The following is a 72,089-nucleotide window of genomic DNA, read 5'->3' on the forward strand; positions in this document are numbered from 1 at the left end:
ACCTTCGTGGGCCCCACGGAGCTCCACCGACGTACTTCTTTCGCCTATATATACCCTTATACCCTAGAAACATCAGGGGGAGCCACGAAACCACTTTTCCACTGCTGTAACCTTCTATACCCATGAGATCCCATCTTGGGGCCTTTTCCGGCGATCTGCCAGAGGGGGAATCGATCACGGAGGGCTTCTACATCAACACCATAGCCTCTCTGATCAAGCGTGAGTAGTTTACCACAGACCTTCGGGTCCATAGTTATTAGCTAGATGGCTTCTTCTCTGTCTTTGATCTCCAATACAAAGTTCTCCTCGATGTTCTTGGGGATCTATTTGATGTAATACTCTTTTGCGGTGTGTTTGCCGAGATCCGATGAATTGTGGGTTTATGAACTTGATTACCCATGAATATTATTTGGTTCATCTCTGAATTCTTATATGCATGATTTGATATCTTTGCAAGTCTCTTCGAATTATCGGTTTAGTTTCTCCTACTAGATTGATCTTTCTTGCAATGGGAGAAGTGCTTAGCTTTGGGTTAAATCTTGCGGTGTCCTTTCCCAGTGATAGTAGGGGCAGCAAGGCATGTATTGTATTGTTGCCATCGAGGATAAAAATATGAGGTTTATGTCATACTGCTTGAGTTTATCCCTCTACATCATGTCATCTTGCTTAATGCGTTACTCTGTTCTTATGAACTTAATACTCTAGATGCATGCTGGATAGCAGTCGCTGTGTGGAGTAATAGTAGTAGATGCAGAATCGTTTCGATTTACTTGACACGGACATGATGCCTATATTCATGATTATTTCCTTAGATATCTTCATAACTATGCACTTTTCTATCAATTGCTTGGCAGTAATTTGTTCGCCCACTGTAATGCATGCTATCATGAGAGAAGCCACTAGTGAAACCTATGGCCCCCGGGTCTCTTTCTTATTATATTGCATCTCTTTTATTATTGCATCTCGTTTACTATTTTGCAATGTTTACTTTCCAATCTATACAAAAAAATACCAAAAATATTTATCTTACTAGCTCTATCAGATCTCACTTTCGCAAGTGACCGTGAAGGGATTGACAACCCATTTATCGCGTTGGTTGCAAGGTTCTTGATTGTTTGTGCAGGTACTAGGTGACTTGTGCGTTGTCTCCTACTGGATTGATAACTTGGTTCTCAAAAACTGAGGGAAATACTTACGCTACTTTGTTGCATCACCCTTTCCTCTTCAAGGGAAAACCAACGCATGCTCAAGAGGTAGCAGTTGTCCAATCTATGTGGACGATAATGAGTAACCGAATAGTTGTCGAGCCACATCTTCAATTCCAAGAAGGATCGAAACTCACAACTGGGATATATTCCGTTCTTCCCGTTTCCCAAATCACGGTGAGAACTTGGCCTAGCTCCAAGAGATATACATTTGCCACCATCTACAATGGCTTCATCCGCAAGACTAAGATCCTTGAACAATAGTGTCTTGTGACCCTGCCGGAATACCTTCTTAAATGCTTCGACCTCCTTCACCGTGAACCCCTCCTCATTAACTTCTTCATCGGGACCATCATCATCCGAGTCCTATGCATATGAACGGGAAAATGGGATGGCTTGGTCCATTGTCTCTTGCACATGATATTTTTCGAGATCACCCACATTGTTGTCATGGAGATCAACTTCGTTCTCATCCTCCTCGTACTCATCATTCTCCTCTTGAAAAGCTTCATTTTGGTTGTTTGAAATCGGGCTTAATGTTAGCCAAACTTGTTGCGTCAAATGAGGTTCACTCATTTGATCTTGGTTCATGGATGGGGGAGTACTAGCAACCAACCGCAGGGAGGGGTTCCGGTTCATGTCCAAATGCAAACTAGACTCAACCTTCTTGGACGCAAATTAGTCAAGAGCCTTGTCTAGAGATTCGGCAACCGTCTCCTTGTATGCAACCCAACATTGCTCGGAGTTCACATGCATTGTCTTCCAATGGATGTGCATTCCAAAACCAAAATTATGCCTTCCCTCCAACTCAACAACGTCACTTCGGTCCATCCAATTCAAATCCTTCATAACCTGTTCCAAGACATCCGCATGGCTAGGACTACTCTCAAACACCATGTCAAGCTCATCCAGGTCCGGCTCAACATTGCCATTCAAAAAGGCCCCTTTATCCACATGATGAACATAAACACATGCTCTTCCCATCCCTAAAATAATCAAAAACACACAGATATCATTTTTAATCTATTTGTGAGAAAGCGTGAAGAGAGCCAAGAGACTTTAATTTTGGATTTCAACATTAAGAAATAGGAAAGAATTTTATGAATTGTACATGAATTTTTATTTCATTCGGCTCCTTTATGGATATTCTCACCACTTAACATCTATGTCAGCTTTTCTGTTTGAATGGAACCAAAGCGCTCTGCTTTCTAGATGATGGTTATAGAGTAGGAGATAGAAAATTATTTTAGAATCTTGTTGACCCTACTCGCTTACTCCTATTTTCCTTATTTCCTTTTCTACATAATTAATTAGAACTTTCTTGAAAGAATGGGGTTCTCTCTGGGGGGCGCACCCTCTCTTCCTTTTTGAGAAATTAAACTATAAAGAAAAACAAAAAAACTACTGCTTATTGGAAATTCTTATTTTAAATCAGACTAGATTTTCATGATATAATATAATTTCTAACTATACAGTTTATACACACAAAAAACCCTAATCCTTTTTTCCTTCCTTGAATCCTTTAGTTTTAGGTACTTAACCGAATATTTGCACAAAATACATAAGCCCTAACATAGATATGAAACAATAACCCTAACCCCCACTTAACAATGACCACAACCCTAAAGTTCATGATAAATTAAGTTCAATTAATAAAATTACTTAAGAACTCCCACTTAAATAGACATCCCTCAAGTCATCTAAGTGATACGTGATCCAAATCAACTAATATATATCTGATCATCACGTGAGATGGAGTAGTCATCAATGGTGAACATCTCTATGTTGATCATATCTACTATATGATTCACGTTCGACCTTTCAGTCTCTAGTGTTCTGAGGCCATGTCTGTACATGCTAGGCTCGTCAAGTTTAACGCAAGTATTCCGCATGTGGAAAAATGTCTTGCACCCGTTGTATGTGAACGTATAGTCTATCACACCCGATCATCACGTGGTGTCTCAACACGACAAACTGTAGCAACGGTGCATACTCGGGGAGAACACTTTTACCTTGAAATTTAGTTAAGGGATCATCTTATAATGCTACCGCCGTACTAAGAAAAATAAGATGCATAAAAGATAAACATCACATGCAATCAAAATATGTGACATGATATGGCCATCATCATCTTGTGCTTTTGATCTCCATCTCCAGAGCATCGTCATGATCTCCATCGTCACCGGCTCGACACCTTGATCTCCATCATTGCGTCATGGCTGTCTCGCCAACTATTGCTTCTACAACTGTCGCTAACACATAGTGATAAAGTAAAGAAATTACTGAAGGAAATATGCTCTAGAGGCAATAATAAAGTTATTATATATTTCCTTATATCATGATAAATGTTTATTATTCATGCTATAATTGTATTAACCAGAAACATAATACATGTGTGAATACATAGACAAACAGAGTGCCGCTAGTATGCCTCTACTTGACTAGCTCATTGATCAAAGATGGTTATGTTTCCTAACCATAGATATGAGTTGTCATTTGATTAACGGGATCACATCATTAGGAGAATGATGTGATTGACATGACCCATTCCATTAGCTTAGCACCCGATCGTTTAGTATGTTGCTATTGCTTTCTTCATGACTTATACATGTTCCTATGACTATGAGATTATGCAACTCCCGTTTACTGGAGGAACACTTTGTGTGCTACCAAACGTCACAACGTAACTGGGTGATTATAAAGGAGCTCTACAGGTGTCTCCAAAGGTACATGTTGGGTTGGCGTATTTCGAGATTAGGATTTGTCACTCCGATTGTCGGAGAGATATCTCTGGGCCCTCTCGGTAATGCACAACACATAAGCCTTGCAAGCATTGCAACTAATGAGTTAGTTGCGAGATGATGTATTAAGAAAACGAGTAAAGAGACTTGCCGGTAATGAGATTGAACTAGGTATTGAGATACCGATGATCGAATCTCGGGCAAGTAACATACCGATGACAAAGGGAACAAAGTATGTTGTTATGCGGTCTGACCGATAAAGATCTTCATAGAATATGTGGGAGCCAATATGAGCATCCAGGTTCCGCTATTAGTTATTGACCGGAGACATGTCTCGGTCATGTCTACATTGTTCTCAAACCCGTAGGGTCCGCACGCTTAACGTTACGATAACTGTTTCATTATGAGTTTATATATTTTGATGTAGCGAAGTTTGTTCGGAGTCCCGGATGTGATCACGGACATGACGAGGAGTCTCGAAATGGCCGAGACATAAAGATTGATATATTGGACGGCTATATTCGGACACGGGAAGTGTTCCGGGTGATTTCAGAGAAAACCGGAGTGCTGGAGGGTTACCGGAACCCCCCCCCCCCCCGGGAGAAGTAATGGGCCTCATGGGCCCTAGTGGAGAGAGAGAGAGGGGCGGCAAGGGTGGGCCGCATGCCCCCTCCCCCTCTGGTCCGAATTGGACTAGGAGAGGGGGGCGGCCCCCCCTTTCCTTCTCCCTCTCCCCCTTCCTTCCCCCCTCCTAGTAGGAGTAGGAAAGAGGGGAGTCCTACTCCTCCTCCTTGGCGCGCCCAAGGGCCGACCGGCCTCCCCCCTTGCTCCTTCATATACGGGGGCAGGGGGGCACCTCTAAACACACAAGTTGATCCTCGTGATCGTTTTCTTAGCCGTGTGCGGTGCCCCCCTCCACCATACTCCTCGATAATATTTGTAGCGGTGCTTAGGCGAAGCCCTGTGACGGTAGAACATTAAGATCGTCACCACGCCGTCGTGCTGACGGAACTCTTCCCCGATACTTTGCTGGATCGGAGTCCGGGGATCGTCATCGAGCTGAACGTGTGCTAGAACTCGGAGGTGCCGTAGTTTCGGTGCTTGATCGGTCGGGCCGTGAAGACGTATGATTACATCAACCGCGTTGTCATAATGCTTCCATTGTCGGTCTACGAGGGTATGTAGACAACACTCTCCCCTCTCGTTGCTATGCATCACCATGATCTTGCGTGTGCGTATGAAAATTTTGAAATTACTACGTTCCCCAACAGTGGCATCCGAGCCTAGGTTTTATGCGTTGATGTTGTGCACGAGTAAAACACAAGTGAATTGTGGGCGATATAAGTCATACTACTTACCAGCATGTCATACTTTGGTTCGGCGGTATTGTTGGATGAAGCGGCCCGGACTGACATTACGCGTACGCTTACGTGAGACTCGTTCTACCAACGTGCTTTGCACACAGGTGGTTGGCGGGTGTGAGTTTCTCCTACTTTAGTTGAACCGAGTGTGGCTACGCCCGGTCCTTGCGAAGGTTAAAACAGCACCAACTTGACAAACTATCGTTGTGGTTTTGATGCGTAGGTAAGAACGGTTCTTGCTCAGCCCGTAGCAGCCACGTAAAACTTGCAACAACAAAGTAGAGGACGTCTAACCTGTTTTTGCAGGGCATGTTGTGATGTGATATCGTCAAGACATGATGAGATATAAGTTGTTGTATAAGATGATCATGTTTTGTTGAAGTTATCGACAACTGGCAGAAGCCTTATGGTTGTCTCTTTATTGCATAAGAAGCAAGCGCCAAATAATTGCTTTACTTTATCGCTATGCGATAGCAATAGTTGCAAGAGCAATAGTTGGCGAGACGACCATGTGACGACACATTGATATAGATCAAGATGATGGAGATCATGGTGTCATGCCGGTGACGATGGAAATCATGACGATACTTTAGAGATGGAGATCAAAGGCACAAGATGATGATGGCCATATCATGTCACATATTTTGATTGCATGTGATGTTTATCTTTGATGCATCTTATCTTGCTTTGATTGACGGCAGCATTTTAAGATGATCTCTCGCTAATTATCAAGAAGTGTTCTCCCTGAGTATGCACTATTGCAAAAGTTCTTCGTGCTGAGACACCACGTGATGATCGGGTGTGATAGGCTCTACGTTCAAATACAACGGGTGCAAAACAGTTGCACACGTGGAATACTCAGGTTATACTTGACGAGCCAAGCATATACAGATATGGCCTCGGAACACGGAGACCGAAAGGTCGAGCGTGAATCATATAGTAGATATGATCGACATAGTGATGTTCACCAATGAAGCTACTCCATCTCACGTGATGATCGGACATGGTTTAGTTGATTTGGATCACGTGATCACTTAGAAGATTAGAGGGATGTCTTTCTAAGTGGGAGTTCTTAAGTAATATGATTAATTGAACTTTAATTTATCATGAACTTAGTCCTGGTAGTATTAGCATATCTATGTTGTAGATCAATAGCTCGCGTTTAGCTCCCCTGTTTTATTTTTGATATGTTCCTAGAGAAAACTAAGTTGAAAGATGTTAGTAGCAATGATGCGGATTGGATCCGTGATCTGAGGTTTATCCTCATTGCTGCACAGAAGAATTATGTCCTTGATGCACCGCTAGGTGACAGACCTATTGCAGGAGCTGATGCAGATGCTATGAATGTTTGGCTAGCTCAATATGATGACTACTTGATAGTTTAGTGCACCATACTTAACGGCTTAGAATCGGGACTTCAAAGTCATTTTTGAACGTCATGGACCATATGAGATGTTCCAGGAATTGAAGTTAATATTTCAAGCAAATACCCGAGTTGAGAGATATGAAGTCTCCAACAAGTTCTATAGCTAAAAGATGGAGGAGAATAGCTCAAGCAGTGAGCATGTGCTCAGATTTTCTGGGTACTACAATCGCTTGAATCAAGTGGGAGTTAATCTTCCAGATAAAATAAGTGATTGACAGAATTCTCTAGTCACCATCACCAAGTTAGTAGAACTTCGTGATGAACTATAATATGCAAGGGATAACAGAAACAATTCCCAAGCTCTTCGTGATGCTGAAATCGACGAAGGTAGAAATCAAGAAAAACATCAAGTGTTGATGGTTAACAAGACCACTAGTTTCAAGAAAAAGGGCAAAGGGAAGAAAGGGTAACTTCAAGAAGAACGGCAAGCAAGTTGCTGCTCAAGTGAAAAACCCAAGTCTGGACCTAAGCCTGAAACTGAGTGCTTCTACTGCAACGGGACTGGTCACTGGAAGCGGAACTACCCCAAGTAATTAGCGGATAAGAAGGATGGCAAAGTGAACATAGGTATATTTGATATACATATGTTATTGATGTGTACTTTACTAGTGTTTATAGCAACCCCTCGGTATTTGATACTGGTTCAGTTGCTAATAGTAGTAACTCGAAACAGGAGTTGCAGAATGAACAGAGACTAGTTAAGGGCGAGGTGACGATGTGTGTTGGAAGTAGTTCCAAGATTGATATGATCATCATCGCAGACTCCCTATACTTTCGGGATTAGTGTTGAACCTAAATAAGTGTTATTTGGTGTTTGCGTTGAGCATGAATATGATTTGATCATGTTTATTGCAATACGGTTATTCATTTAAGTAAGAGAATAAATTGTTGTTCCGTTTACATGAATAAAATCTTATATGGTTACACACCCAGTGAAAATGGTTCGTGGGATCTCGATAGTAGTGATACACATATTCAAATGTTGAAGCCAAAAGATGCAGAGTTGATAATGATAGTGCGACTTATTTGTGGCACTGCCATTTAGGTCATATCGGTGTAAAGCGCATGAAGAAACTCCATACTGATGGACTTTTGGAACCACTTGATTATGAATCACTTGGTACTTGCGAACCATGCCTCATGGACAAGATGACTAAAACGCCGTTCTCCGGTACTATGGAGAGAGTAACAGATTTGTTGGAAATCATACATACTGATGTATGTGGTCCGATGAATATTGAGGCTCGTGGCAGGTATCATTACTTTCTGATCTTCACAGATGATTTGAGCAGATATGAGTATATCTACTTGATGAAACACAAGTCTGAAATATTTGAAAATTTCAAAGAATTTCAGAGTGAAGTGGACAATCATCGTAACAAAAATAAAAGTTTGTATGATATGATCGCAGAAGTAAAATATTTGAGTTACGAGTTTGGCCTTCAGTTCAAACAATGTGAAAAAGTTTCACTACTCACGCAACCTGGAACACCACAATGTAATGGTGCGTCCGAACATCATAACTGTACTTTACTAGATATGGTGCGATCTATGATGTCTCTTACCGATCTACCACTATCGTTTTAGGGTTATGCATTAGAGACAGCTGCATTCACGTTAAATAGGGCACCATCTAAATCCGTTGAGACGACACCGTATGAACTATGGTTTGGCAAGAAACCTAAGCCGTCGTTTCTTAAAGTTTGAGGTTGCAATGCTTATGTGAAAAAATTTCAACCTGATAAGCTCTAACCCAAATCGGAGAAGTGCGTCTTCATAGGATACCCAAAAGAAAATGTTGGGTACACCTTCTATCACAGATCCGAAGGCAATATATTCGTTGCTTTGAATGGATCCTTTCTAGAAAAAGAGTTTCTCTCAAAAGAAGTGAGTGGGAGGAAAGTAGAACTTGATGAAGTAACTGTTCCTTTATTGGAAAGTACTTCATCACAGAAATCTGTTCCTGTGACTACTACACCAATTATTGAGGAAGTTAATGATGATGATCATGTAACTTTAGATCAAGTTGCTACCGAACCTCGTAGGTAAACCAGAGTGAGATCCGCACCAGAGTGGTACGGTAATCCTGTTCTGGAGGTCATGTTACTTGACCATGACGAGCCTACGAACTATGAGGAAGCGATGATGAGCCCAGATTCCGCAAAATGGCTTGAGGCCATGAAATCTGAGATGAGATCCATGTATGAGAACAAAGTATGGACTTTGATTGACTTGCCCATTGATCGGCGAGCCATTGAGATTAAATGGATCTTCAAGAGGAAGACGGACGCTGATAGTAGTGTTACTATCTACAAAGCTAGAATTGTCGCAAAAAGGTTTTCAACAAGTTCAAGGTGTTGACTACGATGAGAGTTTCTCACTCGTATCTATGCTTAAGTCTGTCCGAATCATGTTAGCAATTGCCGCATTTTATGAAATCTGGCAAATGGATAAACAAAACTGCATTCCTTGATGGATTTATTAAAGAAGAGTTGTATATGATGCAACCAGAAGGTTTTGTCAATCCTAAAGGTACTAAAAAAATATGCAAGCTCCAGCGATCCATCTATGGACTGGTGCAAGCATCTCGGAGTTGGAATATACGTTTTGATAAGTTGATCAAAGCATATAGTTTTATACAGACTTGCGGTGAAGCCTGTATTTACAAGAAAGTGAGTGGGAGCACTACAGCATTTCTGATAAGTATATGTGAATGACATATTGTTGATCGGAGATAATGTAGAATTATTCTGCAAAGCATAAAGGAATATTTGAAAGGAGTTTTTCAAAGAAAGACCTCGGTGAAGCTGCTTACATATTGAGCATCAAGATATATAGAGATAGAACAAGATGCTTGGTAAGTTTTTCAATGAGTACATACCTTGACAAGATTTTGAAGTGGTTCAAAATGGAACAGTCAAAGAAGGAGTTCTTGCCTGTGTTACAAGGTGTGAAGTTGAGTAAGACTCAAAACCCGACCACGACAAAAGATAGAGAGAGAATGAAAGTCATTCCCTATGCCTTAGCCATAGGTTCTACAAAGTATGCCATGCTGTGTACCAGACCTATTGTATACCCTGCCCTGAGTTTGGCAAGGGAGTACAATAGTAATCTAGAAGTAGATCACTAGACAGCGGTCAAAATTATTCTTAGTGGAATAAGGATATGTTTCTCGATTATGGAGGTGACAAAAAGGTTCGTCGTAAAGGGTTACATCGATGCAAGTTTTGACACTAATCCAGATGACTCTAAGTCTCAATTTGGATACATATTGAAAGTGGGAGCAATTAGCTAGAGTAGCTCTGTGCAGAGCATTGTTGACATAGAAAATTGCAAAATACTTACGGATCTGAATGTGGCAGACCCGTTGACTAAAATTCTCTCACAAGCAAAACATGATCACACCTCAGTACTCTTTGGGTGTTAATCACATAGCGATGTGAACTAGATTATTGACTCTAGTAAACCCTTTGGGTGTTGGTCACATGGTGATGTGAACTATTGATGTTAAATCACATGGCAATGTGAACTAGATTATTGACTCTACTGCAAGTGGGAGACTGAAGGAAATATGCCCTAGAGGCAATAATAAAGTTATTATATATTTCCTTATATCATGATAAATGTTTATTATTCATGCTAGAATTGTATTAACCGGAAACATAATACATGTGTGAATACATAGACAAACAGAGTGTCACTAGTATGCCTCTACTTGACTAGCTCATTGATCAAAGATAGTTATGTTTCCTAACCATAGACATGAGTTGTCATTTGATTAACGGGATCACATCATTAGGAGAATGATGTGATTGACATGACCCATTCCATTAGCTTAGCAGTCGATCGTTTAGTATGTTGCTATTGCTTTCTTCATGACTTATACATGTTCCTATGACTATGAGATTATGCAACTCCCATTTACTGGAGGAACACTTTGTGTGCTACCAAACGTCACAACGTAACTGGGTGATTATAAAGGAGCTCTACAGGTGTCTCCAAAGGTACATGTTGGGTTGGCGTATTTCGAGATTAGGATTTGTCACTCCGATTGTCGGAGAGGTATCTCTGGGCCCTCTCGGTAATGCACATCACATAAGCCTTGCAAGTATTGCAACTAATGAGTTAGTTGCGAGATGATGTATTACGAAAACGAGTAAAAAGACTTGCCGGTAACGAGATTGAACTAGGTATTGAGATACCGACGACCGAATCTCGGGCAAGTAACATACCGATGTCAAAGGGAACAAAGTATGTTGTTATGCGGTCTGACCGATAAAGATCTTCGTAGAATATGTGGGAGCCAATATGAGCATCCAGGTTCCGCAATTGGTTATTGACTGGAGACATGTCTCGGTCATGTCTACATTGTTCTCCAACCCGTAGGGTCTGCACGCTTAACGTTACGATGACAGTTTCATTATGAGTTTATATATTTTGATGTAGCAAAGTTTGTTCGGAGTCCCGGATGTGATCACGGAAATGACGAGGAGTCTCGAAATGGCCGAGACATAAATATTGATATATTGGACGGCTATATTCGGACACTGGAAGTGTTCCGGGTGATTTCGGAGAAAACCGGAGTGCCGGAGGGTTACCGGAACCCCCCGGGAGAAGTAATGGGCCTCATGGGCCCTAGTGGAGAGAGAGTGGGGCGGCCAGGGTGGGCCGCGCGCCCCCTCCCCCTCTGGTCCAAATTGGACTAGGAGAGGGGGGGGGTGCCCCCCTTTCCTTCTCCCTCTCCCCCTTCCTTTCCACCTCCTAGTAGGAGTAGGAAAGAGGGGAGTCCTACTCCTACTAGGAGGAGAACTCCTCCTTCTTGGCACGCCCAAGGCCGGCCGGCCTCCCCCCTTGCTCCTTTATATACGGGGGCAGGGGGCACCTCTAAACACACAAGTTGATCCTCGTGATCGTTTTCTTAGCCTTGTGCGGTGGCCCCCTCCACCATACTCCTTGATAATATTGTAGCGATGCTTAGGCGAAGCCCTGCGACGGTAGAGCATCAAGATCGTCACCACGCCGTCGTGCTGACGGAACTCTTCCCCGATACTTTGCTGGATCGGAGTCCGAGGATCGTCATTGAGCTGAACGTGTGCTAGAACTCGGAGGTGCCATAGTTTCGGTGCTTGATCGGTCGGGCCGTGAAGACGTATGACTACATCAACCGCGTTGTCAGAACGCTTCCGCTGTCAGTCTACGAGGGAACGTAGACAAAACTCTCCCCTCTCGTTGCTATGCATCACCATGATCTAGCTTGTGCGTAGGAAAATTTTGAAATTACTACGTTCCCAACAATTACATGGCGTTTGCATTTCATACAATAAAGAGACAACTATAAGGCTCCTGCTGGTTGCCGATAACTTTTATAAAACATGATCATCTCATACAATAATGTATATCACATCATGTCTTGACCATATTACATCACAACATGCCCTGCAAAAACAAGTTAGACGTCCTCTACTTTGTTGTTGCAAGTTTTACGTGGCTGGTACAGGCTTCTAGCAAGAACCATTCTTAGCTACGCATCAAACCACAATGGTGTTTCGTCAATTTTGTTGTTTTAACCTTCTTCAAGGACCGGCCACAATCAAATTCAATTCAACTGAAATAGGAGAAACAGACACCCGCCAGCCACCTTTATGCAAAACTAGTTGCATGTCTGTCGGTGGAACCGGTCTCATGTGCGTGGACATGTAAGGTTGGTCTGGGCCGCTTCATCGCACAATACCGCCGAATCAAAATAAGACGTTTTTGGTAAGCAGTATGACTATCACTGCCCACAACTCTTTGTGTTCTACTCGTGCATATCATCTACGCATAGACGTGGCTCATGATGCCATTGTTCGGAAATGTTGCATGAAAACAAAAAAAATTCTATGCACATGCAATGAACTATCCATGGAGATGCATAGCAACGAGGGGGCGAGTGTGTCTACGTACCCTCGTAGACCATAAGCGGAAGCGTTTCTCAACGCGGTTAATGTAGTCGAACTTCTTCGCGCTTCAACCGATCAAGTACCGAACGCATGACACCTCCGCGTTCTGCACATGTTCAGCTCGGTGGCGTCCCTCGCCTTCTTGATCCAGCAAGACGTCGAGGTAGTAGATGAGTTCCACGAGCACGATGGGTGTGGTGACGGTGATGGTGAAGTGATCCTCGCAGGGCTTCGCCTAAGCACTACAAATATATGACCGGGGGTGTAAACGGTGGAGGGGGGTGCCACACACGGTTAGGGAATTGTTTGGGGTGTGCTAGGGGCGCCTCCACATATATGTAGGTGGGAAGGAGAGGGGAGAGGCCTAGAGGCGCCCCAAGTTAGACCGAATCCTACTTGCGTTCCGCCTAGGCCGGCGCCCCCCTCCTTATTTACGGGAGGGGGAAGGAAAGAGGAGGGGGCAGAAAGGGAAGGGGGAGGCCGAATCCCCCCCTTTCCTGTCTCTTCCCCTCTTTCCTTCCCCCCTTTGTTCGGCCCATATGGGGGCGCACCAGACCCTTGTGGCTGGTGCGTTTCCCCTCTTGGCCCATATCTTTTGCCGGGGGTGCCCGGAACCCCTTCCGGTGACCCGATATGTACCCAGTACCCCCAGAACACTTCTGGTGTCCGAATACCATCGTCCTATATATTAATATTTACCACTCGACCATTTCGAGACTACTCGTCATGTCCGTGATATCATCTAGGACTCAGAACAACATTCAATCACCAAATCGCATAACTCATATAATACTATATCGTCAACGAACGTTAAGCGTGCGGACCTTATGGGTTCGAGAACTATGTAGACATGACGAAGACACCTCTCCGGTCAATAACCGATAGCGGAACCTGGATGCCTATATTGGCTCCTACGTATTCTACGAAAATCTTTATTGTTCAAACCGTTATGACAACATACGTAATCCCCTTTGTGCATCGGTATGTTACTTGCCCGAGATTCGATCGTCGGTATCTTCATACCTAGTTCAATCTCATTACTGGCAAGTATCTTTACTCGTTCCGTAATACATCACCTCGTGACCAAATCCTTAGTCATTTTCTTGCAAGCTTATGATGTGTATTGCCGAGAGGGCCTAGAGATACCTCTCCGATACTCGAAGTGACAAATCCTAATCTCGATCTATGCCAACTCAACAAACACCTTCGGAGATACCTGTAGAGCATCTTTACAATCACCCAGTTATGTTGTGACGTTTGATAGCACACAAGGTATTCCTCCGGTATCCGGGAGTTGCATAATCTCATAGTCGAAGGAATATGTATTTGACATGAAGAAAGCAATAGCAGTAAAACTGAACGATCATAATGCTAAGCTAACAGATTGGTCTTGTCCATCACATCATTCTCCTAATGATGTGATCCCATTATCAAACGACAACTCATGTCCATGGTCAGGAAACCTTAACCATCTCTGATCAATGAGCTAGTTAAGTAGAGGCTCACTAGGGACACGGTGTTTGTTTATATATTCACACATGTATTTATGTTTCCGATCAATACAATTCTAGCATGAATAATAAACCTTTATCATGAATAAAGAAATATAAAATAACAACTTTATTATTGCCTCTAGGGCATATTTCCTTCAGTCTCCCACTTGCACTAGAGTTAATAATCTAGATTACATTGTAATGATTCTAACACCCATGGAGTCTTGGTGTTGATCATGTTTTGCTCATGGAAGAGGCTTAGTCAATGGGTGTGCTACATTCAGATCCATATGTATTTTGCAAATCTTTATGCCTCCCTCCTTGACTTGATCATTGATTAAGTTGAAGCGTCTCTTCATGTGTTTGGTTCTTTTGTGAAATTTGGATTCCTTCGCTAAGGAAATTGCCCCAGTATTGTCATAAAAAGATTTTCATTGGAACCGGTGCACTAGGTATTACACCTAGACCGGATATGAACTCATTTATCAAGACTCCTTCATCAAGACTCCTTCATTTACTGCTTCCGAAGTAGCTATGTACTCCGCTTCATACGTAGATCCCGCCATGATGCTCTGCTTGGAACTGCACCAACTGACAGCTCCACCATTCAATATAAATACATATCCGGTTTGTGACTTAGAGTCATCTAGATTAGTGCCAAAGCTAGCATCGACGTAACCATTTACGATGAGCTCTTTGTCACCTCCATAAACGAGAAAAATATCCTTGGTCCTTTTCAGGTACTTCAGGATGTTCTTGACCGCTGTCTAGTGATCCACTCCTGGATTACTTTGGTACCTCCCTGCCAGACTTATAGCAAGGCACACATCAGGTCTGGTACACAACATAGCATACATGATAGAACCTATGGCTGAGGCATAGGGAATGACTTTTATTTTCTCTCTATCTTCTGCAGTGGTCGGGCTTTGAGTCTAACTCAATTTCACACCTTGCAACACTGGCAAAAACCATTTCTTTGACTAATCCATTTTGAATTTCTTCAAAAAAATTTCAAGGTATGTGCTTTGTGAAAGTCCTATTAAATGTATTGATCTATCTCTATAGATCTTGATGCCGAATATATAAGCAGCTTCACCGAGGCTCACTAGGGGCACGGTGTTTGTTTATATATTCACACATGTATTTAGCTTTCCAATCAATACAATTCTAGCATGAATAATAAACCTTAATCACGAATAAGGAAATATAAAATAACAACTTTATTATTGCCTCTAGGGCATATTTCCTTTAGTGTGCTGCATCGTAGCATCTCTGTCACCGTCGTGCTGCATAGAAGCCTCTCCGTCACCGTCGTGCGGCGTCGCAGCATCCGCGATCGCCGTCGTGCTTCCTCGCATCACCTCATCACGGTCGCGCTACGCCGCAGTGAAGCTTCGTCGGCGGCCATAGGGTGCTGTAGTGGAGCTCCGATGGGGCAGCCGGTCCTGCAATGGAGCACCGCCACGTGGTGGTGGGTGCTGCAGTGAAGCTTCGCCTGCGGCGTCGAGGTGCTGCGGTGGAGCACCACCGCGCCGGTGTTGGTGCTGCAGTGAAACATCAATGGGATTGCAATGAAGCGTCACGAGGGTCGTTGAAGCACCGCCGGGGTTCCAATGAAGCGTCGCCGGAGCTGCAGTGAAGCGCAGTGGGGGTCATTGGAGCTCCGACAGGGTTTGAAGTGAAGCGCCGCCAGATGCCATCGGTGCTTCATGGTGTTTCCATGGGAGCTACTACCAAGAGAGCTCTGTGTTGTGCTGCCGTGGGGAGCTGCCTCATCCTACGGCTGCGGAGCGTCTACTCGAACAGCTAAGGAGGCGGCTTAATTTTGAATGAAATCATCCGGATGATTTGTAGCAGTCGTCTATATATAGACGCACACATACACGTTATAATTGCTCGTTATTTCATTATTTCCTAGTGAGATAGGGGCCCATTTTTTACTTTCACACAGGGCCCCGAATTTGCCGGCCCGGCCCTGCTGTGTGCCCGGCGTGTTTTGCTCTGCTGCGTGCCAGCGTGCGTGGCCGGTATGGTGATGCTGCTGCTCAATGTTGTTATTGGAACAGGAAGTCATAGATTGACTATGATATTGGTATTGATTCTGCCAGACACATACACCCCTCCATTGCTAAGCATTTTCTCTTTACATGTTTTAATTTAGAATAAGTGGAATCTTCTTGGCACTCTCCTTCATCTTTTATGTCCCCATCGGTCAGTACATGCCAACCCCAACAAATCGGGGTGTAATCAACGTTCCACTCTACACAATCTCATATGTCACTGATTAAGAGAGATTGTGTACGACCAAGCTCATTAGTAGATTGCGAGATTGTATTGTAATATAGCTAATATGTCAAATTCACTTAAGCATATTGTCAATGTCATCAAACAATTATATTTTCAGTTAAAACCGATGAAAAAATAGTCTTCTGCAGAAGAAAAAACAGCTTTTAAAACAAGATGCCCTAATAGTACAATGGGTACTTAAACCCATTCTGCAGAACAACTGAGGGTATTTTGGTCATTTAAGCATAATTTTGCATCAACTACCAAACAACTGCATCTCAGCTCTAACCTTTCAGCCACAACTAGCAGCTACAATTGCTCCTTCTAGCTAGAGCTGTTGCATTCCAGGGTGTGTTTGTTTGGGCTCTTTTTAGTAGCTTCTCTAGCTTCCACTGCCCAAAAGCTGGAGCCCAAACAAAGTGACATTTTTTAGGATGGCTCCATACAACACAGAGTCGGAGCGCTCTTGGACGTCCAAAAGTTGCAGCTCAGATTTTGGGCTTCTTCTAGCAAGAGCTGGCTCCAAATCGCCAAAAGACAAGTTTACCCCCTCCCACCCCCCTTCACTAAAGTTCATTATACACACGAATTGCCACAGCCCGGTACCTATCTTTTACTTCTCCTCGTGACGAATAGAGGGCCTCAAAATTGTGCTAGGGTTCATCCGTCATCGTCGCCTCCATCGACACTCGTGCCAACCTCGACCACCGGCGACTCGGCCATTGCCGGTCGGCGCCCCGCCGCCATAATCTCCCTTTCCCGGAGCACAGGGACACAGCTGCCGCGTCCGCTGCATCCTCCACCGGCTACTCCCAATCATCGCACCGGCTCCACCCGCCCCAACCCCAGCCACTCGGATCACCGGCCGTCGCCAAGGCAACTACCTCGCCTTTTCCCTCTGTACTATGGCTCCAAATCACTATCTATGTGTTCTTGTGTGTATGCTATGTGTGCGTGATGGCCGTGCTCAGTGCGTGTGCTTCCTGGATACTACTATTTCATCTACTACTAGTGAAAAAGCCTATGACAAGGTCTTATGGTCCTTCCTCCAACAAGCCCTAAGGATGAAAGGCTTCTCCGGTAAATGGCGCCAGTGGATCCAAAATTTTGTAAATGGAGGTAGCGTGGCCATCAAAGTCAATGATGATGCTAGCCATTACTTCCAGACAAAAAAATTACTACGGCAGGGTGATGCCATGTCCCCTATGTTATTTAACATTATGGCTGACATGTTGGCTATTGAGCGTGCCAAGTAGGACGACCAGATTATGGGAGTAGTGCCACATCTAGTGGATGGTGGCCTCTCTATTCTACAATATGCCGATGACACAATTCTCTTTATGGAACATGACCTCGACAAGGCTAGAAACCTGAAACTTATGTTGTCAGTGTTTGTGCAAATGTCGGGTCTTACACAACTGGATCAAGAACTTTGCCGTCAGCTAGCTGATGGCAAAGAGGGTCTTTGCCATCATTTTGAAGAAAACTGACGACAAAGATGGGGCTGACGTCAAAGAAATTATTTGCCGTCAGCCCCTTCTTTGCCGTCAGCTAGCTGACGACATAGAACCGTGGACGGCAAGGAGGCAGGGTGGGCCGCTAGCAAGAGGCGGCTAACAACCACTTTCTTTGCCGTCAACTAGTTGATGGAAAAGAAACTTTGCCGTCCGCTAGCATACAGAAAAGAAAGTGGCCAAACTAACGTCCGTTAGCTAGGCTCTTAACCGTCTGCTAGCGGTCGGCAAAGCGTCCTGCCCTATCTAACAAAACTCCCACGCCCTACCCCTCTCTCTCTCCCTCCTCTCATCCCAACCCCACGCCGCCGCCCTGGCCGCCCCGTCTCGCCACCCCGCCCCGCCGCACCGGGCTGCTCCGCCCTGCGGTGCCGCTTCGGCCGTCCCGACCCACCTCGCTGCCCCGGCCGCCCCGTCCCTGTTGGAAATATGCCCTAGAGGCAATAATAAAAGCATTATTATTATATTTACTTGTTCATGATAATTGTCTTTATTCATGCTATAATTGTATTATCCGGAAATCGTAATACATGTGTGAATAATAGACACCAACATGTCCCTAGTAAGCCTCTAGTTGACTAGCTCGTTGATCAACAGATATTCATGATTTCCTGACTATGGACATTGGATGTCATTGATAACGAGATCACATCATTAGGAGAATGATGTGATGGACAAGACCCAATCCTAAACATAGCACAAGATCGTATAGTTCGTTTGCTAGAGTTTTTCCAATGTCAAGTATCTTTTCCTTTGACCATGAGATCGTGTAACTCCCAGATACCGTAGGAGTGCTTTGGGTGTACCAAACGTCACAACGTAACTGGGTGACTATAAAGGTGCACTACAGGTATCTCCGAAAGTGTCTGTTGGGTTGACACGGATCGAGACTGGGATGTGTCACTCCGTATGACGGAGAGGTATCACCGGGCCCACTCGGTAATGCATCATGATAATGAGCTCAAAGTGACCAAGTGTCTCGTCACGGGATCATGCATTACGGTACGAGTAAAGTGACTTGCCGGTAACGAGATTGAACGAGGTATTGGGATACCGACGATCGGATCTCGGGCAAGTAACATACCGATTGACAAAGGGGATTGCATACGGGGTTGCTTGAATCCTCGACATCGTGGTTCATCCGATGAGATCATCGAGGAGCATGTGGGAGCCAACATGGGTATCCAGATCCCGCTGTTGATTATGGACCAGAGAGCAATCTCGGTCATGTCTACATGTCTCCCGAACCCGTAGGGTCTACACACTTAAGGTTCGGTGACGCTAGGGTTGTAGGGATATGTATATGCAGTAACCCGAATGTTGTTCGGAGTCCCGGATGAGATCCCGGACGTCACGAGTAGTTCCGGAATGGTCCGGAGGTAAAGATTTATATATGGGAAGTCCTGTTTCGGGCATCGGGACAAGTTTCGGGGTTATCGGTATTGTACCAGGACCACCAGAAGGGTCCCGGGGGTCCACCGGGTGGGGCCACCTGTCCCGGGGGGCCACATGGGCTGTAGGGGGTGCGCCTTGGCCTACATGGGCCAAGGGCACCAGCCCCAAGAGGCCCATGCGCCTAGGGTTTCAAGGGAGGAAGAGTCCTAGGAGGGGAAGGCACCTCCTAGGTGCCTTGGGGAGGAGGGATTCCTCCCCCTTGGCCGCACCCCCTAGGAGATTGGACCTCCTAGGGCCGGCGCCCCCCCTTGGCCCTCCTATATATAGTGGGGGTAGGAGGGCTTTTCATCCATGCCTTTGGTTGCCTCCTTCTCCCTCTCCAACACCTCCTCCTCCTCCATAGCGCTTGGCGAAGCCCTGCCGGAGTACTGCGGCTCCATCAACACCACGCCGTCGTGCTGCTGCTGGTGCCATCTCCCTCAACCTCTCCTCTTCCCTTGCTGGATCAAGAAGGAGGAGACGTGGCTGTTCCGTACGTGTGTTGAACGCGGAGGTGCCGTCCGTTCGGTGCTAAGATCTCCGGTGATTTGGATCACGTCGTGTACGACTACCTCATCCCCGTTCTTTGAACGCTTCCGCTCGCGATCTACAAAGGTATGTAGATGCATCCGATTACTCGTTGCTAGATGAACTCATAGATGGATCTTGGTGAAACCGTAGGAAAATTTTTGTTTTCTGCAACGTTCCCCAACAGTGGTATCAGAGCTAGGTCTATGCGTAGTTCTTCTTGCACGAGTAGAACACAATTTGTTGTGGGCGTAGATGTTGTCAACTTTCTTGCCGTTACTAGTCTTATCTTTCTTCAATGGTATTGTGGGATGAAGCGGCCCGGACCAACCTTACACGTACGCTTACGGGAGACCGGTTCCACCGACTAACATGCACTAGTTGCATAAGGTGGCTAGTGGGTGTCTGTCTCTCCTACTTTAGTTGGAGCGGATTCGATGAAAAGGGTCCTTATGAAGGGTAAATAGAAGTTGACAAATCACGTTGTGGCTTTCACGTAGGTAAGAAAACGTTCTTGCTAGAACCCTACTTCAGCGACGTAAAACATGCAACAACAATTAGAGGACGTCTAACTTGTTTTTGCAGCAAGTGCTTTGTGATATGATATGGCCAAAGTTGTGATGAATGATGTATGATCTATATGTGATCTATGAGATGTTCATGCTATTGTAATAGGAATCACGACTTGCATGTCGATGAGTATGACAACCGGCAGGAGCCATAGGAGTTGTCTTTATTTTTGTATGACCTGCGTGTCATTGAGAAACGCCATGTAAATTACTTTACTTTATTGCTAAACGCGTTAGCCATAGTAGTAGAAGTAATAGTTGGCGAGCAACTTCATGGAGACACAATGATGGAGATCATGATGATGGAGATCATGGTGTCATGCCGGTGACAAGATGATCATGGAGCCCCAAGATGGAGATCAAAGGAGCTGTGTGATATTGGCCATATCATGTCACTATTATTATTTGATTGCATGTGATGTTTATCATGTTTTTCATCTTGTTTGCTTAGAACGACGGTAGTAAATAAGATGATCCCTCACAACAATTTCAAGAAGTGTTCTCCCCTAACTGTGCACCGTTGCTAAAGTTCGTCGTTTCGAAGCACCACGTGATGATCGGGTGTGATAGATCCTTACGTTCACATACAACGGGTGTAAGACAGTTTTACACATGCAAAACACTTAGGGTTAACTTGACGAGCCTAGCATGTGTATAGACATGGCCTCGGAACACAGAAGACCGAAAGGTCGAGCATGAGTCGTATAGAAGATACGATCAACATGAAGATGTTCACCGACGTTGACTAGTCCGTCTCACGTGATGATCGGACACGGCCTAGTTGACTCGGATCATGTTATACTTAGATGACTAAAAGAGGGATGTCTATCTAAGTGGGAGTTCATTATAATTTGATTAGATGAACTTAATTATCATGAACTTAGTCTAAAATCTTTACAATATGTCTTGTAGATCAAATGGCCAACGTAGTCCTCAACTTCAACGCGTTCCTAGAGAAAACCAAGCTGAAAGACGATGGCAACAACTATACGGACTGGGTCCGGAACCTGAGGATCATCCTCATAGCTGCCAAGAAAGATTATGTCCTACAAGCACCGCTGGGTGACGCACCTGTTCTCCCTGCAGAACAAGACGTTATGAACGCTTGGCAGGCACGTACCGATGACTACTCCCTCGTTTAGTGCGGCATGCTTTACAGCCTAGAGCCGGGGCTCCAAAAGTGTTTTGAGAGACATGGAGCATATGAGATGTTCGAAGAGCTGAAAATGGTTTTCCAAGCTCATGCCCGGGTCGAGAGATATGAAGTCTCCGACAAATTCTTCAGCTGTAAGATGGAGGAAAATAGTTCTGTCAGTGAGCACATACTCACTATGTCTGGGTTACATAACCGCTTGACTCAGCTGGGAGTTAATCTCCCGGATGATGCGGTCATTAACAGAATCCTCCAGTCGCTTCCACCGAGCTACAAGAGCTTTGTGATGAACTTCAATATGCAGGGGATGGAGAAGACCATTCCTGAAGTATTTGCTATGCTGAAATTAGCAGAGGTAGAAGTCAAGAAGGAACATCAAGTGTTGATGGTCAATAAAACCACTAATTTCAAGAAGGGCAAGGGTAAAAAGAACTCCAAGAAGGACGGCAAGGGAGTTGCCGCGCCCGGCAAGCAAGCTGCCGGGAAGAAGCCAAAGAATGGACCCAAGCCCGAGACCGAGTGCTTTTATTGCAAGGGAAGTGGTCACTGGAAGCGGAACTGCCCCAAATACTTAGCGGACAAGAAGGCCAGCAAAACAAAAGGTATATGTGATATACATGTAATTGATGTGTACCTTACCAGCACTCGTAGTAGCTCCTAGGTATTTGATACCGGTGCAGTTGCTCACATTTGTAACTCAAAGCAGGAGCTGCGGAATAAGCGGAGACTGGCGAAGGACGAGGTGACAATGCGCGTCGGGAATGGTTCCAAGGTCGATGTGATCGCCGTCGGCACGCTGCCTCTACATTTACCTACGGGATTAGTTTTAAACCTCAATAATTGTTATTTAGTGCCAGCTTTGAGCATGAACATTGTATCGGGATCTCGTTTAATTCGAGATGGCTACTCATTTAAATCTGAGAATAATGGTTGTTCCATTTATATGAGAGATATGTTTTATGGTCATGCTCCTATGATAAATGGTTTATTCTTAATGAATCTCGAGCGTATTGCTACACATATTCATAGTGTGAGTACCAAAAGATGTAAGGTTGATAATGATAGTCCCACATACTTGTGGCGCTGCCGCCTTGGTCACATAGGTGTCAAACGCATGAAGAAGCTCCATGCAGATGGACTTTTAGAGTCTCTTGATTATGAATCATTTGACACGTGCGAACCATGCCTCATGGGTAAAATGACCAAGACTCCGTTCTCAGGAACAATGGAGCGAGCAACCAACTTATTGGAAATCATACATACTGATGTGTGCGGTCCAATGAGTGTTGAGGCTCGCGGTGGCTATCGTTATGTTCTCACCCTCACTGATGACTTGAGTAGATATGGGTATGTCTACTTAATGAAACACAAGTCTGAAACCTTTGAAAAGTTCAAGGAATTTCAGAGTGAGGTTGAGAATCAACGTGACAGGAAAATCAAGTTCCTACGATCAGATCGAGGAGGAGAATACTTGAGTCACGAGTTTGGCACACACTTAAGAAAATGCAGAATAGTTTCACAACTCACGCCGCCTGGAACACCTCAGCGTAATGGTGTGTCCGAACGTCGTAATCGCACTCTATTAGATATGGTGCGATCTATGATGTCTCTTGCCGATTTACCGCTATCCTTTTGGGGGTATGCTTTAGAGACTGCTGCATTCACTTTAAATAGGCCTCCGTCGAAATCCGTTGAGACGACACTGTTTGAATTATGGTTTGGTAAGAAACCTAAGTTGTCGTTTCTGAAAGTTTGGGGATGCGATGCTTATGTCAGGAAACTTCAACCTGAAAAGCTCGAACCCAAGTCGGAAAAATGCGTCTTCATAGGATACCCTAAAGAAACTACTGGGTATACCTTCTACCTCAGATCCGAAGGCAAGATCTTTGTTGCCAAGAATGGGTCCTTTCTAGAGAAAGAGTTTCTCTCGAAAGAAGTAAGTGGAATGAAAGTAGAACTTGATGAAGTATTACCTCTTGAACCGGAAAATGGCGCAACTCAAGAAAATGTTCCTGAGGTGACTGCACCGACTAGAGAGGAGGTTAATGATGATGATCAAGATACTTCTGATCAAGCTCCTACTGAAATTCGAAGGTCCACAAGGACACGTTCCGCACCAGAGTGGTACGGCAACCCTGTCTTGGAAATCATGTTGTTAGAAAACGGTGAACCTTCGAACTATGAAGAAGCAATGACGGGCCCGGATTCCGACAAATGGCTGGAAGCCATGAAATCCGAGATAGGATCCATGTATGAAAACGAAGTATGGACTTTGACTGACTTGCCCGATGAACGGCGAGCCATAGAGAATAAATGGATCTTTAAGAAGAAGATAGACGCGGATGGTAATTTGACCATCTATAAAGCTCGGCTTGTCGCTAAGGGTTATCGACAAGTTCAAGGGGTTGACTACGATGAGACTTTCTCACCGGTAGCGAAGCTGAAGTCCGTCCGAATCATGTTAGCGATTGCCGCATTCTATGATTATGAAATATGGCAAATGGATGTCAAAACGGCATTCCTTAATGGTTTCCTTAAGGAAGAATTGTATATGATGCAACCGGAAGGTTTTGTCGATCCTAAGAATGCTAACAAGGTGTGCAAGATCCAACACTCGATTTATGGGCTGGTGCAAGCATCTCGGAGTTGGAACATTCGCTTTGATGAGATGATCAAAGCGTTTGGGTTTACGCAGACTTATGGAGAAGCCTGCGTTTACAAGAAAGTGAGTGGGAGCTCTGTAGCATTTCTCATACTATATGTAGATGACATACTTTTGATGGGAAATGATATAGAACTCTTGGACAACATTAAGGCCTACTTGAATAAGAGTTTTTCAATGAAGGACCTTGGAGAAGCTGCTTATATATTAGTCATCAAGATCCATAGAGATAGATCAAGACGCCTCATAGGTCTTTCACAAAGCACATACCTTGAGAAGATATTGAAGAAGTTCAATATGGATCAGGCTAAGAAAGGGTTCTTACCTGTGTTACAAGGTATGAAATTGAGCTCAGCTCAATGTCCGACCACGGCAGAAGAGATAGAAGAGATGAGTGTCATCCCCTATGCCTCAGCCATAGGTTCTATTATGTATGCCATGCTGTGTACCAGACCTGATGTAAACCTTGCGGTAAGTTTGGTAGGAAGGTACCAAAGTAATCCCGGCAAGGAACACTGGACAGCGGTCAAGAATATCCTGAAGTACCTGAAAGGACTAAGGAAATGTTTCTCGTTTATGGAGGTGACGAAGAGCTCGTCGTAAAGGGTTACGTCGACGCTAGCTTCGACACAGATCTGGATGACTCTAAGTCACAAACCGGATACGTGTATATTTTGAATGGTGGGGCAGTAAGCTGGTGCATTTGCAAGCAGAGCGTCGTGGCGGGATCTACATGTGAAGCGGAGTACATGGCAGCCTCGGAGGCTGCACATGAAGCAATATGGGTGAAGGAGTTCATCACCGACCTAGGAGTCATACCCAATGCGTCGGGGCCAATCAAACTCTTCTGATAACACTGGAGCTATTGTACTTGCCAAGGAGCCCAGGTTTCACAAGAAGACAAGGCACATCAAGCGTTGCTTCAACTCCATTCGCGAAAATGTTCAAGATGGAGACATAGATATTTGTAAAGTACATACGGACCTGAATGTAGCAGATCCGTTGACTAAACCTCTCCCTAGGGCAAAACATGATCAACACCAGAATTCCATGGGTGTTCGATTCATCACAATGTAACTAGATTATTGACTCTAGTGCAAGTGGGAGACTGTTGGAAATATGCCCTAGAGGCAATAATAAAAGCATTATTATTATATTTCCTTGTTCATGATAATTGTCTTTATTCATGCTATAATTATGTTATCCGGAAATCGTAATACATGTGTGAATAATAGACACCAACATGTCCCTAGTGAGCCTCTAGTTGACTAGCTTGTTGATCAACAGATAGTCATGGTTTCCTGACTATGGACATTTGGATGTCATTGATAACGAGATCACATCATTAGGAGAATGATGTGATGGACAAGACCCAATCCTAAACATAGCACAAGATCGTATAGTTCGTTTGCTAGAGTTTTTCAATGTCAAGTATCCTTTCCTTGGACCATGAGATCGTGTAACTCCCGGATACCGTAGGAGTGCTTTGGGTATACCAAACGTCACAACATAACTGGGTGACTATAAAGGTGCACTACAGGTATCTCCGAAAGTATCTGTTGGGTTGACACGGATCGAGACTGGGATTTGTCACTCCGTATGACGGAGAGGTATCACCGGGCCCACTCGGTAATGCATCATCATAATGAGCTCAAAGTGACCAAGTGTCTGGTCACGGGATCATGCATTACGGTACGAGTAAAGTGACTTGCCGGTAACGAGATTGAATGAGGTATTGGGATACCGACGATCGAATCTCGGGCAAGTAACATACCGATTGACAAAGGGGATTGCATACGGGGTTGCTTGAATCCTCGACATCGTGGTTCATCCGATGAGAGCATCGAGGAGCATGTGGGAGCCAACATGGGTATCCAGATCCCGCTGTTGATTATTGACCAGAGAGCGATCTCGGTCATGTCTACATGTCTCCCGAACCCGTAGGGTCTACACACTTAAGGTTCGGTGACGCTAGGGTTGTAGGGATATGTATATGCAGTAACCCGAATGTTGTTCGGAGTCCCGGATGAGATCCCAGACGTCACGAGTAGTTCCGGAATGGTCCGGAGGTAAAGATTTATATATGGGAAGTCCTGTTTCGGGCATCGGGACAAGTTTCGGGGTTATCGGTATTGTACCAGGACCACCAGAAGGGTCCAGGGGGTCCACCGGGTGGGGCCACCTGTCCCGGGGGGCCACATGGGATGTAGGGGGTGCGCCTTGGCCTACATGGGCCAAGGGCACCAGCCCCAAGAGGCCCATGCGCCTAGGGTTTCAAGGGAGGAAGAGTCCTAGGAGGGGAAGGCACCTCCTAGGTGCCTTGGGGAGGAGGGATTCCTCCCCCTTGGCCGCACCCCCTAGGAGATTGGATCTCCTAGGGCCGGCGCCCCCCCCCCTTGGCCCTCCTATATATAGTGGGGGTAGGAGGGCTTTTCATCCACGCTTTGGTTGCCTCCTTCTCCCTCTCCAACACCTCCTCCTCCTCCATAGCGCTTGGCGAAGCCCTGCCGGAGTACTGCAGCTCCATCAACACCACGCCGTCGTGCTGCTGCTGGTGCCATCTCCCTCAACCTCTCCTCTGCCCTTGCTGGATCAAGAAGGAGGAGACGTGGCTGTTCCGTACGTGTGTTGAACGCGGAGGTGCCGTCCGTTCGGTGCTAAGATCTCCGGTGATTTGGATCACGTCGTGTACGACTACCTCATCCCCATTCTTTGAACGCTTCCGCTCGCGATCTACAAAGGTATGTAGATGCATCCGATTACTCGTTGCTAGATGAACTCATAGATGGATCTTGGTGAAACCGTAGGAAAATTTTTGTTTTCTGCAACGTTCCCCAACAGTCCCGTCCGCGCCGCCTCGACGCCCTGGCTGCCCCGCCCCGTCCGCGCCAGCCCGGGCCTGCTCGCCGCCCTGGCCGCCCCGCCAGGCCGCGTCGGCCCCGCCCTAGCCGCCTCGCCCCGCCGTGCTCTGTCACCGCCCCGGCCGCTGTCCCGCCTCGCCGCCCCGGCCGCTCCAAGGTGAGACCTTTTTTTCTTTTTTTTCCTGTTTTTAGATTTAGTTAATTAGGTTTAGTATAATTTAGTTTAGGTTTAGTTTAGTTTAGGTTTAGTTTAGTTTAGATTTAGTTTAGTTTAGTTTTGGTTAAGTTTCTGGTTTAGTTTAGTTATTTTAGTTTAGGTTTAGTTTAGTTTAGGTTTAGTTTAGGTTAAGTTTCTGGTTTATTTTGAACATGTGAAATTTGTTGTAAGTTTTTTAGTTCCAGCATTTATTCCCGCATCCTCGTCGTCGACTCGGCGGAGGAGGCCTGCTTGATCAGAGAGGCCATGTTCAAGACTGGGCTCCGCCGGGATGGTACTAGGAGGTTCTACCTTCCGAGGGCGCAGCTTGGTGAGGAGCCAGCCCGTCGTTGACCCGAACCTTGTCTCGTAGATGAGGTTTAGTCCACTGCCACCGTCCATGAGCACTTTAGTGAGCTGAAAGCCATCCACAATTGGATTGAGGAAAAAGGCAGCTGGTGCCCGGACTGACCGGATTTTTGGTTCATCACTGGCGTTGAAAGTTATGGCCGTGTTGTTCCAAGGATTTATTGTTGCGACTTGGAAGACTTCGGCGAGGTCACAGAGTGCCCTTTTGCGCCGATTGTTTAAAGCGGAAGTCTCGAAGACTGTCAATACTCTGTGGTCGTCGTATTCCGGGGGGAGTTGCTCCGCGGTGTTTTTGGTGAGGATATCCTCGCCGCTCTTGGCCACTTGCCGGAGTATCCAACATGCTCTAAGGCTGTGGGTTAGTATGGTATCCGGTATTGTGTGTATTTTGCATGGCCTATCGAGCCATCCCTCTAGAACGGTTCCACGCCCCGTGATGGGCTTAGATTTCTTTACTATTGGGTCGGGCGCCCCGCGAGGGTGCATCCTTTTTGCCCGAACAAGGGGTTGAGTGGAGATCGGTGGTTCGTAGTGAGCTTCCTGAGATTTCCACGCGCTTTCCATTACGCAGTACTTCTGTACTATGGTTTCCAAGTCAGCGAAGTGTAATACGTGACGGCGGTTGATTGCTTTGAGGATTCCTTTGTCCGTGCAATTATTGTAGAATACTAAGATCGCGTCTTCGTCGCGGCAATCTTTAATCTTGTCTTTGACAAGGAGGAATCTGGCCCAAAAGTGATGGACTATTTCCTGAGACTGCTGTCGTATGCACGTGAGATCGCACATATTTGGCTGGGTGGGTGGCTTTAGATCCGAACCCTGACCCAATTTGGGATTCAGAGTTTGAGGAACTTCCGAGCTTAATAGTTCGGGCTCCGGGATATCAACCGATTCTTCAGGTCCGCCGTATGATTCTAGGTTCGGAGGACGGGGCGTGTTGTTCCGCGGATGGGTATCTGGCTCTTCGAGCTCAGAAATTCGAACATAGTTCGTCCTCAATATAGAGGAAGAGTTGTTAATTTGCTCCTCTACTACTGCTATCTGATGGGTGACCGGCGAAGATTTGATTTTTCTCTGATCGGCTTTAAGCCCAATCGGATCATATTCTATAGCGACCCCCAAGGCGGCGATGCAATCCAAGAGCTCGTTTAAAGACGACAACTCTATCGGATCCATCCGTTTGGATTATTCGGGGTCAATGCGAAGGCGATTTTTGATGACCCGAGAAGTCATCGCCGGCTTAACGGCCGGACGGTCGGTCTTGGTAAAGATGCCCAGCCGAAGGGTTGGCCTGAGGCCAGGGCTCCTCCGGAGGTGACACTGTCCTTGATAACAAGGAAAGCCATCAATCCTGTCTTCGACGTCATAGAGGAACTCTCAATGAAAGCAACAATTTCGGTGTCAAAACCGGTGGATCTCGGGTAGGGGGTCCCGAACTGTGTGTCTAAGGTTGATGGTAACATGAGACAGGGGACCCGAAGTTTTACCCAGGTTCGGGCTCTCTTGATGGAGGAATACCCTACGTCCTGCTTGATTGATATTGATGAGTATGAGGGTTACAAGAGTTGATCTACCACGAGATCGTAATGGCTAAAACCCTAGAAGTCTAGCATGTATGATTATAATTTCCTCTATGGACTAACCCCTCCGGTTTATATAGACACCGGAAGGGCCTAGGGTTGTACAAAGTCGGTTACATAGAAAGGAAATAATACATCGGGCTTCCTAGCTTGCCTTCCACGCAAAGGAGAGCCCCATCCGGACACGGGAGGAAGTCTTCTATCTTGTATCTTCATGGCCCAATAGTCCGGCCCACGTCACACATTCCGGATGCCACAGGACCCCTTAATCGAGGACTCCCTCATCGACCGCCTCTTAGCAAGCCTGGATCTCTATCCCAATAACTTCTTCTTTAACCAACTCCTTCGAGGACACTTGCTGTCTTCAACCGGCAAACATATTTGAACCGGTGGGATTGTGTAACAAAAGATGATGTGGACTATCTTAGGGCATGTACAATGGTGCTATCTTAGAGGTGCCACGTAGGATAAATGATGAGATGGAGATGAGAACTCATAAAAAAAGGCTTGTCTTCTCTTAAGAGAAGAGATGATTTATTAGCACAATATGTCTCACCATATTTTGAAGAATAACTAGTTATCTACTATCTACTACCACTATAAAAGGAAGAGAGGCGGCAGATCCAAACGATCACACCCATCCATCATCAACATCTAATGGTCCACGGTCTTTCTATGTTTAACACTAGCAAGCCACTAATCACACACCCTACAAAAAAGCCACTAATCATGCAGGACCCGCACAAACGCAAAATGGCTCGCACCACTAACCCTCCCCATCCCTTCATCCTGAACCAAACTGCCCGGACGAACCCACGACCTTCGCTGCTCCTCCTTTGCTACCCACGCCTCCCGCACATCCTCCGCTCGCCCGCCCCTCGCAGATCTTCTGCTACCCCACGGACGCGACCACATACTGCCACTGATGTTCCCATCTGATGGCGGCGCCGACCCATCCCTGGCACCGGATGCGGCGACCTCCAGCAGAGGCGTTCCCGGCCATGCCTTCCCCAGCACAGTCGCGCCAGGCTGCCGCCGCTCCTCCGGTAGCGCCGTGCCTATCCGCCACAGCCACCCGCCGGCAAGGGCACAATCGGTGGCGACCTGTAGGCGCAAGGGGAGGCGGCAGGAGAAGTCGTGCAAGGGCAGGACCAGCCGTGGTTGCTGGGACAAGGTGATCGCCGATGTGGTCTACTGCGTGCCGGACTCACCGATCCAAGATCCGGCGCTGAGCGAGTTCCTGGACGATGTGGCAAAGAGGTTATGCGAGGACCAAGGGACGAAGACGACAACAACATCTCAGCAGGTACGGTCTCCCTTCCCCTCCTCCCGTGCACTTCCTTTGATCCACACCGAGTCAACCCTGCCTCCGTCGCCTCCCGCACTCATGCAAGCCGCCGCCGACATCCTGTGCCGGTCAGCTGCACCCAACGCCTTCCTCCCTTCTGTCTCCATCTCCTCAGTAATCTCTCTCCCTCTCTCCATTCCCACACTGGAGGACACCCACACTAGAGGACGCCATGGCCACCAGAGGTCGGGGCACGCAGCTGCAATGTCCCTGAGCTCGGCGGCATGGAAGCCATTGGAGGCGCCGGTGAGGCCGAGGTCGAGGTCGTTGAGCCTCGCGAGTGCACGTCGAGCGCGTGGCAGGGCTGGCACAACGGCTCAAGATTCTCGCCGCCGAGGAGCGAGGTCAATGGGCCGCTGGTGTGGGCGTACGAGCTTGACGCCACGGAGCGCCGCCAGGAGGAGAACGACGTAAGTTTTTTTGAACTAAAAGGGGTTCCCCCCGCCCAACTTTTTTATTGAAATCCATGGCAAACCATAGCAAACAGACTGTTAAACAACGCTCGGCGACAACCGGAGGGTAGCTGCCACAGAAGGAAACACTTAGGGTTCTAGTGAACTACCATATTACGGCAGGTTTATAATAGTTCCAGGAAAGGATACATAGCCAGTAAAAGCAAGCATGCCAGCTCTCAGTATAGAATTAAGAAAGATGCAGTAAACTAGCAATGCGTGCCCCAGCAATGGATCCAGAGTTCTCTTTATCTCCATGCGATTCTAAGCAATTCCCCTCTTCGGTAGTCCAGCAGCCTTAAGCACCGGAGAAGAAGAACACCCTGAGCTTCTGAACATAGGACTTTCCATTGTTTGATCGTTGCCCTCAGCAGATTCAAAACACAACGTATACTTCGCCATCTTCGCCCCTGGAAAAAAAATCATTTTGCAAATGCCATAAGTTCCACAAGGCAGCAACAGTAGTTATATCCAAAGCTTCACTGTGTTTCCATTTTTTCCAGAAGGAAGATAGCAGAGTAAAAGAGTCAGGTACAGTAATGTTAAAGCATTCAGCAATTAGCTCCCAAACTTGCCTAGCAACAATATAGTCAAAGAAGAGATGTTGAATAGTTTCTAGTTCATCACAGAATACGGCCTTGTCCTCTACATGTCTACGTTTGGCTAGGTTATCTCTGGTCAAAATCTTATTATAGTAAATCAACCATAAAAACATGAATATTGGGAGGATTTTAATTTTCCAGATATAATCTCTAACCACCAGAAGGGATCCCTCCAACGCTAATCATTTTGTAAAAATACTTAACATAATATTTGCTCGAAGAGTCCAACATCCACATAGGCTGATCTGGCGAATCAGACAGCACAATCTGTTTAACTGTATTAACGAGATCACCCCATCTGGACAGAGCCCTCGCACCCACACACCTCCTAAAAGTGAGTTGGAGTTTACCCCCACCCAAACTTGTACTAGAGTGGCTTCTTGTTGTTGACAAGTCCCAAAATGCAGTTTTAGGGAACAATCCCCGACCCAAATATCATGCGAGAAGGCAATATTCTTGCCATCCCCAGGGATCCACCTATAGAAGTTTTTAGCTGTTGCCAATGCCCAGGCTAAGCTTTTAATAAAATGGGACCCCAAGGTAGCTCTACTACTGAAGAAGTTGGGATTATAACATTGTATTTGTATGCCAAAATATTTTTCCAATGACTAACTCTATCATCAAAATTTCTTTTCCCCCAAGAAGCCAAAAGGGCCATGTTGAAATCTCTAAGCTAAGGAACCCCCAAACCACCATACTCTTTTTTCCTGGAAATCAGGCCCCAGCTAGCACTACAAGAAACTTGTTAATACATGACAGACTCAGACCGTCATGGATGTGATCAAAACCATCATGGAAGGCCGTCCATGACGGATTTGAAATCCATCATGCATATCGCATCATAATTTGTCCACGACGCAGTCCATGACGGATATTGGCTGTCATGGATCCATGATGGATTTTGACTGTCACAGGTGAGCATTTAACGGACGCGCTCATAACAACGTTAAGATGCATTCCGCGTCATCATCTAACGTGGCGGCCTCCGTGAATCTGAGGTGGCAGCCCATTTGATCACCGGCCCAGTTAAAATTTTGGACCACTACATTTGACTATAATTAAGATTTCAACCCAATAATTCCAATATGGCCCAAATAGCACAGCCCATTCAATTCGCCCAGCTAGCACAGCCCAATACATATAATACAAGTAAGTTTTCACAGCCAAAAATTTCTCCATCAGCAAAACACATAATTTTTGCCGAGCCCACAAATTTCCATTAAATTGTTTCATTCAATTACAATAACCATCAGAGGTACATCACTCAAGCCACATTGCCATCATTTACAAAAATATGTCCAAAACATCAGACATTACACACAATAATCACTAACAAATTACAAATGCCCGTGTCAAATGCAGCACCATGGGTTGCATGAGATTTGTCCTTGAGATGGAGCAGGTAGAAGTCGATGATGTCATTCTTGCTCTGGTATAGGCAGCTCCTGAGCAGCTGTTAAAATACTACACCAATGGGTTTCTAGCTGATATGGAATAAGGAAATAGGAAATGATCATTATATGCACAGTACAATACATATTATGGAGGAAAGGAAATAATTGTGCCTCAAAGAGAATGTGCATCACACGTCTCACTTGTGTTACTATTTTGTAGACAAACCCAGTTTACAATTGTCAGAAGGCATATTTTCTATTCAAAAATATATAATTCTAATGCAATATGTATTTTTCTATTTGATGTTAAGTACATAAATGCAAGTTTCGCACTAGAAATTGTAATCAGATACAACATAAAGTTGGTACAAAAGAGTGGCACCGTCAAAGGATTTTCTATTAATGAAATAGACCAGTTAACTGCTATGAATGAGATTGAAAGGGACATCATAAAAAATGGAGCTTGTGGAACATATATCACATCTTAAAGTATTGTTGTTGGGGCAGGCAGAAAAGCAAGGCACACGACAGAAAAATGAAACAACTAAATTCTACTAGCTTCAGACCATCTTTTAGCACACCGATAAATCCACGAGCATCATTCTACTGAACAGAAGTTACCATCATGTCCATTGCAGGAATTACCCTGTTTTGAACAAATGGAGTTTGAACTGATAAACCGCTTTACATGTTATCTGCTAGTATTTGCAAAAAAGACCAGCTAGATAATTTAATTGGACTTAATACAGAAGCATGTCATCCTTAAGCAGATAGCTACAGACCAACAAACAGGCTTCTCTGGTCTTCATGTAGAACAATTTTACTAGTTATTTGTGCACTGATAATGATTAATGAATACATAAATTTTCTAAAGATGCACATGTTTAAGAAACGAGATTCCTCCTAATCACACAATTTTGCAACTTTGATGATTGATTTTCGTACACTAAAATAATTTGTAGTTGGTGCCTTCAGGATTCAAAAGGAAGCTAATGTTGTGTTTGGTTCATGCACAGGACAGCAGACTTGACTATGGCTACAAAATTTCTTTTTTTTGAAAGACTAAATTTAGTGTTCAAGGCAAACGCAATACTATTGTCACATGTTGATATATATGGCTACTATACGTCTGCATACAAAGCACATCAAGTAAACAAACTTTACATGTGCATGTCACTTAGTTTCAGAAACCAATTACTGAACTTCCCCTCTAATGTAATTTGGCACTTGATTTTTTAGGAGCATGTAAAGTATGTTGGAATATAATACTACAGTAAAGCTGTGTTCAATCTATTTTTTCCTGTGAATAAATCGATGTTCAATCTGAAACAGCAAAATCTAATAGTACACATTATTTCAATCCTCACGTAGCATGCCAACTTAATTCAGGCCATTGATTCTGAAGTATGTAATTTGAGAACCTAACATATAGCAAAACAAATCTAAGAACAGACAATAGAGATGCAGATATGAACTAATAATAAATCTCAGAAATAGGGGACTACATGGCAGATTCGACAGCAGCTACACCTAATTATTCAAATAACCATGGATCCAACTCCAATTAATCATATCGTGTGCATAGGAACAGAACAATGACTATGCGCACTAGAAGAAAATGCAGATGGATGACGTACAGAAAACGGTGTTGGTGGGGTTCATTGTGACCTGGTTCTTGGCGGCCTCGCCGATGAGGGGCTCGGTGTCGATGAAGGCGACGTATGAGGGCAGCGCTCTCTCCGGCGCGCACTCTCCTGATGAACACAGAACCGCACTCCCACCGGAGCCCGCGCCTGGGTTCGATGGACCAGAGTTGGGCGCCGGTGTTGGCTGTCGGAGTCGCGCCCCGGTGAGGTGGTGCCCGCCCGTGTAATGCCTAGCTGGACCACGCCCCGTCGTGTCGCACCTCGCGCCCTCCTCTGGCTGGAGCAGTGGCGCGTACCTTGCACATTTCTGTTGCCTGCCGTCCACGGAGAAGGCGGGGAGGACCAGAAGCTCGGGATCCCAGCACGACCTTGGCGGATCCGGCTACTGAATCGGCGGTTCCACGGAGGAGAAGGCGGGGACGAACAGAAGCTCGGGATCCCAGCGCGACCTTGGCGGATACGGCGGCTGAATCGGCGGATCCGGAAGGGGCGGTGGGGTGCCGCCCTTTTCTCGACCAAACCAGCTGAGCACGGGTTAGCCCGGGGAGGGAGCGGAGTTGGGTCTGCCATTGCTTGTCTCGATGCAGCCTCCGGAAGCCTCGACCTGCAGATGAATCGGCGCATGTGGGACGGAGGAGATCATGGGAGATGGGGGGAAGACGGAGCACAGGGGAGAGACTAAGGGACTTCGATCCTCTCTGTGGAAGAGCAGCCGGCGGCTCGGGTGGAGGAATAAAGGAGATAGAGGGGCAAGTGTGCCTACCGTTGGATCGAGGGGGATGGACGGTGCTTATGCGCGATCCGTGGGAGGGTTGTGTCAACCAATCATAAAGCAGCTTTTGCACCACGCATGACTAATGAAAGTAGGGCAAATCAGCAGGAGCTATTTGTGACGGTCTGTGTGATTTTATATATAAAAAATAGCCCTTTTTAGGCCCAGCTGGTAGATCTGTGACGGATTCTGAGATCATCATCAGAAATCTGTCATGAATTAACAGGTTTCTTGTAGTGTAGCAAGGTGATATTTATGACTATCACCCACATTCCCCTAGAAAAAGTGAGACATGTGAGATGTAATCATATCAATAGCCCACTTGGGAAATTTAACAATAGATATCAAGTAGGCAGGAATACTGGCAATACAGGTAGTAAGCATAATCGATTTGCCTCTATATGAGAGAAATCTCCCCAGCCACCCAACTATGTTCTTAATAATTCTGTCTATAATGGGTTGAAGATCTTCCCTCCTAAGCTTTTTAAAGTGCAAAGGCACACATAAATATTTAAAGGGGAAATCCCCAAGACGATAGTAGAAAACCTGAGCAAATTTTCTTTAGCCATTTGATCAGAAATGTTAATAGTATGCTGATCACTCTTGTGAAAATTAATCTTCAAACCAGAAAGTTTCTCAAAGCAAGGTAAAATCCATTTCAAATTTTTGGCACATTCTAAAGAATTGTCAAGGAAGAGAATAGTATCATCAACATATTGCAGGCTGACCACCCCCAGGAACTGCATGGGGCAAAAGTCCACATATCAAGTTTCTATTATCAGCTTTATGTAACATCTTAGAAAATACATCAGCCACCAAGTTGAACAGAAGGGGTAAGTGAGGGTCACCTTGTTTTAAACCTTTGCCACCAACACAATGAGGGCCATTGGTGTCATTAATTCTGACCTGGAATGTCCATTGGTGAATAGTAGACATCACGCAACCTACCCATTTAATGCCAAAGCCTCTAGAGAGAAGCATTTTCTTCAGAAAATCCCAACTCACTCTATCATAAGCTTTTTCATAGTCCAATTTAAGGATTAAACCACTAGACCCGGATTAATGAATAACCTCATGAGCCATAACCACACTTCCAAAATAAAGTTGCCTTTAATAAAGACAGTTCGATTAGGAGAAATAAGTTTGTCACATAGGGGGGAAACCCTAGTGGTCATAGCCTTAGAAAAATCTTAACAGCACAATTACTCAGACTAATATGTGTAAAATATTTCATATCTCTAGCCAGAGGTACTTTAGGTATGAGGGTAATAATGGCATAGTTTAGCTTATACATATCCAAAGTACCATTCTCAAAGTCTCTACATAAAATCCTTTTTAATCAGGTCCCAAAAGGTTTGGTAGAATAGAAAGGAAAGGCCATCAGGGCCAGGGGCACCAGTAGCATAAGAGCTCATTATAGCTTGTTTGATTTCATCTTTAGAAAAAGATCTCTCTAGGAACTCTCTCTCCTCGTCACTCACCATTTCCTCAGCAGCCCAGAAATTAGCATCTAAATGGATGTCAGGTATAGGCTCAAAAGCAAACAAATCCTTATAAAAGGAGGTAGCCACATCAAGCACATCTTTGGTGGAAATAACCACCCCATTTGGGCTATTCAGTTCAGTAATGTGGTTCTTTCGGTGTCTATGGTTAGCAAGAGCCTGAAAATAAGCATTGTTTCTAGCTCCCTCTAAAATTTTCCTGTCCCTAGATCTCTGCCATAAGGCAGTCTCTTCTTTTTTCCAAATCTCATCTAGTTCCTTCTTGATATTTTTCATCCTCTGAAAATCATCAGTAGAGAGCTGCTGAGATTCAGAAAGAACATCAAGAGCATCAAACTCCATAAGGAGTGCCTTCTTTCTCTTCTTCAAGTTAGATTCTCTATTAATACTCCACCCTTTGATTTTCTTTCTAAGAACCCTAGCTCTAGTCATCCAGTTGTCAGCAGAAGAATTAGAAGAGGCCACATAATTCCAAGCTTATGCGACCATCTGGTGGAACCCAGGCTGAGACAACCACCATTTTTCAAACCTAAAAGGTTTGGGGTTAGTTGGTGCTCTAGCACCAGTGTCAAGAACTAAAGGAGTGTGATCACTCCCCACCCTATAGGGGGCACAGTCAGAGTTGAGAAGGGGAAATGTGCATCCCAGTCCACGGAAGTGAACACTCTATCAAGAATGGCAAATATAGGAGAACTCTGGTTATTAGACCAGGTAAAGACTCTATTAGAGATAGAAATCTCCATCAGGGCCCATCTATTGATCCAATCGTTAAAGAGAAAGGCAGTCTATTGGTTAATTTGTCCACTACTTTTCTCAGCTTCATTTCTAACCAAATTGAAGTCCCCATAGACCATAATGTGATAGGATGCATTAGTCAAAGTATCATGAAGTTCAGCCCCAAAATCCATTTTAAATTCCAAATATGGAGAACCATAAACCAATACCATCTGCCAAACAAAGCCATCACTCTTATTTTCGATAGTAGCCACAATAGAAAATCTTTGGTTAATAAAGCCAATAACCTCAAAAATAATTTCCTTAAAGCCCAAAAGGATCCCCCAGCAGTATTATCAGCGGGCAGGAAGTGCCAAACAAAGTTATTAATTCTATCAATAGTTTTGAGGAAACCCTCAGAAATAATCTCTCTCTTAGTCTCTTGAAAACCAATAAAGTCAGGATTAGTTTTAGCAATAGTATCACACATGCACTGTATTTTACCAGGTTGCCCAAGACCCCTAGTATTCGATATAAGGCCTATCATAAATTATGCAATTTTAAAAGGGTGAGATAGGCCACAAGGCTTAGTCTTAGTTAGAACAATGGGTGTTTTCCTAAAAGCATCAACAGTGCCAACTGGCTCAAAGGAAGGAACACTCACAGGTGTGCTAACTAAATCATTGACTACGATATCAATATTTTCAGGAAGAACTATTTCAGGATTATTACTGGCGAAACCCAGGCATCTTCCTCTCTCCTCAGCTACCATCTCATCAATAATGTTATTCTTTTGAGAATAATTACCTCCAATTGTTAAGTTCATTTGCCCAAGTTGATCAGCAAGAGTAAATTTATCAACAGTGGAAAAAGATTTACCTTTAAAAGTTTTGGGAATCTCCAGATTTTTCTCCCTTTTGTATGCAGCAACTTTCTCCATAATGTTGATGTTTCCATGCCCTGTAGTGTTAGGCTTCTGAGAAAGGACAAGTCCCCATTTAGATCTCTTCTCAGGTATGACTCCCTCGTTCTGAGCTTGGTTGAGTGATTCCATCAATGATCTCTTCAGGGTCTCACTTTGTAGGATATGAATGGCCTCAGGGGGGAGAACCCCCAACTCCTCTTACTTAGGTTCCTCATTCTCAGAATCAGATAAGTCCACAGATCTAAGTAGGTCCTCACAGTAATCCATACTACCAGATCTCTCCCCAACTGTGATTGCATTACCATTCCTCCCAAAAGAAGCAGGGTTTTTTAATCAGGCTCTCTCCCATCACTTTATCATCCTTTCCCACACATTCATCATCACTTTTGTGTTGCACCAGGTGATTGTTTTGATGATTAACCTTTCCTTCAAGACCATCAGAAGATGTACCATCATTGTCAGCTTTAGCCAATGCACATTCCAAGACAAAGTTCTCCTGGTCAGAGTTAGGGTAAAGTTCCATTGGTGAGATCACCAAACTTTGTGGCAAATTTTTGCTGGCAGCCCCATGTTTGGATGAAAAGTTGGCTTTATCAAGCTCATCAATAGCCAGACCACCATCTCCAGAGCCATCAGAAGTATGTTCTCCATGAGCCCCTCTGCCCTCTTCTGTTTGATCCTCTTCAGCTCTTTCTTCTTCCTCATCACCATCCTCATCGTCATCTATATCAATGACATAGTCTACTCCACCCACCTGTTCAAAGCCCTCAATAGTAAAGCTCGGAAGGAATAGTTTCTTCTTCATCTCAATCAGCCTCTCAAAGGGTATCTTAGTGGGATCTATACATGAAGTTTTGATCCCGACATTTTCAAAGAAAGTCCTGAACATACCATTCCAATCAACATCAGTCGACACCCCAAAGAGTGAAGCAATTTGAGCAAATACTTTCCATGTGCACCACTTGGGAGGAATGCCCTCAATCAGAACCCAAGCTTCAATCAGTTCCCCAAAAGGCTCACATCCACCCTTCCATTCAGTCAGGGTGACATTCAAATCTTGAGGGAGAGAGAACCCAGGCAGCTCAATGAGGTCCTCCACTTTCTTTCAAGGGGGAAATTTGACCAAAAAGGTCTTGGTGGACAGCCCCCTAATTTGCCATGACAATTGCCTAGTCTTGCAAATGCTGCAGTCAAGAGTTCCATCAGCTTGGGGCAGTCCACTTCTCCTTTCAGGATGTTCACCACAACATAGTTTTGGAAATTCATCCATTTCGACTCATTGGCTGTGGGTACATCAACAGGGTAAAAACCAAGCCCTCAAGCTCCACTGCCAAAGAAAGCAGCAGCAGGTTGTACCTTAGACCAGGTTGCACAGTTGTCAATGTTGTGATTTTGTTGGTAGATAAAACAAGCTTTCGGCTTCACGCAGTCTCCAACATAGTGACTAGGATCCCCACAATTGAAATAGACCATGTCTTCGGATCAAGGATTTGCTCCACTTCCACATCACCAGATTAAGATGATTGTACCTGAGCCGATCCCGCAGTTGATGCCGTAGATCTGGTGGGTTTCGGGGCAGGGGCCTGCTCTTTCGCCAGCGGAGCAGATGGCTGCTTGCGCCCAGCGAACAAGGTAGCCTTCTGCCCTGTCACCTTGGACTAAGCAACCACAGGATTGCCTCTCCCTCCAGCCCGGTGCACAGCTATCTTCGCACCACGCTTCACTACCTCCACGAAAGAAAGAGAGCCTGGGCCAATACCTTCTCTCGAAACTTTGATGGTTTTTGGTGGTGGATCGAAATGACGGATTGAAGCAGGGAAGCAATCGGCAGCCGTGAACGAATTATTATCAATTAGGTCTTTCCGGATCCAGCAGATGAATCCGGAATTGGGTTTGGTCTGAGGCTGGGAGAGGTGCGTTTTATGATTGCGGCGGCGTGGGGGGGAAGGGATGAGCCATAGCTGGCCAATGTACCCCCCACACTTTCTAGGTTTTCTACTTTACGTAACCGGCCCCCACTCCCTGCTTTCTCACCCTGGACACGCACATTGAAGGTGGGCCGAGTCAACGCTGGATTTGAAGGGGAAGAACGGCAAGATGCCGCGGCCCCCGTCACGGACCTCATGTCAGGTCTTCAAACGAGCGCCTCGCCGGAACCCAACTCCAACGAGGTCTCACCAGCTATAGAAACAGCAACTCGCTTACCAGTACGTACATATTGACGAGGGAGAACCCCCAAATTCACTACCAAATCTCCACCCAAAGAATTATCATCTGAAACACTATGACACGCAACCCTCCTTTGACTAATCGTAAATCCCGCAATCGAGCTCTCAATGATAAATCTGCATGAATAAGGTTCATACCTATCTCACCAGGCCAAGGTGGAGGCTCGATGGGTCGTGGCTGTGCACGAATCCGTCGGGGCACACGATCTACTAGGGCGCTGCGGCCAAACGACTCCCGGCGGAAGGAGTTCCGACGAGATGTTGGCGATGCCCTCCCACGAAGGCGGCCTGATGTTGAGCCTGGATTGGTTCACCGTCCTGAAATTCTCCCACCGCGCGGCCTGACACGGATCCCACGACTCCGTCTCCTGGATCGCCCAGAAGAGGAGCTCCAGATCCTCGCAGCCGTCATCTCTGATGAAGCGCGCACTCGACGAAGTTCGCATGGCTGAGGATGTGGAGGTGGATCTCCCCCCACTCGCCCCGGTCAGGGAAGCGCTCCATCACCACCCGACGCATCTCGCGGCGAGCCTCCGGTGAGTGCGGATCGATCTCGGGCAGCAGCGCCGCTGCAGGGGGTGGAAGTGCCCGCGGTTCCGCTACCCTCGCCACCGGCGCAAGCCGGCGAACCCACACGTCGTGGTGACGCGCTCCGGCCATGCGGGGTCTCAGATGGATATTCGGGGCAGGGAGAACTCACTACTAGGGAAAACCTTATACACAGAATCTTAGCAGCAGCGCGGTATAAAAACAGACGCTACTGCTAATTAGCAGCAATGAGCTTTAGAAAAGAGCGCTGCTAATGACTGAGTAGCAGTAACGCTCTAGGTGAAAAGAGCGCTACTACTATAATTGCCACGGTGTTGCCTCCAGGCTAGATATAGTAGTAGCGCCCTTCCCGTGGACGCGCTACTGCTAAAGAACTTAGTAGCAGCGGTTTTGCTCAAAACTCGCTGCTGGTAAGTATGACCGCAACTAATTAAGTTTAGTCCCATACTGCTAAGCGAACAAGGTGTTTACCACATTAAATATGTTGCTTCTCAACCTATCTCGAGCACTTGGTCTTCAGTGAACTATATGTGTATGATTTGTGGTTGCAATATGAATCCTCGCCTGTGCCTATACAGGTACAGTGAGGATTCATGTTGACTATTTAGATTATACACAAAAAGATCAATGATGACCAATATATATTTTTGATGTTTTTACTAAACAAAAGAAATAACTGCTTCCATTAGCAGTAGTGGTTTTTCCCAAAACGCGTTGTAGATAAGTTAGCTATAGCGTGTTTTCTGTACGTGCGCTACTGCTAGTTCGAGTTAACCACCCCCCGCATCAAAATTTCGCTAAGTCCTCCTTTCCCCCCCACCGGCTTGTTCCCCTACTCCCTGCCGCCACCGCCCGAGCCCAAGCGCGCCTGCGCCCTCACCACCGTCGCCGCCGCCCGCCGTCAACCTCACCGCCGCCGCTCTCGACCACACTGTCGCCGCCCTCGACCTCACCGCCGCCGCCCTCGACCGAGCCCGCCGAGCCCGCCGCCCAGCGCCCTCCCGATCCCAAGCCCGCCCTCGCCGCCCCTCCGTCGCCGAGCACCTCCCCGCCACCGTCTCTCCCTCTGTAAGCCCCCCACCCCTCCCCAACCCCCTCTCTCTTTGCTTAGTTAGTAGATGATTTTAGTAGTAGTAGATGCTAATTTAGGGTTCATAGATAATGATTTTTAGAAGTTGTGGATAGATGTTAATTAGTAGTACATGTATAATTAGCAGTAGTACATGTTAATTAGTAGTAGATGTAGTAGTTAGATGTTAATTAGTAGTAGTAGATGTGCTAGTTTCTTTCTATTTATAGTAAGTTTATATTTAGTAAGAACTAGTTGAATTAATAGAACTAGTTTAGTTTTAGTTGAACTAGTTAAGTTTTAGTTGAACTAGTATAGTAAGTAAATTAATAACTAGTTGAACTACTTCATTTTTAGAAAGAACTAGTTTTTTTCTTTTTATACTAAGTTTATATTTAGTAAGAACTAGTTGAATTAATATAACTAGTTGAACATGCCATATTTGGTGTTATCTTTTAGTTTAAGCAATTATTTCATGTTTTGGTTACACCTCCGAGTGGCCTATGTTTTGCTGGAGTGTTGATTAAATGTCCTTTTTTAGCAAAGGTCATGCCGGATTTTTCCATGAATTCTGGCATGACTTGTGCTAGAATATGTGGGAAATATCGAGTGGCCTGGATTTTCTTTGAAAAATAATGATCTAATTTAGGTTTTTTAGTACATATATTTAATTGTACAAGTTTAATCTTTGAATTATGAACGTAGGAAATGTCGTACTCGGACAACGACAGTCTCCCAGGGGAGTGTAGCTGATGTCACGACGATCGAGGTATGTGCGACAGGTTCGTTGAGCTGGACGAAGATCGGCGCTTCAGCATTAAGCTCGAGGAGACCTTCGATGTTAAAACGGTACGCAACAACGACAAGTGTTTTTTTCGTAATTAAGCATGACTTCAACTATTTCAACGTCTAATTTTCATCTTTTACAATTCGAATAGCTTATCCCATGCCATGCAAGACGCTATGTCTTGGAGAGGATGGGTTTTGAAGACCATGAAAATTTACAAACAAAAAAAATACACCTAAGGACCCATCATGATATCGATTTTGAAGTAAATCTATATAATTCTCAGAGCGTAACCCATTTTGGTTGTCAAAATTGGGAAGCACTTTGCAAAATGTATGGTTTTTATGAGGGTATGATTGTCACCATGGATCTTGGTCATCCTGACATCAAGCAAGACAATATGGACATTTGGGTCCTTGTTGATACGCTTCCGATTCTACTGCAATGTGAGTTTCTCAAACATAGTTATTAACTAATTTATATTGTTTATTTCAAAATAGTTGACAGCTTATTTTGAATCTTCAAAGAATGTGCAGAAGATGGTAGACAAAACCCACTACACTGATGGCTCCGAATTTACTTATAAGGAGAAAAATCATCTGATTGCTTATTGTACTTTTTTTGAGAATTACAATACCTATTATCGAACTCCTCCAAATTATGGTGAATACGTGCCACTAGTGCACGTGTTGAACCATGATAACTTCTATGGAGATACCCTGGTAAGATATTTTACTATTACGACATCCGTGCATCTTTTGCACACTTCTAAAACTAGTACATCATTGCTAACTACGAAGTTATTACTATGTTTTTCAACAGAAAATCCCAATGGATTGTGTGCCTCATCTGATGTATTACAATGGTCGCCTTGAAGTTCTGAACCTACAGCCAGGTCATCCTACGGATCTCACCTGCGCATATCGAATTTCTGAAACCGGTGAACACATGCTAATCAAAGAGTGGAAAAAATGTTTGGACATTCGTAAGGAGGTTCTTGGAAGCAACATTAAGCGAAAGGCAAGAATTGGAGATAGGATAATCTGCATTCTCCATAATGGAGAGTGAGGGGCTATCTTGTTTTTTGCTATTTTACCTTAGGGAATATAGTAGGTCCTAAGAAAATGTAGTAGGTCCTATGAGGTACAATATGTTTATTATGTGATACAATGTGTTAGAGTTGAAGATGTCAGGAGTACTTGTGATTACGACTAGTGACCAATGATATGATGATGATGATAAGTTGTTGATGATAAGATGATGATATTTATTATATCATTGGGTGAAAGAACCGCGGATTAGTTTCAAGTGGATGTCCGTCCACTTGAAACTAGTCCACACGGTTCTTTCACCCCGTGATGTAATAACTCATTATGATGTAAAAACAATTTGTAAATTCCTGTTGTATGAAAATTTGTGTAAAGGTGTACGAATACAACATGAAATAAAAAAGAAATAAAATACGAAATAATAGTAGCAGCGCGGGCAGAGAGAAGCACTACTACTAATTACCAGCAGCGCTCCTCCTGGAACTCGCTGCTACTAAGTCGATTTAGCCGTAGCGTGGGTGGAGGCACGCTACTGCTATTCCTTAGCTGTAGCGCCTTATCAGTAGCGCACCACCCCGCGCTACTAATAGGTCTAAAACCCGCGCTGCTGCTAGCCTTTAAGTGACTCGGTGAGATGCAGGGGTCGGTGGGAAGCTGAGGGAGAGCGAGCCATCGGCAATACACCCACTTCTTCCTCCCTCCTTCGTCTGCTTTACTGAAATCTTCTTTCTCCCCTTCCCTCCGCCATGTCTAGCGCATGTACTCCCATGCCTACAGCAACTCATCTCTTCTTTCCATGTTCAGTTGCTCATCTTATCTCTATCTTTGCTCTCTTTTTTCGTATGTCTACTACGTACAGTCTGTGCACTCTTTTCTTGTACCATTCTTTGTTGTATATAATCTTTGTTAGTAAATGCCCCAATTTTTGTTATGCAACATGTGTAGAATAGAGAAAAGGATACTCAAGGAGGAGGCTAAGCAGCAATTTTGCATCCCGTGGAGAATTCCGGAACAATAGAAGATCCTCACCCACGGTGCTTTTATTGGTTAACTATTGACTATTGTGAACCCAGAGTGTTAATTTTTCCAAAATTTGTTTAACGAAATTACTTTGCACACGACCCTTTGCAGGACGGTTTTCACACGACCTTGATCAATGGCTGCGGCCCATGTGAACCGAGGTGATTGATACGTCTCTGTTGTATCTATAATTTTTGATTGTTCCATGCCAATATTATTCAACTTTCATATACTTTTTGGCAACTTTTTATATTATTTTTGGGACTAACATATTGATCCAGTGCCCAGTGCCAGTTCCTATCTGTTGCATGTTTTTGGTTTCGCAGAATATCCATATCAAACGGAGTCCAAACGGGATAAAAACAGACAGATCTTATTTTTGTAAAATATGGAAAATTCGGAAGGAAGATCAACGCGAACCAGTGCCCGAGGTGGTCACGAGGTAGGGGGCGTGCCCCCTACCCTCGTGAGCCCACCGTAAGGCGGTTGACGCTCTTATTTTGCCGCAAGAAAGCTAATATTCGGAAAAAAATCACGGCGAAGGTTTCAGGCCAATCGGAGTTACGGATCTCCATATATATACGAAACGGTGAAACAGAGCCAGAATAGAACACCGAACCAGAGAGAAACAGAGAGATAGATCCAATCTCGGAGGGCCTTTCGCCCCTCCCATGCCATGGAGGCCAAGGACCAGAGGGAAACCCTTCTCCCATCTAGGGAGGAGGTCAAGGAAGAAGAGGAAGAAGGGGGCCCCTCTCCCCCTCTCCTCCGGTGGTGCCGGAACGCCGCCGTGGCCATCATCATCATCACCACGATCTTCACCAACACCTCCATCACCTTCCCTCCTCTATCCATAGAGGTCCACTCTCCCGCAACCCGATGTACCCTCTACTTGAACATGGTGCTTTATGCTTCATATTATGATCCAATGATGTGTTGCCATCCTATGATATCTGAGTAAATTTTCATTGTCCTATCGGTGGTTGATGAATTGCTATATTTGATTTAATTTGCTTGTGGTTATGTTGCTGTCCTTTGGTGCCCATCATATGAGTGCGCGCGTGGATAACACCATAGGGTTAGTTGTATGTTGATAGGACTATGTATTGGAGGGCAAGAGTGACAGAAGCTTCAACCTAGCATAGAAATTGATGCATACGGGATTGAAGGGGGACCAATATATCTTAATTCTATGTTTGGGTTTTACCTTAATGAACATTAGTAGTTGCGGATGCTTGCTAATAGTTCCAATCATAAGTGCATAGAATTCCATGTAAGGGATGACATTCTAGAAGTGGCCTCTCCCACATAATACTTGTTATCGGTCTAGTAAAGTAGTCAATTGCTTAAGGGACAATTTCGCAACTCCTACCACCACTTTTCCACACTCGCTATATTTCCTTTAGTTGCTTCTTTACCTTAACAGCCCCTAGTTTTATTTTCGTGCTCTTTACTTTCTTGCAAGCCTTTCCGAAAACACCTACAAAGTACTTCTAGTTTCATACTTGTTCTAGGTAAAGCGAACGTCAAGCGTGCGTAGAGTTGTATCGGTGGTTGATAGAACTTGAGGGAATATTTGTTCTACCTTTAGCTCATCATTGGGTTGGACACTCCTACTTATCGAAAACTGTTGCGATCCCCTATACTTGTGGGTTATCAAGACCTTTTTCTGGCGCCGTTGCCGGGGAGCAATAGCGTGGGGTGAATATTCTCGTGTGTGCTTGTTTGCTTTATCACTAAGTAATTTTTATTTGCTGTTCTTAGTTGTTCTTTATCTTTAGTTATGGATATGGAACACGAAATACAAAAAAAAATTAGGTGTACTTTCTGCTCATGGAGATGGGGAACCTCCTAAAACCCTTGATGCTCAATATGTGAAAAATATTATGTACCACTTTGATAATCCTGAGAAAACCTCATTCAATTTGGTAATGGGAGTAACATTGGATCCACGTGAATACTTTAGGGATTATCGCTTGACACAAAAAGGGAAACTATTATGGGATGAAATTTATATGTTGAAGTGGTATGCTAGACAACTATGCTCGGAATATGATTATACTTGTTGCTCTAGGATGAATTCTCCACACCTCCCCTTTTCATGCAAATTTAATGATAATGAAACCTTGCCTTCTTATGCTAGAGGTATATATGATTACTATTATGTGGAACAAATAGAAGAATTTTTTGCTTTTATGGGTGCTTATGAAATTGAATCTATGTTTAAAGATTTTGATGATATTGATGATGCTTGTTATAGATCTGAAAATTTAGCTATCCTCAAATATTGCTATGAGAATTATGAATACAATTATGAAATTAATGCACTTATTAAGAAAGTCTACACTGTCCAAGAAGAGATTAATATTTTGCAGGAATCTATGGAAGAAGAAGTCGATGACACTGTGAGCTCATTGGATGAAAAAGATGAGGATGAGAGCGAAGAACAAAAGGAGGAAGAACGGATTGATCACCCGTGCCCACCTTCTAATGAGAGTAACTCTTCAACTCATACATTGTTTAATTCCCCTTCGTGCTTACCGAAGGATGATTGCTACGATGACTGTTATGATCCCTATGATTCTTTTGAAATATCCCTTTTTGATGATGCTTGCTATGCTTATGGCCAAGATGCCAATATGAATTATGCTTATGGAGATGAACTTGCTATAGTTCCTTATGTTAAACATGAAATTGTTGCTATTGCACCCACGCATGATAGTCCTATTATCTTTTTGAATTCTCCCGATTATACTATATCGGAGAAGTTTGCACTTATTAAGGATTATATTGATGGGTTGCCTTTTACCGTTGCACATGATGATTTCGATAAATATAAAATGCATGTGCTTGCTGCTCCTACTTGCAATTATTATGAGAAAGGAACTATATCTCCACCTCTCTATGTTTCCAACATGATAAAATTGCAAGAAACTGTTTATACTATGCATTGGCCTTTACTAGGTGTGCATGAATTGTTCTTTTATGACATGCCGATGCATAGGAAGAGAGTTAGACTTCGTCATTGCTTGATATATGTTGCTTTGTGCTCACTACTAAATTACAAATCATTGTTAATTAAAATTGGCTCTGATATACCTTGGGATCCGGGTGGATTCACTACTTGAGCACTATATGCCTAGCTTAATGGCTTTAAAGAAAGCGCTGCCAGGGAGACAACCTGGAAGTTTTAGAGAGTCATTTATTTTTGTTGAGTGCTTTCATATAGCTTAAAAACAACAAAAATAAAGAGGGGAACCCAAAACTTTTCAAAAAGGAAAGTGAAAGTGAGAAAGACAAGCACTGTTGAAGTGGGAGAGCTCCTTGAACTTTGTTCATGCTCACGGCAACTTTGTGAATCTTGATTACAGAAACTTTTCAACAAAAATAATTATCCCCTTGTACAATTCCATTGTATGATAAAAATAATGTGCCAAGGTTTGCCTTTAGGATGTTTACGATGCTTGTTGGTTTGTGCGGTGCAGGACAGAAACTTTGGCTGTAGTGCATGAATTTTAATTTTTTTACTGGAATGTCAAATGGTTCTGATTCTTTTTGCACTGTCTTGCTGTAAAAATTTTTTATATTTCCTAATTTTGGAAGAATTGTTCAAGTACCAGAAGTATGGTGAATGTTCAGATTGCTACAGACTGTTCTGTTTTAGACAGATTCTGTTTTTGATTCATAGTTTGCTTGTTTTGATGAAACTATCAATTTATATCAGTGGATTAAGCCATGAAAAAGTTATAATACAGTAGACACAATGCAAAAACAAAATATTAATAGGTTTGCAACAATACTTATAGTGGTGATTTGCTTTATTATACTAACGGATCTTACCGAGTTTTCTGTTGAAGTTTTGTGTGGATGAAGTGTTCGATGATCGAGAAGGTCTCGATGTGAGAAGAAGGAAGAGAGGAAAGAGCTCAAGCTTGGGGATGCCCGAGGCACCCTAAGTAAATATTGAAGGAGACTCAAGCGTCTAAGCTTGGGGATGCTGGGGAGGCATCCCATCTTTCTTCAACAAGTATCGGTATGTTTTCGGATTCGTTTCGTTCATGCGATATGTGCAATCTTGGAGCGTCTTTGCTTTAGTTTTCATGTTTCTTTTTTGCACCATGCTGGTATGAGATAGTCCTTGGTTGATTTATAGAATGCTCTTTGCACTTCACTTATATTCTTTGAGTATGGCTTTATAGAATGCTTCATGTGTTTCACTAATATCATTTGAAGTTTGGATTGCCTGTTTCTCTTCACTTAGACAACCGCCATTTGTAGAATGCTCTTTTGCTTCACCTATATTTGTTAGAGCGTGGGCATATCTTTTGTAGAAATAATTAAACTCTCTTGCTTCACTTATATCTATTTAGAGAGATGACAGGAACTGGTCATTCACATGGTTAGTCATAAAATCCTACATAAACTTGTAGATCGCTGAATATGATATGTTTGATTCCTTGCAATAGTTTTGCGATATAAAGGTGGTGATATTAGAGTCGTGCTAGTTGAGTAATTTTGAAATTGAGAAATACTTGTGTTGAGGTTTGCAAGTCCCGTAGCATGCACGTATGGTGAACCGTTATGTAACGAAGTCGGAGCATGAGGTGTTTATTGATTGTCTTCCTTATGAGTGGCGGTCGGGGACGAGCGATGGTATTTTCCTACCAATCTATCCCCCTAGGAGCATGCGCGTAGTACTTTGTTTTGATGACTAATAGATTTTTGCAATAAGTATGTGAGTTCTTTATGACTAATGTTGAGTCCACGGATTATACGCACTCTCACCCTTCCATCATTGCTAGCCTCTTCGGTACCGTGCATTGCCCTTTCTCACCTCGAGAGTTGGTGCAAACTTCGCCGGTGCATCCAAACCCCGTGATACGATACGCTTTGTCACCCATAAGACTCATTATATCTTCCTCAAAACAGCCACCATACCTACCTATTATGGCATTTCCATAGCCATTCCAAGATATATTGCCATGCAACTTCCATCATCATCATATACATGAGTCGAGCATTTATTGTCATATTGCTTTGCATGATCGTAAGATAGCTAGCATGATGTTTTCATGGCTTGTCCGTTTTTTGATGTCATTGCTATGCTAGATCATGGCACATCCCGGTACACCGCCGGAGGCATTCATATAGAGTCATATCTTTGTTCTAGATATCGAGTTGTAATATTGAGTTGTAAGTAAATAAAAGTGTGATGATCATCATTATTAGAGCATTGCCCCAGTGAGGAAAGGATGATGGAGACTATGATTCCCCCATAGAGTCAGGATGAGACTTCGGACTTTACAAAAAAATAAAAGAGGCCAAAGAAGCCCAAATAAAAAAAAGAGGCCAAAGAAGCCCACCAAAAAAAGAGAAAATAAAAAAATGAGAGAAAAAGAGAGAAGGGGCAATTTTACTATCCTTTTACCACACTTGTGCTTCAGAGTAGCACCATGGTTTTCATAGAGAGAGTATCCTATGCTTTCACTTTCATATACTAGTGGGAATTTTCATTATAGAACTTGGCTTGTATATTCCGATGATGGGCTTCCTCAAACGCCCGAGGTCTTCATGAGCAAGCAAGTTGGATGCACACCCACTTAGTTTCCAGTTTGAGCTTTCATACACTTATAGCTCTTAGTGCATCCGTTGCATGGCAATCCCTACTCCTCACATTGATATCTATTAATGGGCATCTCCATAGCCTGTTGATACGCCTAGTTGATGTGAGACTTTCTCCTTTTTTGTCATCTCCACATAACCCCCACCATCATATTCTATTCCACCTAAAGTGCTATGTCCATGGCTCATGCTCATGTCTTGCGTGAAAGTTGAAAAGGTTTGAGAACGTCAAAAGTATGAAACAATTGCTTGGCTTGTCATCGGGGTTGTGCATGATGTAAATATTTTGTGTGGTGAAGATGGAGCATAGCCAGACTATATGATTTTGTAGGGATGAGCTTTCTTTGGCTATGTTATTTCAATAAGACATAATTGCTTGGTTGGTATGCTTGAAATATTATTGTCTTTATGTCAAAAGATAGATTATTGCTTTCAATCACTCGTGTCTTAATATTCATGCCATGATTAGACATATGATCAAGATTATGCTAGGTAGCATTCCACATCAAAATTATCTTTTTTATCATTTACCTACTCGAGGACGAGCAGGAATTAAGCTTGGGGATGCTGATACGTCTCCGTCGTATCTATAATTTTTGATTGTTCCATGCCAATATTATTCAACTTTCATATACTTTTTGGCAACTTTTTATATTATTTTTGGGACTAACATATTGATCCAGTGCCCAGTGCCAGTTCCTGTCTGTTGCATGTTTTTGGTTTCGCAGAATATCCATATCAAACGGAGTCCAAACGGGATAAAAAATGGATGAAGCTTATTTTTGGAAAATATGGAAAATTCAGAAGGAAAATCAACGCGAACCAATGCCTGAGGTGGTCACGAGGCAGGGGCGCCCCCCCTTAGGGCGCGCCCCTACCCTCGTGAGCCCACCGTAAGGCGGTTGTCGCTCTTCTTTTGCCGCAAGAAAGCTAATATTTGGGAAAAAATCATGGCGAAGGTTTCAGGCCAATCGGAGTTACGGATCTCCATATATATACGAAACAGTGAAACAGAGCCAGAATAGAACGCAGAACCAGAGAGAAACAGAGAGAGATATCCAATCTCGGAGGGGCTCTCGCCCCTCCCATGCCATGGAGGCCAAGGACCAGAGGGGAAACCCTTCTCCCAGCTAGGGAGGAGGTCAAGGAAGAAGAGGAAGAAGGGGGGCCCTCTCCCCCTTTCCTCCGGTGGCGCCGGAACGCCGCCGTGGCCATCATCATCATCACCGCGATCTTCACCAACACCTCCATCACCTTCGCCCCTCTATCTACAGCGGTCCACTCTCCGGCAACCCGCTATACCCTCTACTTGAACATGGTGCTTTATGCTTCATATTCGTATCCAATGATGTGTTGCCATCCTATGATGTCTGAGTAGATTTTCGTTGTCCTATCGGTTGTTGATGAATTGCTATGATTGATTTAATTTGCTTGTGGTTATGTTGCTGTCCTTTGGTGCCCATCATATGAGCGCGCATGTGGATCACACCATAGGGCTAGTTGTATGTTGATAGGACTATGTATTGGAGGGCAAGAGTGACAGAAGCTTCAACCTAGCATAGAAATTCATGCATACGGGATTGAAGGGGGACCAATATATCTTAATGCTATGGTTGGGTTTTACCTTAATGAACATTAGTAGTTGCGGATGCTTGCTAATAGTTCCAATCATAAGTGCATATAATTCCAATTAAGGGATGACATGCTAGTAGTGGCCTCTCCCACATAATACTTGCTATCGGTCTAGTAAAGTAGTCAATTGCTTAAGGGACAATTGTGCAACTCCTACCACCAATTTTCCACACTCGCTATATTTACTTTAGTTGCTTCTTTACCTTAACAGCCCCTAGTTTTATTTCCATGCTCTTTACTTTCTTGCAAGCCTTTCCGAAAACACCTACAAAGTACTTCTAGTTTCATACTTGTTCTAGGTAAAGCGAACGTCAAGCGTGCGTAGAGTTGTATCGGTGGTAGATAGAACTTGAGGGAATATTTGTTCTACCTTTAGCTCCTCATTGGGTTCGACACTCTTACTTATCAAAAACTGTTGCGATCCCCTATACTTGTGGGTTATTAGTGATAGATGGCTGCTATATCTTGACATGTAGATATCGGGCACAACCCATCGTCTGTCTAGAAATTCTCTTTGCTTCTATGCTATTTAACTTCCATCGTCTGTCTGCATACTTGTACACGCATTTTTTAAACCGAAACTTGTTTAAGCATCAGATCTTGGATATTTTGATTCTCTTCTCGGAAAAATATTACATGACAATATTTTGTTTTATGTTGCTGTTCTGCCAATTTGAGTACAAGGTGATATTAGTGGCACTATGAAGTGTAAATATTGAAGTAATTGTCCCTCCTCTTTTTTGTTTTCTTTTAGCTTAAGCTTACACTTTGTTACTGACCGCTCAATAAAATTTCTTCTGATTTGCTGTTGCAACCAGAGAAGATAAAAATGAAATGCAGTGCGACTTGGAGTACTTCGACCAGTTTATCTCTCGGATGCTGGGTTTGCAATATGTGACCTGTACTCTATGGATGTTGCCGGGTGTGTGAGATTTATATTAATTTAAAGCCGAACGCTTCTTGCATCTTCGTTCTATAAAATTTTTGGACCAGTTTATAAGATACCAAATGTTGGACAGTAGACATCTATTTCATATCAATGTTTGCTACCGACATATGTAGTTGTGATAGTTAACATTTCCTACTCCATATTGTTTCTTCTATTGACAAATCCGGAGCAATATATCATATCATTCCCTATTTATTTTAAGAATATGGTCTTCATGCTACAAGGATTGTAAGGGTTTCTTACTAGCTGATCGAGTGAAGTCTTGTTGGTATGCTTTCTTTAAATGAATTTTAAACACTACATAAAAGAGTGTAAGAAAATAGCAGTGTAGTTTCCCACTGATGCTATTGCTCTTGTTATAAAATTGGCCTACATTCTTTCCAGAAACCTTTACTCCATGGATTCTACCGGATGTGGTTGTCTTTTTAGTACTGTAAATTTAATAAGCCGAAAACTTTCATATAAACAAAGTGGAGATTACACATATGTTTTGGACCTAGAGCCATATTCATTGCCAATAAGAGCAGCTTTTGCATGGTAAGTGATACTCTTCCTCTCAGGTATGTTTTGCTTATATGTTTTTTCTTTTTGTAAAAATGCATCGGCTCACGGTCACTGAGTAATTAGGTTTCAGATTATGTAGTTTTATGCAGGTTGTCAGATAAACTCTTCTAGAGATTGAGATCTAATCACAACAGCTTTGAGTCCTTCCCCTTTTTATTTTGCGAAATGCGATCAGAAGTATTTTCATCTCTAATGCTAATGAATAGATTATCAAAAAAGCAAATTAATGGGAATGATCTTCTCAGCATGTCCCATGTGGTAGGAGCTAGGCCCTACCGGGTCTTGGCCGGAGATTGTAGGGCAAGAGGGAGGCTAGCGTGGACGTGACCGTGGCGACCGGCGTGCTGGCGCCGTCTCGCGCGGGAGGAGAGGCGGCGGCGATGGGAGAGGAGGTGCCTAGGTTAGGGTTCCGACTCCTCAGGGAGCCGGGCAATAGAATATGTCTTATTGCTTAATTCCAAACGAGTGTCTTCCAACTGTTTATATAATCTCGATGCTAATAAAAATAAGATAACTTGTGCTAAGCCCCTAACTAGACGTGCCCATTGGGCCTCCTCCGGCTATAAGTGACGCCGGTCATAACACCATGACTTCAAACGGAAGAATTTGACTAAACTGAGATGTTGATCAGCTATGAAAAGATAGACACAATCAAAGACTGGGACCCTCTGATTGTCCCATAACACCCTTTGTCAACACTTTGCGAGTTCATGATACACTCTTAGCTTAATAATTGATTGAACAGTGACGGTTAGTGTTATGCTTATAAGTTGGTAGCCCCCAGTACTATCTGTTGTACATGCTGCGTATTATTACCTCACTAGTGCAGAACCGGGCAATAGCACCGGTTCGTAAGGCCCTTTAGTGCTGGTTCCATAACCGGCACTAAAGTGTGGGCACTAACCCCCCCCCCCTTTAGTACCGGTTCAGCATGAACCGGTGCTAAAGGGCAACCACGTGGCACGAGCCAGCTCCGGCGGCCAAGAGCCCTTTAGTACCGGTTGGTAACACCAACCGGTACTAAAATGTTTGGGGGGTTTTTGGTTTTATGATTTCTTTTTCATTTAATTTTGTGTTTTCCATTTTAATTCTTTTTCGTTTGCTGGTATTTTACGATACTACACATTGTACACGATATTTTATAGGAAAATGGTTCTGTACTCCTGGGAGTACGTACTCCCGCTTCTCATATACCACATAGATGAATCTTTTATACCACTTTATTATTTTCAATATACTTCATTAGTAATTATTAGATACCCAAAATGACTTCCATGAAAAAATTCATGTGAGACTACATATTTTTAAATGTTTACGTATATATTGATGTGTTTGCACGTGAAAAAGGTATATTACAAAAAATACATCGCAGACGATATTTTTTCAACAAAACTAGTATTGGGGTATCTTAGAATATTTAATGAAGTATATTGAGAATAATAAAGAGGTATAATTAATGCGTATATGAGGTATATTGAGAATGGGAGTACATACTCCCAGGAGTACTGAAGAGGAGTCCTATATATATATATATATATATATATATATATATATATATAGAGAGAGAGAGAGAGAGAGAGAATTTCTAGTAGAAACAATCATATATATATATCATCAATGTCTCACAAGCCACCATATTAATTCACACATACACACATGTATAGCTATATACAATTTCTCCTACATATGCATGTTGCCTTCGGAGCCAGTGGCATTAGCCTAATTCGTGCCTTCGGAGCACGATGACAATTGGAAATGGTTCATGACCTGGTCGATGGGGGCGGTAGCGGGTAATAGTATTCTCCCTTTGGATTTATGACCTGGTGGAGCAAAAAATCACGCTATTTCCTCTTGAAGTGCTTCTACGCGCTCCATTTCTAGGAGCTTGTCCCGCAACTCTGTGAACTGTTAAGAAGGAGATCAATATGCATGTGTATTAGTTGTGTGACTAGATATCGATAATGGTGTAAAAATTGTGAATAGTGTTCTGACAAGCGTACACATTCCTGTCTTTGAGATCTGCTCCTTTCGGACGCCATCATGTGAATGTTCTCGCAAACGCAGAATGCACACAGATCAGTCCCCTGCGCCTGCTTCAGGGCCTTTATTACGAGCATGGAATTTAATTTGATCAGATAATAATTAATCAAGCATGATAATTAAGGAGATGGCAGCTAGCTAGTACTACTTAATTACTTACCTTGGGTCGAAACCATTTCAGCTGTCATTTCCATTCGCCTTCCGTGACGCTGATGAACCTTGCCCAAGCCCTGCCCGCCGACAAAGAAAATGAATAAAGGGGTTATTAAATAGTTCATATCATGAAATGACGAACTAAATAGGCCGAGATATATAGTTAATAATGATTGAAATTACCTGTTGACTATCCCAAACAAGATGTTATAGTCACTATTTGCTTTGAGTATTGAGTCCAGTATTTCAATTGTTCCGGCATCAACTTTAATGATACACAAGATCCAGTGAAATCTGCATGCACACACGTTTGCATGTCTTAATTAAGCGGGCATATGTAAGCAAAAACATGTAGCTAGCTAGTAGGAAAAAACAGAGAATTTGTAGTACAAGAAAGTGTGACTCACTGGAAGTTGTAAGGAAGTAGTATATCTTCATTGTATTTGAGGCGCTTCAAGAACTCTAGCATGCTGTCCTCTACCTGCTTTTCATGATGCTTGTTTATTTTCCATGTGTATTCATTAACGGTGTTTGGGTCAATGAACCCAATGCCATAGCGTCCACCTTTTCTCATTTCATACATCTTCATCCTGCATAATATCACAGAAAAGAATATAGTGAGGATAATTACAGGTAATGATTGATCAAAAGGATCACTACAGCTAGCTTGAGACTTAAATTACAGAAAGAAATCACTTACAGACAATAGCAACTGACGATAGATTTGTCGAGTGCGTCTTGATTGTATAACTGAAACAGTTCAGAATACTCAACGGTCACAGGTTTCTGATGGTAGTAATGATCCTTCTTGACTTGCACCATGAGGGACTATCGATCGGATCTCTTGGTAATGTCCATGTACCATTGATGCAATTCATACATTCTCGTTGGGAGCTTCTTGACCTCTTCTGGCTTGACCAAAGGTTGGCCCCAGGCATATTTCCATTTTATTTCCTCCTCTGTAAGCACAGGCATGTCCTCGATCTCGAGGAGTTGTCCAACAGTGATGTTGAGAGTTTCAGCCTGCATTATATGCTCCTGGGTTATTACCACATCACCCACCTCGAGAACGTAAACTGTTTGCCCACAATAATATTGGGAGCGCGTACTGTCACGTGTTGTTGGCGGCACAACAAGCGGGGGGGTCGATTGCGCCGCCTGTTCTCCCAGCTGGGCAATGGTTTTCCTGCATTTTTTGACAGCTGCTTGTTGTTTGCTCGAGCTCGAGCTCGCCTCCTTCTGTAGACGTTGTCGATGTAACTTCCTAATGTGGCGCTCATAGTCTGTGTCAACAGGCTTAGGAGCTGGTGGTTGAGCCATACGAATGAAGTGGTCAACTACTTCCACAGGCACTTTCTCCCTTAGCGGCTGTGGCGGTTTCGGTCCAAAATGGGCGTCGACTTCTGCCCGCACTATGGCATTGGTTTGCTCCTCGGTCCTGTCGTAAGCCCTCTCAGGAAGAGGAGTAGTGAGGTTTGGACCATATTTATATCGCTTGCCTCCGCCTGTACTTCCTGTACTATGACCTCGACTCATACCGCTACGCACCATAGCTGCAGGGTGTCTCTTCTGCGATTGCTGAGGCGGCGGAGACGGCTGACGGGGCTGAGTTGAACGAGGAGGAGTGGCCTGAAGCTGTGCCAGACTTGGAGGAGGAGTGGACGTCTGACGCTGTGTCGGACTTGGAGGAGGAGTGGCCTGACACTTTGCCGGACTTGGAGGAGGAGGAGTGGCCTCACGTGTTGGTGGACTTGGAGGAGCGGGAGTCTGCTGACTCAGTGGCGGACTTCGACGAGGAGTCGGGTGACGCGGTGTCGGTGGCCTTCGAAAGATGATGCAATCCTTTCTCCATAGGATGATACGATGTTTGGCATCTCTGAGTGTGTGCTCCTCGTCACCTCCAGGAATGTCAAGCTCTAGCCCCGAATATTGGTCCACCACCTCATCAACCACGACACGAGCATAGCCTGCTGGAATCGGGTTGCAATGGAAGGTTGCATCGGGGGAATTTGTATAAGCAACGCCGTCCGCCACCTTCAAGGATATGTTCTTAATTTTGAAGTGTAGCTCGCAGTTAGTGTTCTCCGCGATGTCATCCACGGGGTATCTATCCAGCATTGCGTCAAACGGGGCGGAACCCACGCTGCTTCTCGGCATGGATGGGGTGGTGGTATCCAATGCTGGATCATCCGCTAGCGGCTGCAGCTGCTGAGACCCCCTTTGCTGGCTAAGTGAGTCGATCTGCTCCTGCTGCCGCTGGAATTTGACTACCAAGTCCACGTGCGCTGATTCTAGGCCTTGAAGGCGTTCATAGTCCAGATTCCTCTTCTCCTCCTCCATCTTCCTCTACTTCTCCTCCGCAATCTTCCTTCTCGCACGGGTTCTGTAGTCGGTGTTCCAGTCCGAAAACCCCACATACTATGGAATAGCGCCCTTGCCTCGTGTTCTTCCCGGGTGTTCAGGATTTCCCAGGGCACGTGTAAGCTCATCGTTCTCCCTGTTGGGCTAGAACACCCCCGTTCGAGCCTCTTCTATTGCAACAAGTATATTATCGTCGGCTCCATTCAGACATGCCTTCGTCGAAACTTTGCCTGTCTTCAGGTCCAACTCCCCCCCATGTGCATAGAACCAAGTCCTGCACCTGGGGGGCCAGCTCTTAGTAACCGGAGTGACACCTGCATCCTCCATCTCTTTCTCAGACTTATCCCACTTAGGCATTGCCACCACGTAGCCACCTGGACCCAGCTTATGGAACTTATCCTTTTTTCGGCATTCTTCTTGTTTATTCTCGACCGTTCCTTAGCTAATTCTGAATCCTTGAATTTCACGAAATCGTCCCAATGAGCACTTTGATTCTCTAGTGTTCCCTCAAATACTGGAGTCTTCCTTCCTCCCTTGACGTCCTTGTCCCATTCATGATTCTTGTGGTTCTTGAATGCAACCGCCATCTTCCTAAGAGCAGCGTCCTTGACTTTCTGCACATCTTCTTCTGTGAAATGATCTGGTAGGGTGAAATGTTCCATGAGAGTATCCCAAAGCAGACTTTTTTGTCTGTCGTCGACAAAAGTAAGATCTGGACATGGCTTTGCTAGCTCTCTCCATTCTTGAAGGGAGATCGGGAGTTGGTCCTTCACAAGAACTCCGCACTGACGAACGAACTTGTCCGCAATCTTCTTAGGCGCTAATGGTTCGCCATTAGGTCTGATTGCCTCGATATTATAATTTACGCCCTCCATCAACTTTTTGTTCGGGCCTCGTTTCGTCCTGTTGCCTGAAGATTTGCTCGATCCGGGTGGCTGAAAGAAGAAAGATCGATTCGTTAATATATCTTCAACTCATTTAAAACATGTGATGATCACCAGATGCCTGCTTATATAAATATATATACCTCGCTGGTCTTTGTTGTTTCAGGATCTACATGTTCTTCATCATTGTCATAATCGTAGTTCATGACTTCATCAATTCAGTCGTCGCGATCGAATATCATATCACCCTCTCCGGTGTTGTTTAGTAATTCGGAGCCGTCATAATCTTCTTCATTCTGATCATCATCTGGCCCGCGTATCATATCAAACATGGTCTGTTCTCCCTCTCTGTCGGTATTGTCCGCCATAGCTTTTATTTAACTATGCCAAAAGAAATATAAAACAATTTAGTATTCAAATTACATCGTCTCGAATAATAGATATAATCTCGAATACATCGTCTCGAATAATAGATATAATCTCGAATACATCGTCTCGAATAATAGATATAATCTCGAATATCGTCTCAAATAATATATAATATTGAATAGTACATCACTGGCTAGGTAGCTAATTAAAGATCGAATACTACAGAAGAATCTAGGACACTCGCGGTTCCTGCGGCACGGGCGGTGGACACCCAAAGAGAAGGAACCCTCACAGGATCATAGCTGAAGTGAGATCCCTGAAGAAACTGCCAGGTATTGGAGAACCTGCCACCCTCTAACGCAACCATGTAGCGATGGACGTGCTCGTCCTCCTCCCTGACAAGGCGACGTACCACCTCCGGCGGGGCCAGCTCCCTCCGCACCGAAACTGGCCCACGCGAACGCCACCAAACGAGATCAGGGTCGATGACGGGACCCGGGGCCGGGTTCCTCATCAAGCGGCGCGCCCCTCTAGGCAGCACCTCCCAGTGCCAGCCCGGCGGAGCCCAGTCCCGTACATGGGTCAGTCGGACGTCGTCGCGGACGGGTCGACGGCGAGGATGCGGGTCGGGCATCGTCGAGAACAAATACTAGCTATATGCCCGCAAAAAGTAAAAAAAATTTAATTATTGGATTTTGATAACTAAAATTTCTAACATTTTTATATAACACTAATTATGCTATCATTGCATATGTCAAAATTCTATATGCTATTTCATACTAATTAAGCATCTAACACTAAAAATAGAAAACACAACTTTTATACATCCATTAAAAAACTGAAAAACAACATTATATAAAAAATTCCATACTAATTAAACACTAATTATATCCATCTAACATGCATTCATACATATATACTAGTGAAAAAATAATAATCTAAAAAATCTAAACTAATTAAACATACAAAATACGTATATACTAATATATACATGCATTAATTCATACATATGTATGTGTGTGTGTGTGTGTGTTTGTGTGTGTGTGTATGGGCTCGGGGAGGGGCGGCGCCCATGGTGGCCGCTGGGGGCGAGGGAGAGGGGTTAGAGGGGGAGAGCTCACAGCGGGGCGACGGCGACGGCGAGGCGACGGCCGGGGGTGGCGACGGGCCGGGGCGTGACGCGGGGGCGGCGACGCGGGGACGGCGCGATGGGGACGGGCCCGGGGCGGCGACAGATACGAGGGCGGCGACGGGGACGGGGGCGGCGACGGCGACGGCGTCGATCGATCGGGGCGCGCGGGCGGTGCTTCAATGGGGAAACAGAGGAAGAAACAGAGGGAGAATGAAATTTTCGTAAGTGTTGTATATATAGAAGGCACTTTTAGTACCGGTTGGAGCCACCAACCGGTACTAAAGGCCTGTTTTGGCCAGGCCAAGCGGCGGGAACCGCAACCCCTTTAGTACCGGTTGGTGGCTCCAACCGGTACTAAAGGCCCCCCTTTAGTACCGGTTGGTGCCACGAACCGGTACTAAAGGGGGTGCGCTGGCGCAGGTGCGGTGCGCAAGTTTAGTCCCACCTCGCTAGCCGAGGGGCGACCGCACTGGTTTATAAACCCCCGTGCGGTAGCTCTCTCGAGCTCCTCTCCAAAGCAGGCCTACTGGGCCTACATGTTCTGTGCTGCCCTGTTGGCCTACTGGGCCTTTGCGGGCCTGCATCCTGGCCCAAGAACAGGTTGGGTTTCTAGTCGTATGCAGGCCGCTCTGGCCTAGTAGGCGGGATTTTTTATTTTTTTTGCTTTATTTATTTTTGAGTTGTTTTTTTGTGTATTTAGAGTTTCTTTGTGAATATTTTTGCTTTAGGTACAGAAAATTACAAACTTTCTGTTAGTGCCCGTAGTTTTCAAATTTGAATAGTTTAAATTTTGAATTATTTGAAATTAGTGTGAATCAGTCGTTTGTGAATAACTTAACTTTAAAAATTAGTAAAGGCATGAAAGAATTTGTTTGCACATAAAATTTCTTCGCGTTTCAAATGCCAAAACACATAATTAACTACCCTAACTATTACAGAGATTCCCTTCTGGGTCTGAAACACAGAAGAAAGTGATGATAGTGAAGCCGATCACATCCCAGATCTTTGGGTGTGAAACTTTTTCTTCACATGTGTCCCTTTGCGCCGTAACCATGGAAAATCTTCATCATTTAACGGGATGCTCGGGTCAATATTCACTGTGAATGGAGCAATTTCATCAAACTTTTCATAATCTTCTGACTTGTCTGTCTTGCCATCCACTCCCATGATGTTTCTCTTCCCAGAAAGAACTATGTGCCGCTTTGGCTCATGGTACGATGCATTCGCTTCCTTATCTTTTCTTTTTCTTGGCTTGGTAGACATGTCCTTCACATAGAAAACCTGTGCCACATCATTGGCTAGGACGAATGGTTCGTCTGCATACGCAAGATTGTTGAGATCCACTGTTATCATTCCGTACTGCGGGTCTTCCGTTACCCCGCCTCGTGTCATATTGACCCATTTGCACCGAAACAAAGGGACCTTCAAACCACGTCGATAGTCAAGTTCCCATATGTCCTGTATATAACCATAATATGTTTCCTTCCCCATCTTGGTTTCTGCATCAAAGCGGACACCACTGTTTTGGTTGGTGCTCTTCTTATCTTGGGCGATCGTGTAAAATGTATTACCATTTATCTCGTACCCTTTGAAAGTCATTATATTCGAAGATGGTAACTGGGACAACAAGTACAGATCATCTTCAATAGAGGTGTCATGCATGGTACGTGTCTGCAACCAGCTGGCGAAACTCCTGGTTTGTTCACGTGTAATCCAGTCATCAGACCGCTCCGGGTGTTTGGAGCGTAGCAAATTCTTGTGTTCATCCATATACGGAGCCACCAAAGCGGAATTCTATAGAACTGTGTAGTGGGCTTCAGTGAGAGAATGTCCGTCCATACATATTATTTGTTCCCCTCCTAGCGTGCCTTTTCCATCCAGTCTGCCCTTATGCCGCGATTCAGGAACACCAATCGGCTTAAGGTCAGGAATAAAGTCAATACAAAAGTCAATGACCTCCTCATTTTGACGGCCCTTGGAGATGCTTCCTTCTGGCCTAGCACGGTTATGAACATATTTCTTTAAGACTCCCATGAACCTCTCAAAGGGGAACATATTGTGTAGAAATACAGGACCCAAAACGTTAATCTCTTCGCATAGGTGAACTAGGACGTGCGTCATGATGTTGAACAAGGATGGTGGGAACACCAACTCGAAACTGACAAGACATTGCACCAAATCATTCTCTAACCTTGGTATGATTTCTGGATCAATTACCTTCTGAGAGATTGCATTGAGAAATGCACATAGCTTCACAATGGCTAATCGAACGTTTTTCGGTAGAAGCCCCCTCAATGCAACCGGAAGCAGTTGCGTCATAATCACGTGGCAGTCATGAGACTTTAGGTTCTAGAACTTTTTCTCTGCCATGTTTATTATTCCCTTTATATTCGATGAGAAGCCAGACGGTACCTTAATACTGAGCAGGCATTCAAAGAAGATTTCCTTCTCTTCTTTGGTAAGAGCGTAGCTTGCATGACCCTGATGTATGCCGTCTTTTCCGTGCATACGTTGCTGGTCCTCTCATGCCTCAGGTGTATCTTTTGTCTTCCCATACACGCCGAAGAAACCAAGCAGGGTCACACAAAGATTCTTCGTCACGTGCATCACGTCGATTGCGGAGCGGACCTCTAGGTCTTTCCAATAGGGCAGGTCCCAAAATATAGATTTCTTCTTCCACATGGGTGCGCGTCCGTCAGCGTCATTCGGAACAGGTTGTCCACCAGGACCCTTTCCAAAGACCACCTTCAAATCCTTGACCATATCATGTACATCAGCACCAGTACAATGGCGAGGCTTTGTCCGGTGATCCACCTCACCTTTGAAATGCTTGCCTTTCTTTCTTACGGGATGCCTGCTCGGAAGAAATCGACGATGTCCCAGGTACACATTCTTCTTACAATTAGCCAAATATATACTGTCGGTATCGTCCAAACAGTGCGTGCATGCGCGGTATCCCTTGTTTGTCTGTCCTGAAAGGTTACTGAGAGCAGTCCAATCATTGATGGTCACGAACAGCAACTCCTTTAGGTCAAATTCTTCCCCCATGTGCTCATCCCATGCACGTACACCTGTTTCATTCCACAGTTGTAAGAGTTCTTCAACTAATGGCCTTAGGTACACATCAATGTCGTTGCCGGGTTGCTTAGGGCCTCGGATCAGCACTGGCATCATAATGAACTTCCGCTTCATGCACAACCAAGGAGGAAGGTTATACAAACATAGAGTCACAGGCCAGGTGCTATGGTTGCTGCTCTGCTCCCCAAAAGGATTAATGCCATCTGCGCTTAGACCAAACCATACGCTCCTTGCGTCATTTGCAAACTCCTTCCCGTACTTTCTTTCGATTTTTCTCCACTACGATCTGTCAGTGGGTACTCTCAACTTTCCGTCTTTCTTACGGTCTTCTCTGTGCCATCGCATCGCCTTGGCATGCTCTTTGTTTTGGAACAAACGTTTCAACCGTGGTATTATAGGAGCATACCACATCACCTTGGCAGGAATCTTCTTCCTGGGGCGCTCGCCCTCGACATCACCAGGGTCATCGCGGCTGATCTTATAGCGCAATGCACCACATACCGGGCAAGCGTTCAAATCCTCGTACTCACCGCGGTAGAGGATGCAATCATTAGGGCATGCATGTATCTTCTGCACCTCTAACCCTAGAGGGCAGACAGCCTTCTTTGCTTCGTACGTACTCTCGGGCAATTCGTTGTCCTTTGGAAGCATATCCTTTATCATTACCAGCAACTTTCCAAATCCCTTGTCAGATACCCCATTCTCTGCCTTCCTTTTGTAGCAATTCCAGTGTGGTGCCCAGCTTTTTCTTGTCACCTACGCAATTCGGGTACAACAATTTTTTGTGATCCTCTAACATGCGCTGCAACTTCTTCTTCTCCAAATCACTTGCGCAGTTTCTCTTTGCATTGGCAATGGCCCGACCTAGATCATCAACGGGCTCATCTGATGCCTCTTCTTCAGCTTCTTCCCACATTGCCGGCTCAGCTTCTTCCCGCATTACCGGCTCAGCTTCTTCCCCCATTGTTGTATCATCGTATTCAGGGAACCCATGGCCAGGATAGCTTTCGTCGTCCTCTTCTTCTTCATTGTCTTCCATCATAACCCTTCTTTCTCTGTGCTTGGTCCAAACATTATAGTGGGGCATGAAACCGGACTTAAACAGGTGGACGTGAATGGTTCTTGACGTAGAGTAATTGTGACCATTCTTACAGCCAGCACATGGACAAGGCATAAAACCATCCGCCCGCTTGTTTGCCTCAGCCGCAAGCAGAAAAGTATGCACGCCCTCAACGAACTGGGGAGAGCATCGGTCATCGTACATCCATTGCCGGCTCATCTTCATTACACAACACCGAATAGACCAAATTAATACAAGTTCATACATAAAGTTCATACAACACTTAAATGCAACAAACAAATAACTCTCTAGCTAAAGCATTTAAATGCAACAACAAATGCGATCAAGATCGCAACTAAGGTAACAATGGATCCAACAGCATAATGATACCAAGCCTCACTATCGATGGCATATTTTCTAATCTTTCTAATCTTCAAGCGCATTTTCTCCATCTTGATCTTGTGATCATCGACGACATCGGCAACATGCAACTCCAATTACATCTTCTCCCCCTCAATTCTTTTCAATTTTTCTTTCAAGTACTCATTTTCTCTTTCAACTAAATTTAACCTCTCGACAATAGGGTCGGTTGGAATTTCCGGTTCACATACCTCCTAGAAAAAATTTCTATGTCAACTTGATGGGCATAATTTGTCATAAACACAAAATGCAACTAGTTTTAAAAGAGAATATATATACCACATCCGAATCATAACAAGGATGAGGGCCGACGGCGACGGATATCAAAACCATGGCACTATATGTATAACAAACAACGTACGGGTAAGATAATTATACGAGTAACTATGTATCCAAATCACACAAACATCAATTTGTATATAAAATTTCATGAACAAGAGGCTCACCACAAGGTGGTTCCGGCGACAGGACGGTGCGGGCGATCGACGGTGGTTACGACGGAGATTTAGAAGGCACTAAGTAAACCACACCTACATATGCAAACTAAGTGTTATTTTTGACCTCAAATTGCATATAAATCAAATACTAGCACATATATATATATCCTCCCAAATTACTAAACTCACAAATTAATCACTATATAAAGCATTGCAAGAGCTAATCTAGCAATGAGAGATGAAAGGACAAAGTTGCTAACCTTTGTGATCATTTGAATGGATGGGGGCCTTCAAATATTGACAAATTTTGGGCAAAATGTGTGATGAGATCGAGAGGAAGAGGGGAAGAACAGAGAGGAGAGGGGAAAGGGGAAGAACAGAGCGAACTCAGGTGGACGAAGGGTTTATGTAGGACGACTTTTAGTACTGGTTCGTGCCAAGAACCGGTACTAAAGGGGCTGGAGGGGCCCCAGTCTGACAACATCCTGCCACCACTCTCATTAGTACCGGTTCGTGGCACGAACCGGTGCTAAAGGTTTGCCACAAACCAGTACTAATGAAAGTGGCCCGGCTAGCCGTTGGAACCGGCACTAATGTATACATTACTGCCGGCTCAAATACAAACCGGCACTAATGTGCTTCACGTTTGACCCTTTTTCTACTAGTGCCTCCTTCAAATTGATATGTCGTTCTAATAAAAATACGACATGATCAATGCTGTACTTGTTATTGCAAATTGTTGGTGATGCTAAATAACTATGGGCTCAGGATCAAGGTTGTACTTGTTATTGAAAACGAGTTATTGCTTTGTATTTTTACATGCCAGTGCACTAGTAGAAAAAGGGCCATTTGTCCCGGTTCGTAAGGCCCATCTGTCCCGGTTTAGGAACCGGGACTAAAGGGTCATTACTAAAGCCCTTGGCCTTTAGTCCCGGTTCTTATACGAACCAGGACAGATGGGCCTCCACGTGGCCGCTGCAGCGAGCCCAGGAAGGAGGGCCTTTGGTCCCGGTTGGTGGCACCAACCGGGACCTATAGGCATCCACGCGTCAGCTTTTCAGGGGCTAGGGTTTTTGTTTTTTTCTGAGGGGGGGATTTGGGGGTTTTGTATGGTTAATTAAGGTGTTTCACGTATTGTGTTAGGTAGCTAATTAATTAATAGAGAGAAGTGTCCTCTCTTAGCTCCATGCTTGGTCGACGCTACGTACTATACGTATATAGAGGCCCTCGACACGCTAGCTAGTAAGCAAATGAAGGAAACCATTAAGTACAGAAGTTCGTCATGCATACCGAGAGAAGTGATATCGACCTCTCCTTCTTTGAGAGATTGCGCGAACAACAAGTTTTCGTATATCTATCCGACGCTACTGGCTACATATATACAATAAGATCTCTTACAATATAATCTCCCCTAATTATATAAGAACTCAGCTTCAACATGGTATTCTCCGGCTTTATTGATGACGTGGTCAACAAAGAATCCTGCCAATTCCTCTTGAATTGCTTTCATGCGATCTTCTGGTAGGAGTTCATTCTGCATCTGCCACATCTAATTGGAAGAAGGGGGTTAATACATATATATGAACAAAACTCAACAGAAATGATGGTGTAATAAAATGAAATTGTGAATATTATTGCTTACGCACATCAAATTGTCTTTGAGAGTAGCCCCGCTTATTTTTGCAAGTCGCGTTGTAGATGAACTCACAGACGTAGTATCCATAGAAATCATTCACTTGTTCCTGCCGCAAGCACTTTATGAGAAATAGAGGTCAATCAAATTGATAATGAAGCATTATAAATGGCATCGATGAAAGTAGCTAGAATCAACAGGAGATGCGCGGAAGTAGCTAGCTAGTAATACTTACTTTCGGGTATGTATATCGCAGCTCCTTTGGCAGTCCCGGATCTTCTGCGGTGAACTTTTTTCAAACCCTGCAAGACAAAGATAATAATTATTACTTGAGATATCAGGAAATGAACAAAACGTTGCCGATATGGTGCGATAATGATCGATTGAACTTACTTGTTGAGAATTTTAGTCATGTCTACATAGGTCTCGGGATCTTTCCGTCTCGAGTCTAAGATGATTACTAGTCCATACTCAAGCTTAATCTCCAGGAGAATATAGTGGAAGCTGTGCACGCATGCATAACTCATCAATTAATTACATTACTATAACCTTGAGTAATAAGGGAAACCGGATATGCACAAGATAGTAACACTCACTTGAAGTTGTAAGGAAAGAATATTTTATCTTTGTTTTGATTTATTACCAACGATTTGAGCAAGTTGGCCTCGGCTTCTTTGGCATTCTTTTTAACAACATATTCATCTATGAGATTTTTGTTAATGAACCCAATAGCATAGATTTCTTCTTTTCTGCACTCGACGATCGTCAATCTGCATAATATAGTGAGGATAATTATAAATACATGCAATGAAAGAGTTGAGCTATATATAGAGACTTAATGACAGAAGTAGTACTTACAGACAGTAGCATGTGACCGTTAATTTATCGAGGGCCTTTTGATTGAAAAAGTGGAAGAACTCCTCAAATGGAATAGACAACAGATCAATTCCAACGAGGTCGTGCTCCTCTTTAACTCTCAGCGTCAAAGTATTCGTCCCCCAGACTCTCTGCAGGTTTTCATGTAGCAATCATGCTATCTTCGCATCATCGTTGTTAGAGATTTTTCATCTTTGACGGGAGGCTTCCCGTAATGGTGTTTGTGTTCGTCCACCTCCAAGAATTCATAATGTACATCGTCGGGCAGGTAATCATCAAGATTGGTATAACCGGGCACCATCCTCTAATCATTAGAGACGATATCGCTAGACACCTTGAGCGGGCGGCACGATTGGTTCGCTTGTTCGCTGAGCTGGGCAATTTTTTTCCCAGCTCGTCGTTCTGCTAACCTTCGATCACTGATAGTACTTCCCGACTGCTCCGCTTCAATATATACCTTTTCAGTAATGCGCTCATAGTTTGTTTTTGGCGGAGACTTTGGTGGTTTCCTCAGGGCATCGATAGTGCACTTTAATTTCACCGAATCTATCTTCTCCCCCGGAGGTGGATGTTTCTTTGCTTTCACCGCATCAAAGAAGTCCTTCACTTCGGTTTCCACGATCTTCACGTTTTCCTCCGCGGTCCTCTCGTATGGTAACTTCTCTAGAGGCTTGAGAGATGGACCGAATCTGTATTGCCTCCCGCCTCTGGCTTTACTGCTAGATGCCAGAGCAGACGGACAGGCTATGGCTATCTTCTTTTGTTGCTTACAAGGCACAGGAGAAGGACTACAACTTGCCAGAGCAACCGGAGCGGCGGCGGGTCTCTTCCGCCCATGCTGGCGAGGCAGATCAGGAGGAGGCAGGCTGCTCGGGCACGCCGGCGCAGGTGGAGAAGGAGGCACCGGAGAAGGAGGCTGAGTGCCTTGATCACTCGCCGGAGGAGGAGGCGGAGTGCCCTGACTCGCCGAAGGAGGAGGAGGAGGCAGAGGTGTCCAGTTCAGAAGGTTCATGAGCTTGTGATGTGGAAGAAGTAAAAGCGACGGACTGCATAATAAAGGTCCATATCACAAGTGGCAATATAAAGTGACATTCTTTTGCATTAAGATTTGGTGCATCCAACCATAAAAGAACATGACAACCTTTGCTTCCCTCTGCGAAGGGCCTATCTTTTATTCTTGTCTTATACTTCATACAAGAGTCATGGTGATCTTCACCTTTCCTTTTTACATTTTATCCTGTGGCAAGCACAATGTGTTGGAAAGATCCTGATATATATAGCTAATTGGATGTGAGTTTTCATGAACTATTATTGTTGACATTACCCTTGAGGTAAAAGGTTGGGAGGCAAAACTATAAGCCCCTATCTTTCTCAGTGTCCGATTAAAACTTCATACCCATAAATATTGCGTGAGTGTTAGCAATTGTGAAAGACTAAATGATAGTTGAGTATGTGGACTTGCTCAAAAGCTCTTATATTGACTCTTTCCGATGTTATGATAGATTGCAATTGCTTCAATGACTGAGATTATAGTTTGTTAGTTTTCAATGAAGTTTCTGATTCATACTTGAAATTGTGAATGAATTATTACTTTAGCATAAGAAATCATATGACAATATATATACATATATATATAGTAACACTATTCTGATCCCAGGATCAAAATAGTTATTTGGATCATGATCGGCCCTATAAGGGCCCGACAGTATGTTCCCGAGATCGCTAAAAATCCACCCGACCTGATCGGTACAAGAAAAAGAAAAAAAGGCCGACCCACCCCCAACCTCCCGCACCTTCCTCCTCTGCCCCTGATCCCCCGCCGCCACAACCACGCCCGTCCTCGGAACCGCCCGCCGTCCCCCTGGTGCGCCACCCACCGCCACCGGCCAAAGATCCCCACGCGCCGCCGCTAGTCGGGGATCACCACGTGCCCCCACCACCCATGGATCCGCACGCGCCATCGCCGGCCCTAGATCCCCACCCCGCCGATCAAGGATCCCGCTCGGCGCCAGCTGTGGATCCTGCGTGTAGTGATGTCTACTACACAACCTTCTTCTTGTAGACGTTGTTGGGCCTCCAAGTGCCGAGGTTTGTAGGACAGTAGCAAATTTCCCTCAAGTGGATGACCTAAGGTTTATCAATCCGTAGGAGGCGTAGGATGAAGATGGTCTCTCTCAAGCAACCCTGCAACCAAATAATAAAGAGTCTCTTGTGTACCCAACACACCCAATACAATGGTAAATTGTATAGGTGCACTAGTTCGGCGAAGAGATGGTGATACAAGTGCAATATGGATAGTAGATAAAGGTATTTCTAATCTGAAATTATAAAAACAGCAAGGAAGCAACTGATAAAAGTGAGTGTAAACAGTATTGCAATGTGTTGAAACAAGGCCTAGGGTTCATACTTTCGCTAGTGTAAGTTCCCTCAACAATACTAACATAATTGGATCACATAACTATCCCTCAACATGCAACAAAGAGTCACTCCAAAGTCACTAATAGCGGAGAACGAACAAAGAGATTATGGTAGGGTACGAAACCACCTCAAAGTTATTCTTTCCAATCAATCCGTCGGGCTATTCCTATAAGTGTCACAAACAACCCTAGAGTTCGTACTAGAATAACACCTTAAGATACAAATAAACCAAAACCCTAATGTCACCTAGATACTCCAATGTCACCTCAAGTATCCGTGGGCATGATTATACGATATGCATCACACAATCTCAGATTCATCTATTCAACCAACACAAAGGACCTCAAAGAGTGCCCCAAAGTTCTACCGGAGAATCACGACGAAAACGTGTGCCAACCCCTATGCATAGGTTCATGGGCAGAACCCGCAAGTTGGTCACCAAAACATACATCAAGTGGCACGTGGTATCCCATTGTCACCACAGATATCCACGGCAAGACACACATCAAGTGTTCTCAAGTCTTTAAAGAATCAATCCGATAAGATTACTTCAAGGGGAGAACTCAATTCATTACAAGAGAGAAGAGGGGGAAGAAACATCATAGGATCCAAATATAATAGCAAAGCTCGCGATACAACAAGATCGTATCATCTCAAGAAAACGAAAGAGAGAGAGATCAAACACATAGCTACTGGTACATACCCTCAGCCCCGAGGGAGAACTACTCCCTCCTCGTCATGGAGAGCATGAAGATGGCCACCAGTGAGGGATTGCCCCCTCCAGCAGGGTGCCGGAACGGGTCTACATTGGTTTTTGGTGGCTACGGAGGCTTCTGGCAGCGGAACTCCCGATCTATCTTTCGTTTAGGAAGTTTTAGGTCACGTGGGTATATATGGGTGCAAGGAGGACGTCGGAGGAGCCATGGGGGTCCCACGAGACAGGGAGCGCGCCCTAGGGGGGGCGCCCCCACCCTCGTGAGCACCTCCTGTCTCCCCTAACATGGGGTCCAAGTTCATCAGGTGTGTTTCCTTCCAAAAATAACTTCTCCAGTTGATTTCGTTCCGTTTTGACTCCGTCTGATATTCC

The 72,089-nt window shown here is 44.4% G+C and overlaps 1 pseudogene; it reads right to left on the reverse strand.

Moving 5' to 3' along the window:
- Positions 1–31,381: 31,381 nt before the first annotated feature.
- LOC147987988 (uncharacterized) lies at positions 31,382–38,939 on the reverse strand (annotated as a pseudogene).
- Between the last annotated feature and the right edge of the window lie 33,150 nt (positions 38,940–72,089).

Source organism: Triticum urartu, chromosome 2A, assembly GCF_056163025.1.
Source record: "Triticum urartu cultivar PI428250 chromosome 2A, HENAU_Tu73, whole genome shotgun sequence".
In the NCBI taxonomy this organism is placed as follows: Eukaryota; Viridiplantae; Streptophyta; class Magnoliopsida; order Poales; family Poaceae; genus Triticum; species Triticum urartu.